The following is a 71,248-nucleotide window of genomic DNA, read 5'->3' on the forward strand; positions in this document are numbered from 1 at the left end:
ATTCTCTGATCTGTGCATTTTGTGGGTCTCTTCTACTGGTTTGTCTCTCAGAATTGAGAAGTCAGCTCTGCAGGTAGGCACTTGCAGCCCAGCACACAGCAGCCATAGGCTAACTTGGTGCCCATATTGGTTGCATGGAGAGCTCTGTCTCCAAAAGGCAGCAGGTCCCCTTGCCCTGCAGCTGACAGGCAGAGAAGCCTTACCACAGCCCAATCCTTGTTACCACAAGCCTCTGGCCCACGTTGCCAGATTGACTTGCCTCCGTACAGAAGCAAGTCACTTCCCTAGCGGAGAAAGGACATGCCTCCCTCTCCAGATCCGAGTCTGTGTTTTTCGCTGCCATTCCTGCTGGGTGCTTGTCTACTTCAGGCTCAGCTTGTCCAAGGTCTTCTCCACACCACCTCACGAACACAGAAAGTCAGAGGGGAGGACCGACTCCACAAACCTGTTCTCCCGCCTCTACTCCCATGCTGTGACGTCCGTGCCTTAAACCACAGCAATACATTTCTTTCTTTCGTATCGCTCCCCAACAATGACAATAAATCTCTTTCCTATTCCCCACCTCTTGACAGGTCTATTATTTTATCGGTCAATTCTTCATTGACCAATACCAGGAGGCGTTGGGCCGGGGTGATTCCAGGATGAATGTCCCTGGCTTCCCCGGCAATTCTTTCTCTGACTGTGGCAGACTGTTTCGTACCCTTGGTCCTTCTGGTCTATCGTAACTTAAAGACACTTTACATGGCTTTCCGTTGCTCTGGAAGTGGTGAGCAGTGCTTTCCAGTGCCAGTTTCCAGTCTGGTTCTTCCAAGTACATCTCTGACCTCAAGAAGAGAACAGGAGAAGGCTCTAGACGTTCTTAAGACAGAGCTGTGACCTTAGCAAGCCTTCATTTCTCTTGTTCCAGGCCCCAGAACTCCAGTCTATCACAACCGCAGGGCTTTCTCTGCTGTCTTGATTTCCACAGTTACTCCAGCCTTCCTGGAGTATAAGCTCAGCCCTAGTGGCACTATTAGGTGTGGCCTTGTTGGAGTAGGCATGACCTTGTTGGGGTAGGTGTGGTCATGTTGGAGTAGGTGTGTCACTGTGGGCATGGGCTTAAGACCCTCATCCTAGCTGCCTGCAAGACAGTCTTTTCCTAGAAGCCTTCTGATAAAAATGTAGAACTCTCAACTCTTCCTATGCTGTGCCTACCTGGATGCCGCCATGCTCCCGCCTTGATGATAATGGACTGAACCTCTGAACCTGTGAGCCAGCCCCAATTAAATGTTGTCCTTCATAAGACTTGCCTTGGTCATGGTGTCTGTTCACATCAGTAAAACCCTACCTAAGACCCTGGCCCCAGAGTTAGTGCAGGTGAACCGTAGTGTGTTTTTTTCTGTTGCAGGTTTCCTCAGTAGACCACTCTGAAGACAACCCACCTTCCACTGGAATGGCTTATGATATCTTTACTCTCCCATATCCAAGGCTCGTACAGAGACTAAGTGCTTACGGGTGTCTCCGGAACTTGGCCTAGAGGGGAAAGCTTTGCCAGCCTGTGTCTAGGCAACCTAAGGAGTTACTCTTTGCCAGTCCTGCCTTTTAGGGGATGGCTTGTCAGCCCTAAAGAAGCTTTCTGGTCTCAAGTTCACGGGGCTAGAAACGAGCCAGCTCTCTGTACATGTCACTTGACCAAGGGTGGGCAGGACAGCTCTGGTCTAACAGGGAAAGAGACCAATGCAACCAAGTTATTGGAAAAGGACCTCTCCATGAGAAGGGAAGGCTAGAGCGCTCGCTGGTTGTCATAAGAACAAAACGAAAGTCAATACTTACTGAGAGAAAGTCACACATAGAGAGGCCCCAGTGACTTCTGATCAATCCTAACCTCTTTGCTTGTTAAGATTTCTCCCAGGCGAGAGCTCCCTCCCCAGGACTCAACTTCTCAGCTCTGTTTGGCTGTGTACAATGCAGTCTCCATTGTTGACGGGAGGGAGGGCAGTCTGCTATTTATTCAGTGCGTTCCTGGTGTCCCCGCACTGCAAGAAGAACAATTTTCACCATAAAAAGAAAATGAAAAGAGAGGGGAGAAAAGAGGGCCATTACGCCACAGGGTGAAGTTGGTTGTGCTCAGAATACACAATGGGAAATGTTCCTTGTGTAGAGAAAAATCGAATCCTTGCCTGGGCACAGGAGATCTTTGATCAAATCTCCTGGGATGGGGCCAATAGCCTAAGGAGTAAGGCTCTGTAGGGTCTCTCCACAGTCCTTCTCTGTGTCTTCTACCCAAACCATAGATCAAGCGATGGGCCAGCCAAGAACAGGGCTGGGCATATGGAGTCTGGAGGGGCAGTGCTCTTATGCATGATTGAAAAGCAAATGTTCATCTTTAATCTTTAAAACTTGATATTATAATGGACAGAGGCACTTGATCTGTGGTTGGAGACCATACTGTTCCCCTGGATTTCTGCCTCTGAAGAGGCGAGCTTTTCTCTTGGGTCATGCGTAAATAGCTAGCCACCTCTAGCACACACTTAAGAACACACCTGTCCTAAGGTTACCTATGTTTTCCTAGGGCTTTCTTTTTTTTTCTTTTTTTTAAGGTTTATTTATTGTATATGAGTACACTGTAGCTGTCTTCAGACACACCAGAAGAGGGCATCAAATCTCATTACAGATGGTTGTGAGCCACCATGTGGTTGCTGGGATTTGAACTCAGGACCTCAGGAAGAACAGTCGGTGCTCTTAACCACTGAGCCATCTCTCCAGCCCTCCTAGGGCTTTCTATATGAGGGAAGGTACCACAGATTTGGTTAAACCTGCTTGGCTCCCCTTTAAAACGGTCCCCCTTCTAGTACCGACTATGGGTGCTTTCTGGAGCATCATCAGCTGATGGGAAAGTTGGGATGGTAAGTACTGGGGTCATGCTGGGCAGCCAGGTAAGAAAGACCTTAGTGGGGGTTGGGGATTTAGCTCAGTGGTAGAGCGCTTGCCTAGCAAGTGCAAAGCCCTGGGTTTGGTCCCCAGCTCCGAAAAAAAGAAAAAAGAAAAAAAAAAAGAAAGACCTTAGTGTTAGGGGACAGTACCCACCAATGACTCCTCAGACCTGCTGTCAAAATCCAGTCCAGCATAGCCCTTTGTACCCACAGAGTCCAAGTGGACTCCTAGCCTCCCAGGTAAACTATCAGAGGACAATGGAGACTGAGTGACACCTGTGACCTTTACTGTGCCTGGGGTACATTTTTTGAGGCACACTGGATCAGGTCAAGTGGATTGGGGTTCCTGGGTGATTCTAGATTGATTCAAGCTGACAATCTATATTAACGGTGTCTAGCTAGCTCTGTTTCCTGAGCGCCTCTTTTCGCCTTTACTGGTGGGCTTGTGCGAGCAGGTGTTTTTGGTTATTTCTCCCGCTGGCAAAGCTTTCTGAGGGAAGTCAAGTGTTTGCTGCATCAACCCTCATTGTTAGCAGGGGCAGGGACCTGCTGGCCACAGAGAAACCGTTAGACCTCGTGACAGGCTGCAGGCACATTGGTACACAGCCCTGCAGGATAAAGACTGTCTTGCTGTGTGGGGTGGGCTGTTGTAGGGAGTGTAGACCTGCTGGCTAAGAAAGCAAGTGGGGGCGGGGGCTGAAGGGAAGAAAACAAAGGTGCCCCATTCTCTCTTCTACCAACAATGTGAGTCCCGTGGGTGGCTGGAGTTCCGAGCCCCGTCCTCTGGTGTCTGCTTGTCATCTTTCTGGAAGGGGCAGCCTATTGCTGGAGTTGTTACACGGCTGGGCTTCAGTCCTATGGAGCATGCAGTCCCTCCTGCTGTCTGCAATGCACTCTTCTGCCTGGATGACCAGTATTTATTTCTGGAGGGCTGCTTTCTTTTACTGTGTTGTTGCCAGAAAGAGTTGAGGAGAGCTTGGTTGCAAAGGCTGGATTCCCAGTCCTCCTGGGTCCTGGGTCTGATCCCACAAGCCTGTCACCTCCCAGAACAGACATGGGCAAAGCTCGCTGAACTCGAGTTCAAGGTCACAGTGGTATCTCTGAGGAGCTGCACTGTGTTCCGGACCCACAGAGTTCACGGACAGCATCGTCTCAGGAAGACCAGGTACTGGGGGGGGGGGGGTAATCCTTCCCTGATTAGGCAAACACAAGCAAGTCAGAGCCTTATATCCAGTGCCCCGGCCAGAAATGCCTAGGTCGCTTCAGACTATTGTAGCTGGGTCTCCTACAGTCTGCCAGGACACATGGTCTTATATTGGTACCAATCAGAGGCTCAGAATGAGGCCTCCAGGGACCACGAGTCAGCTCCTGAAACCTGCCTATTCAGTGCCCCGACTTTGTGGCACTGAGACTGACATTGTCATGGGCACCTTGGCTTCCACCTATGGAAGATGAGACGGGAGTACCCTCCATTCTACTCGAGGGTTGTGGCGAGGACCAAAGTCACAGTGCACAGAGCACTTCCGTCATCGAAGTGATCGAAACATGGAACAAGATGCTTGGACAGGATGGGGCCCTCGAGCACGCAGTTTTGAGACCAGCCTTGCTAGACACCAAGGAGGTTAGGTGGGCGCCCTGGTTTCCGGTTCCCTGTAATCTCCTAAACGGGTGCCTCTGCCTAGAGGCCTCAGGACTACATGTCTGAAACTTAGAGGCAGCATCTGAACACAGGGGTGGCCATGTGGACACAGGGGTGGACTTCAGGACTGACCGGCTCACCCCCTACCTAACTCTGATTGTGCATTAATTCTTTTAAAAAGACGCAAGGCTTAAGTCTGCATAGTACCTGTTTCCTAGGATCTCCTACTGCTATTTAGGAGCTCCCATCCCTGTCCCTACTAACTTCTACCTACAAATCTATAATAAACTTCTCTTTAAGCCCACCCTCTGTGCTCTGTGAATTTCATTCATCGAGAGACACGTGGCTTGGAATAGCTTTGGTGGCCGTTAAGTTTCCCAGACCCTAGCCTCTCATGCTAAACACAACCAGAGCTGAGAAAGGTTCTGTCATCCTCAAAGATACCCTGCTATTCCTGTGTTAGCAGTCAAGGGTACAGGGGGTCCCCAGGTAAGGGACACTGTTACCACCACAGTTGGGGCATCACCTTCTATGTAAGGCGATGCGTTTGCAGAGCAGGGCTGTGTGATAGGCTGATGGCCCTTAGGCTCTGGTGAGCTGCCTTGGGCCAGCCCTGACAGGCAGGTGTGGAGAGGGTGAGATGGACTTGGCAAGGTTCTCCAGGATGCAGGATGGGGAAGCGAGCTCTCTTCATGTCTACATCCATCTGCCATGCCTCAGGATGTGGGAACCCATGTAAAAAAGCTGTGGACTTACTGTGAATTATAAATGGGACAGGGTACAAAGTGCTCTTTAGAAAAAAAACTATATAAACTATGGCAAGTAAATATACTTTAAAATGAAAACATTTGGGCTGGAGAGATGGCTCAGCAGTTAAGAGCACTGACTGCTCTTCCAGAGGTCCTGAGTTCAATTTGGAGGTGTGGCCCTGTTGGAGTGGGCGTGGCCTCATTGGAGTAGGCGTGTCACTGTGGGCATGGGCTTTAAGATCCTCTTCCTAGCCACCTGGAAGCCAGTCTTCTCCTAGCAGCCTTCAGGTGAAGATGTAGAACTCTCAGCTCCTCCTGCACCATGCCTGCCTAGATGCTGCCATGCTCCCACCTTGATGATAATGGACTGGACCTCTGGAACCTGTAAGCCAGCCCCAATTAAATGTTTGCCTTGGTCATGGGGTCTGTGCACAGCAGTAAGACCCTAACTAAGAGAGCCTGGGAGAGATATGATTGACTCTTTCACAAGGCCAAAGACATAACACCAGGAGTACTCCTTCGCTGTACTTGTGTTTGCCTAAACTAACTGTAAACTTCATGTTTTGTAATAATAAAAATAAAAGGGCTTTGTTTATACTACTTGAGGTCAGGGGCCTAGAATGGCCTGGTCCCCCACTCAGGTTTGTGGAATACCCTTCAATCCTCAGAAACTTGGCATTGCTGGCCATCATGTGAGTGGACATCAGGATACCTGGGTGGGAGAGACAGGGCAGAAAGGTATCCCAAGATCCTGGCCAAGGACAGGGATGAAGCTGGGCCTTGGTGGAGAATAGGCCATCCTCTGTCAGAGCCAATCAGCTATCAGCGTGGGCCAGCGTGGAGGTTATATGCATTTGCAGGTGCATTGTCTGTCCTCTTTGTTTCGCCAGACATCCTCACCCAACGCATGGCCACCCACTGAGGGACCTCGGGTGGAGGGTGACTTCATTCTTCACGTGTGAGTGACGCAGAGGGGTCAGCTCGCTATGCTACTGAGGGAAATTGTGGCTCACCGCTTTGAGGGATGGGGGCGGGGCAGTCACCGTTCTGAGGGGCGGGGCCACAGAGAGAGCAGCAGGATCAGAAAGGAGACAGGCTGAGGCAGAGACAAAGCCTTTAGAAAGCCTTCAGAAAGCTGAGCAGAGTAGCAGGTGAGGGGAGTCACTCAGGGCTTGAGCTGGGGAATCTTTAGGGATTGATTTGAGGCAGGAGGATTGGCCCTGGGTTAGAGTTAGTTAAAGGAGTGGGAGGGAGAGAAAACAGGGTTGGTTGTGCATGAAAGCTGCTCCCAGGCAGTCAGATGTTAGGAGTCAGGGTGGGAATGGGGGGTTGCGATATTTTTCTGATCATCAAGCTTTTTAAGGGTTCGAAACATCATAAGACTTTTAAAAAGTCATGACTAAGACAAGACTCCGCATAGCATCGGGGGAAGACCTCCCCAGGTCCTGGCCGCTCCTAGACTGACTCTTGTCTGCTGGCCTTCCCTCTGAGTGGCTCATATCTGCAAGTGAAGCCTGCACCTAGGTACTGAGGGAGAACATGAATGTGTCTTTTTAGGGGTGGGATGGGTAGGGTTTGGTGGTGCGGAGGGCGGTGCCCACCATTTACCAGGTAAGAGCAGTCCTCCCTGTGGGACCTTCAGATGCAACTCTTGGATGGCTTTTGTGTCCTTGCGCACTCGGCTGTGGTCTTTCTTGACCGCCTCGCCATTGCTCACCTGATGACCACGTGATGACCAAGGAGAGCAAAACCTAAGAATCACAACCTAAGGTTGTTCTGCAGTTTCTTCCCAGCTTTCTACCCGAGCAGAGAGGGGCGCAGACCATCCCCATGGAAAAGAGTACCTCTCGCGCTTGCACCAGCAAGCCTTGCTCCCATTCTGTCGCCCCCGATACAGGTTCGTTCAGGGTTAGGAATGGCTCGGGGTCCCAGAAGTGAATGAAGGAAACAGGACGGTCCACTTTCCTCCGTTTGCCACTTCACTTCCGGCTTCTGACCCGAAGGTCCTCCAGAGCCACGTGGAGGCCACTCCAGGATGTGTGTGATCCCTGGGAAGCCCCTGCTGGATCTTGGCCTCTTGGCCCAGCGCTGCTCTCAGGATGTCTCAGCTCCACTCAGGGTCATTGCGGGGGTCATTGCAGGGGAGGCTCTTTCTAAGCCTTTCTTATTTAATATTTGCTCCAAGCTGCTCCATTTAGAATCCATTAGCAGTTCGTGGGTCTCCAACGCCACTGCCTACAGCAAACCTGAGCCCCAGCAAACCAGGAGGAAAAGCATTTGCCCCCTCCTTACAGAGGCTGTTCCTGCCCCCACCATGAGCAACCCCTCTGGAAACCCATTTCAGAGGCTCCTGGAGGGAGGGAAGGCTGTGGGCAAAGTGGGACTGCACTGCACTTCTCAGAGGGTGGTACCTTTCCGGGGTCCTACCAGAGAGACATTAACAGACTGCAGTTTCCCAAATCAACTCTTCGGTTTGTAAGTCAGAGAAAAAAAAAATCACGAGTTTCTGAGTGTGCCTGCCCGGTGGGGGCTCTGCCACAGGCTTTTCAGAGACTCCATTGCTCATTTCTTTTCACTGGCTGCCTGTCAGGTGCCACAGGCAGGTGGTGGCCTGTCATCATGTGCCATTAGGAGACACAGTAGCAAGGGTTTGAGGATGAGGCTCCCGGGGTCAAGCAGGGCCAGATGCTCCTGCTCAACCCTGCAGCCTCTACTCAGGGAGCCTGGGTCTGGGGTTGGGAAAGGGATGGGTGGAGCCATCTAGGACTGCCACAGCCCAGAAGCATTTTCCAGGGTTCCTTTGAGTGGAGATTTTGCCATCTCCGTGACGTAGTCACTTGTATCACTAAATAATGGATCAGTTAAAGGGAAAGAGACTAATTACTGGCTGGCGACTAATTAGGCTTTCATGAACAGCCTAGCTCAGTATGGTTCACAGTGCTCTGAGGGTCCCAGGGCCAGCCATATACAAGGTGAATTAAACCTTCCCTGGGGAAGTGGCTCTGTTTGGTTCTCCCAGCCTCTCAGGCAAAAGGGCCTTCCCGCCAGAGATGGATGCCACAGCCATTTGGCATCAATGAAAGTGACAGAAAGCCCAAGAACCAGTCACGTGCCTGAGTGTGACCTTAAGCAGAAGCAGCAGAGGCTATACCAGCAGAATTGGGAGCGGGGCTTGGCAGGGTGGCCTTCTCTATGGTGGGGGAAGGAACAGGTTAAGGAGATCCGGCCTCCACACCTCACCCAGGGTGTGTTACAAGAGGGCTGACTTCAGTGAGGTAAAGATGAGGGGGTGTGGGAGAAGAATATTTTTTTTAATATTTATTTATTTATGTATGCGAGCACAGTGTCTCTTGTCTTCAGACACACCAGAAGAGGGCATTGGATCTCTTTACAGATGGTTGTGAGCCACCATGTGGTTGCTGGGATTTGAACTCAGGACCTCTGGAAGAGCAGTCAGTTCTCTTAACCACTGAGCCATCTCTCCAGCCCGAGAAGAATATGAAGCAACTGTTTGGGGTCTCAAGATGAAAACAAAACATGAAAGACAGCAGAGCAACAAGGAGGAAGGAGCCTGGGTCTCAGGATGTTTGAGAAAAGGAGGAAATCTCTGTTGTGCTTAGGGGCTCCGTTCCTTGGGGGCTCCCGTCACTGCAGCAAATCCCGTGTCTTCATTAACCTTGTCTGGGTTCTTTACGAAACCCCATCCTAAGGTGGGGTTTTTTTTTATTGTTTCTGATTTTTTCCCTCTATCTTTATTAAATTGGATATTTCTTATTTACATTTCAATTTTTATTCCCTTTCCCGGTTTCCAGGCCAACATCCCCCTAACCCCTCCCCCTCCTCTTCTTTATGGGTGTTCCCCTCCCCATCCTCCCCCCAACAATCACGTTCACTGGGGGCTCAGTCTTGGCAGGACCAAGGGCTTCCCCTTCCACTAGTGCTCTTACTAGGCTATTCATTGCTACCTATGAGGTCAGAGTCCAGGGTCAGTCCATGTATAGTCTTTAGGTAGTGGTTTAGTCCCTGGCAGCTCTGGTTGCTTGGCATTGTTGTTCATATGAGGTCTCAAGCCCCTTCAAGCTCTTCCAGTCCTTTCTCTGATTCCTTCAATGGGGGTCCTATTCTCAGTTCAGTGGTTTGCTGCTGGCATTCGCCTGTGTATTTGCTGTATTCTGGCTGTGTCTCTCAGGAGCGATCTACATCCGGCTCCTGTCGGCCTGCACTTCTTTGCTTCATCCATCTTGTCTAATTGGGTGGCTGTATATGTATGGGCCACACGTGGGGCAGGCTCTGAATGGGTGTTCCTTCTGTCTCTGTTTTAATCTTTGCCTCTCTATTCCCTGCCAAGGGTATTCTTGTTCCCCTTTTAAAGAAGGAATGAAGCACTAAGGTGGGTTTTTTTTTTTAAATCTTCAGAAATACATTCTCATGATTTTATTTCAAGTTTCTTTCTTCTTTCTTTTTTTTTGTTTTTTGTTTTTTGTTTTTTGTTTTTTGTTCAGACTTTTTGGTGAGAACTAAGTCTGTTTCCCACCCACCAACAAAGTCTTCCGCTACCTGTCCTCTTTCCCTTCTCTATGTTTTTAGATCTCTATCTAGTGGTTTTGGTGCCATTAGGAAGACTCATTTTCTGACTTTATGAGGGATGGAGGAGACCAGTACTTTCTCTTCCTCCATGTGGAAGGAGTGAGCATATGGGACCAGTAATAAGGTATCCTGATAATGGCCTCAGAATCAAGCTGTCTAGAGAGCAGGGACTGGAAAGGTGTCACAGTAGTGTGACTGACCAGGTTCCTGATGTGACCCAGCATTTGTTAGGACAATCAGCATTGGCCTCAGGGAACGCTCCTGCTGTGACCTTACCTTCCAGTGGCAATCTATCTCCCTAGTCTGCTGCAAGTATGGCTTCCTTCTTTGTGGGTGCAGGGCCTTGTCTGAAAAGCAACCGAGGAGTCAAAGAAGGAGCAGAAGGATTCTGGGTATACTGGCTGGTTTTAGGTGTCAACTGGACACAAGCTGGAGTTACCACAGAGAAAGGAGCCTCAACTGAAGAAAACGCCTTCATGAGACCAAGCTGTAAGGCATTTTCTCAATTAGTGGTCAAGCCCATTATGGGCGGTGCTGTCCCTGGGCTGGTGGTCTTGGGTTCTATAAGAGAGCAAGCTGAGCAAGCCAGGGGAAGCAAGCCAGCAAGCAACATCCCTCCATGGCCTCTGCCTCAGCTCCTGCTTCCTGATCTGCTTGAGTTCCAGTCCTGACTTCCTTTGGTGATGAACAGCCGTGTGGAAGTGTAAGCTGAATAAACCCTTTCCTCCCCAACTTGCTCCTTGGTTATGCTGTTTGTGCAGGAATAGAAACCCCAACTAAGACACTGGGTCTGACACTGAGTCCAGCCAGCCTGGCCTCTTCTCCTGGACTCACTGGGCTCTGATTCATAGGGTGCCAAGGCCAAACACATTTGAGTGACAGCACCTTCCTTTAGCCTTGCCCTTGCCAGTTCTGTGTTCCCTTGTCCCAGAACAGCAACTTAGTAAATGCCCGCTGTCCCCAGTCACCAATCAGCCATGTACATACATGCTTGCTTTTCTTCCCATGGTGGAAGCAGGCCAGCTTGGTGGCAGTCTCTGCTGTGCCCTTCTCCCAACCCCCACCTAGGCCATTGTTTCTGTTAGCTCTTTCTGCTGTTGAGAGGAGAGGAATGTGGGTAAGGGTGTAAAGCCTGGGGTCTGGACAGCGGATTCCATCCAAGATCTGAGAACGCTGCAGGTCTATGAGAAGGATGTGACCAGGAGGTGTTGAAAGGTCAGCAGTCCTTCCAAGCACGTTGGTATTGTCCTCTGGGGTCTTGCCAAGGCTGGGGGCGTGTGTACGTAAGAAGGAAAGATAAACTTGAATAGCTCTTTTGTGGAGGTTCGTCCCTGCAAAAGAGGTGAGAGGACATAGGAAGAATGGACTTGGGGCTGGAGAGATGGCTCAGTGGTTAGAGCGCTGACTGCTCTTCCAGAGGTCCTGAGTTCAAATCCCAGCAACCACATGGCGGCTCACCACCATCCGTAAAGGAGATCTGATGCCCTCTTTTGCATCATGACAGACATGGTGTACTTATATATGATAAATAAATAAATAAAATAAAAAAAAAGAGTGGAGTCCCACACCCCGTATGTGACAGTTAGAAAGGCTGACTGGAAGTGCCAGCAGACCCCAGAGCCTCATCCTCAGAGACTGCACAACAGCACAGCTATGCCTGGCGAGACTTCCTAGCAGGAGATGAACAAATGGACGAATCTTGGAGTTGCTTTGCCAGCTACTCTGGAGTCTGCAGTCCCGTCTGGAGCCCCAGTAGAGGTGCTCCCAAGAGACTCCCTGCCCAGGGGTGTGCTGAGTCAGCAGAAAGCACTCCAATCGGCTCTCCAAGAGACCATGGGCTAAGTGTGTTCTCCCAGCCTGGGCTAATGGTGGGAGTTCCTGGCCACACCGGGTTTCCCCTGAGGAAGGACCTGGCTCCCACCACTTCCACAGACACCTCCGAGGGGACTGAGGGCACTGTGGCTCAAGAGCCAGCCCTGGAACATTTTTAGGCAGCCAGCCGAGCTGCAGGGAGGCTCCTTGAAAATCAAGGCAGGCTGTAAAGGCTGCTTCTGGGCTCGGGGTGTCAGAAGGATCCTCAAGCCCTCAGGCGGGAAGGGAACAAAGGAGGCCTCTGCTTCAGCCTCAGGCTTCTGACTCCACAGTTCTGTAGTTGTGTGAAGAGTTAGGCTCGTTTTGCCCTGAATTCACCATATGTCCGTGTATGGCTCTCACTCTGCCTCTCGCTCCTGGCCTACTGGTATCTCCCGTGCATAGGATACCTGGTCAAGGTGGGCTTCGAACCCATGCCTGCCACTCTGCTCATGGGTACCGTTTGTCTGGAAGAAACATGAACAAGCAGAGGGCTAGGTAGGTCTCTGTGAGCTGCAAGAAAATCCCTGGTACCAGAGTAGACATCAATATCTGGGTGCGGAGGCTAAGCTTAGAGTCACCATAAGAACATCACCGAGGGCCAGTGCCAGGGTTCAGGTACCTGAGGACAAAGAGGTGAGGCCCAGAGAAAGAGCTGCCAAGAGTCCCCAAGGTTGTGTGTGTGTGTGTGTGTGTGTGTGTGTGTGTGTGTGTGTGTGTACCAGAGGTCATGCAAAAAGTCCCTTCTTCTAGATCGGGCTGGCCAGGGAGACTATCCCCTAGGGGGCAGTGTTGCCATTTTGCTATTCGCCAGAGGGTGCAGCAAGCCGGTCTAGGCCTGCCATGCCTGTGTGACTAGGACTTTGGCTCTGGTCCCACACTGAGCCTGCTGGTTCCTGGGATTACTTCATCTTGCAATAGGGTGGGAGCTGGGGAAACAGAGGCTGCATGGCGGGAGGAGGCTGGGGCGGGCATCTGGGTTAAGGCTAAGTGAGCAGGGTGGGGTTGTCCTGGGGGAAGGGATACCCAGCTGGTCTCTGGGCAGGTAACATGGGTTGGGCCAAGCGACACTGGCTGAGTCACGTACGTCCACACGTTGACAGGTCACTGGTGCGAGGAATGAGTCAGCTGCAGCTGAGCTCCAGGAATAGAGTCTGGGAGGGCAGCTCTCTGATCCTGATGCTCCTGTAGGATCTGTCTGGGTCCGTGGAGTGACAGGGAACTTGTGTTGGAGAGGCAGCTGTTCTGTCCCTTAAAATGAAAGGGCTGTTACTGCTACTGTCTGCTGGAGTCTATCTGGGCTGCCGTACCAAAAGTCGCCGTGAATAGGCCACAGAGGAAAACTTGGTCCCTCACTCACTGTTCTGAGACCGATGCCCAATATCAGGATGCTTGAAAAGTTCTGTGTCGGGTGAGGGCGACTTTCTTCTTGGTACACACAGTATTTCCTTGCTGGGTGCTGACCGGGTGAAGGGAAAGGGGAGATCTCTGGGGTCCCTTTCTATTAGGGCCCTATGCTTATTATTTTTCTCACGGCTGTGAACAAAATAGCAGACCGAGGAAGCAACTACAGTAGGTAAGGGTTTATTTTGGCTCCCAGTTGGAGGGCACACAGTCTGTCCCGGTAGGAGAAGTGATAGCAGCGGGAACGTGAGGTAGCTGGCCAGTCAGGGAACAGAGGTAGATGCTGGTCTTCAGTTCTCTTTCTCCTTTGCGCTCGGTTGGGAACCCCAGCCTAGGGGATGCCACCTCACTTTAGAATGGTTCTCTCTAATTCAGCTAATCAAGTCCGAAAACACAGATACAACCAGATGCTCATCTCCGTGGCAACGCCAAATCCCATTAAGTCAACAGTCAGGATTAACGTTCATAGACCCTACCTCCTTTCTTGGGGGGTGGCGCCCATTCCTAGGACTAGGTTAGGTATCAACGAATATACTTAGGGGAGGGGGAGGCACACTTTTGGATCCTGTCACTGCAGTACGACATACTGACTTCTCACTTGGTTTCCCTGTCCCAAGGCCACCAGGGCAGGAAGGTGAGCACGGTGGCTACCGTTGACCAACTCTGAGGACGTAAACACTGTCCAAGATGGAGAGACCATGGTCTGGACCCTCCCTCCACTACTCCAGTCTCTTGGAGTCACACAGTCCAAACAGAGCACTCTGTGTTCAAGGTGCTGAAACTAAGAGAAGCTTACAAGAGCGGACCTGGGGAGATGCAGGGACTAACGGGATTCAGTTTGTGGGCCCCCCAGGGGCTAACAGGATTCAGTTTGTGGGCCCCCCAAAGCCTACAAACTGTTCTGTGGGCTTCCGTATCATGGCCTGGCTGAGAATACCACTACAGGCTTGCAGCTGGATGTCAGGGAGAAGGGGACTCCTTGTCTTGGGCTCACGGAGGCTCATTCTCCACTATAGAGGCTGAGTACCAGAGTCAAGGTAAGGCACAGAAGTTGGCCTCTAGGCTCAGCACTACAAGCCATGGTTTAAGGGGCAAACCTGAGGGGTGTGGTTGAAAAAAAGCTACCTCTGTCCTTCAGGAAGCTCTTGTGTGTTCCCGGCACACCACCGCTCGAACCTACAGGCCGGAAAAGGGCAGTTTCTCACTTTTTCCCTGTAAGGACTTTCTTGGTTGTTGTGTCTCCCTGGAAACTGCTCTTGTCTGCCTGGCCACTTGGCTTCCCCTGGACGGCCCAGTCTTGGTCGGACACTGAGAGTTCAGGTTCCCAGAATCGCCTTCTAAGGCCTCATCTTTGGCCTTCCCACAGAGCCGGCCACCCCAGCTCCCCTTAAGGGCCCCTGCTGGAATGAGCCCCACACAGTTGGACGCCCTGGTCTGGAATCTGCCACAGCCTGAAGCACCTCCTTCCCAACTGTGGAATGGGGATGTCGGTGTCAGCAGAATCTCAGGGTGTTGGTGGCCCACTTAACAGTGAGCTCCGGTTGACAGCTGTGTGACTTTGATGCCCACCCTCGGGATTACTGGATGTGTTATAATTAACTCTGCTGGGAGGGTGTGGACTCTGGGGTCAGCCAGGATGCCCGAGGTCGTCTGATTAAGAACAAGAGCTACCTCAAGCCGTGAGGCCAACTGTGACCATAAAAGGCTTTCTTTGGTCACTTTATTTAAAGACCGACACCACCAAGCACAGACAGTCCTCTGATGGCCTCTGGAGCCCCCCACATCCTCCCAGGGTAAACCTGACATTTTTGTTCTTCACTCCTGTTTTGTATCTGTCAAAATTCTTCTGGGCTGCTGGAGAGATGGCTCAGTGGTTAGAGCACTGATTGCTCTTCCAGAGGTCCTGAGTTCAATTCCCAGCAACGACATGGTGGCTCATTAACCATCTGTAATGGAATCTGGTGTTCTCTTCTGGTGTGCAGACACACATGCAGGCGGAGCACTGTACACATTTTAAATAAATCTGTTTTGTAAAAAAAAAAAAGTGAAGTGATGTTAGGCCTTGTACATGTGAGTACACTGTTGCTGTCTTCAGACACACCAGAAGGGGGCATCGGATCCCATTACGGATGGTTGTGAGCCACCACCTGGTTGCTGGGAATTGAACTCAGGACCTCTGGAAGAGCAGCCAGTGCTCTAACCACTGAGCTATCTCTCCATCCTCAAATAAATCTTCAAGAAAAATCTTCTGGGGAAATTCACTTTGTGGACGTCCCTCAGACCCTCCTGGAGGCTACAGAGCCAGGCTGCTACTGGCCACATGAATCGTCCATACACGGGGTTGGGGATTTAGCTCCGTGGTAGAGCGCTTGCCTAGCAAGCGCAAGGCCCTGGGTTCGGTCCCCAGCTCTGAAAAAAAGAATAATTAAAAAAAAATCGTCCATACACATCTCTCTGACCACCTCCCCGTCTCTCTGAGGTCTTCTTGGCATGAATCTCTAGGATTGCTGAGAGTCTGACTGTCCTATGTCTCCCTTCACACTGGGTCAGAGAAATACAGCTGCTCACAGAACGACAGGGAGATTCTGTCCCTCCTTTGGCCTGGTTGGGGCTATGGTGGATCAATTTTCATACTTCCGTTAAGTTCAAGGCAGCAACAGGCTTTCCCCAACACTCTCACTCTCTCGCAAGGAAGCTGGCTAGCCTGGGCTGGACCCTGGTTTGAAACAAGGAGATCCCGTACTGTGAGGAGGACGCCAGGAGCATATTGCCCAATTTCCAGCAGGCCTCTGTGATGTGGGTGGTCACCGGGGCTAATAAGCAATAGAACTTGGCTGACCCCAAAGCCCCCACCCTGCCCATCTGAAGCACGGGGGTCACAGCGGCGAAGCTATGCCGTAGGAGAAACAACTTAGGCCCACTGGCTCATGAACAGGGCTGGAGGTGGGCACCAGCGGGGGACACATCACAGGAAAGCAAAGGTAGTGACCTCCCTCTCCCTGACAGCCCCTTCTGGAACAGGGAGAGGGTGAGGTGAAGAGGACCGTCTAGGTCCTTGCTGCGTGTGCAACTTCCGGGATCTTCCCCACCACCGCTTTTCTACCAAGGCCAAGAGCAGGGAGACCAGTGAGGGCTGCAAAGCGGTGGGTTCCACGCCATCAGAATGCCGATCTCGCACCGTTCTCGTCATGGCCGTTAGCGAATTTGCCACTTGCTAAAGGATTTCCGTAACTTGGAATCAGTGCTCACGCAGCTTTGTGGAGCCGGGGTGACGAGCTTGAGCCCCATGGTGACGCTTGACACTCATTCCCTGCTGAGGCCAAACATTCCTGCTTAGCTCATGGTGTAAATATTTCCCCAGTCTATTTAGAGCCACGTGATTAGCATTTCTGGGCTCTATGGTGGTGATTTAGCACTTGGGGGGCCCCAGGCTGTAGCTGTCCTGTGTCCCCCCCCTCCCCCGAGCATGCATGATCATGTGACTCAGAGAACCCTGTTAGAGGCACCAGTTTCAGGTGGGGTTCTGGAGGTGTCGCTGTGAGCTGGCTCTGTGCTAATGACCCGGCAACATGGACCAACAGGTGTCTTCAGACCGGAGCACGTATCAAACCAAGTTGTGTGTTCGTGGGTTGGTGGAAACGTGAGCTCGCATGTCCTCCGGCAGCAACAATTTCAGTACCCTGTAAATGAGTGCTAGCCTCCATGGCTATTGAGAATCCACTCAGGCGAAATGGGAGCCATTGCACGCAGCAAGGACCACGTCATAGGCAGCCCATGAAGCTCGGATTCGTTTTGGGCAGGTGACGGTGCCCACTGATGCTGCCCGTTTGGGGAGACCTAGCTGAGCCCTGAAGCCATTTTTACACACTTTCACCTTTTCCTAGAGCCACACCCACTGTCGGAGTTACACTCCTGGGCTGGCCCTCCCTGCTTTTTCCCAGCCAGTTCTGGTCTACAAGACTTTACTGACGTCAGTGTGGGTGTTGCAAAGGGAGGCTTTGGGTCTTGGGTATGAAAGCTCAGACTGACCCTTCTCCTCTGCTTTGTCTTCCTATTGCGAAACTGGGAGGCAGGGCTCCAACAGTCCGTACCCTTTCCCACCTTGCAAAGGGGCTCCGTCACTGTGCTCCCCACAAAGCAATGAATGAGGCTGGTCATCACCCCGTTTTACAGAGGAGGCTCTGAAACACACACTGGTTCCTGTGCTCACTCTCTCCAGCCTGAGGCTCTTCCTGGACAGTTCCAGTGGAAGATAGATAGCTCCCTTCAGGGACCCAAGAATGTTGGCGGCGGGTTGCAAACATTTCCAGCCGTTGCACGTACCTCTCGGAAAGCTACATAAGATACCCAAGGGCTGGGGCTGGTTTAGCTCAGCGGTAGAGCGCTTACCTAGGAAGCGCAAGGCCCTGGGTTCGGTCCCCAGCTCCGAAAAAAAAGAACCAAAAAAAAAAGATACCCAAGGGCTGTGATCTTTTTGGGGTACAGTCAAGAGGTTCGTGGTAAATGGATCTTAGTTCTGCCTTGTGTAGGCTGTGGTAGAATACAAAGTATGGCTGTAGACATGTGTCTGTGTTTTGATCTATGCAGCAGCCCTAGCCCTTAAACTAGTGTTGGACACATAACAGGTGCTGCCTTAGTTAGGGCTTTTTGCTGTGAGGAGACAACAAGACCACGGCAACTCTTACAAAGGACAACATTTTATGGGGGCTGGCATACAGTTCAGAAGTTTAGTCCATTATCATCATGGCGGGAAGCATGGCGGCACGCAGGCAGACGTGGTGCAGGAGAGGTAACTGAGAGTTCTACATCTGGATCCACAGGCAGCAGGAAAGATTGCAACTCACTGGGCCTGGCTTGAGCATCTGAGAGCTCAAAGCCCGCCCCCAGTGACTCACTTCCTCCAACAAGGCCACGCCTATTCCAACGAGGCCACGCCTCCTAATAGAGTCACTCTCTATGGGCCAAGCATTTAAACACTTGAGTCTATGGGGTCCATTTTTATTCAAATAGGTATCAGTAGATATCTGTCACTGTAAGCATGAAGTGGCAAGGCCATGAGACACTTAGCATGCTGCCTGACCTCTGGCTGACAACTAATGTCCACTTGGAGGCAGATAGTTCTGGATCTATGGATGAATGGGCTCCAGGAGAGGCTAATGAGGGATTCTGTTATTTTTCCATTGCTATAATGGCTACATTGTGGAGGGGAGGGGCCAGTCTGTGATTGATAGTTCCTGTTTTGGGCTCAAGGCAGAGTCAAGGAAGCTGCTCACTTCAGGTGTGAGAGAGACAGACAGAGACCACGGTCTCACAGTCCTCTCCAAAGACAGGTACCCAAGGACCTAACTTTCTCTCTCTCTAGGCCCCGCTTCTTCCAGGACCTATTACCTCCAGATAGCTCTGCGTGGCTGGGAGCAAGCCTTCAGCACGCAGGCTCACACCGAAGTAAAGAGTTCATTGTGAAGTAGTCTCGCTTCTGGTTCTGGGGGTGGGGGTGGGGGTGGGGGGACAGGTGTAGGGAGGGTGAGGGATGGAGGGGCAGGGATGACGCACCAGATGCTTACAACCTGGAAGAAAACGCAACTCGCAACTCGCAACGCAACTCGCAAAGCCACCCTTTACCTCATCTCCTAAATGAGTTCAGGTCACTGCAGGTGGATTTCCTGTTTCTTTGAGGAGAGAAGGTGCTGCCTGCTGGGCTGTTGTGTGAGAGGCAACTGGCAGGGCCTTGCTGGCAGTTCCCATCCCAGACTCCTCTCCCCATCCCCACCCCACCCCCACTGTGCTCCCACCTACCCTCGCCTTTTGAAACCGGAAAGGAAAGAATCCAAGAGCTAGGCTAGCGGAGACTTTCCACAGCGTACTCTCATCTCCCCGGGGCGTCTTCCTTTCATGAATTCGGAGCAGGCTGACTGTATCACAGGCCTCAGACTACACAGGTAAAAGCCACTCAGACAGCTTGTGGCCAGCGTAGACGAAATGATTGCCCTCGGGAGCCTGTCTGGTGTCTGAGGCTCAGATTCTCTGGTCTCTGGGGTCACCTGGTGAGGGGTTTGGGAGAGGCAAGCGCCAATGGAAGGATTGCTCTGGGGGGTGGGGGCTGCTTTGAAGGTTCACGAAGAGCTTTAGATGTCTGCCTGCGATGGTTGTTCTTGGATCCTCACTCTCCGCATTGGCCAGGGAATCTCTAGAGTTACAGAACTTATTGACTGTCTCTATATATTAAGGGAATTTATCGTAATGGCGTATGGTCTGAGGTCCAACTAACCCAACAGTGGGCAGCTGTGAATGGGAAGTCCAAGAATCTGGTGGTTGTTCAGCCCCACTAGGCTAGTTGTTTGAGCTGGTCTTCTGTGGAAGAAGGTTCTAACACATGTGCTGGCAAGGAAGTGCAAGCAGGGGAAGAAGAGTGAGTCTTCCTTCTTCCTATGTCTCCAGCAGAAGGAGTGGCCCAGATTAAGGGTGTGTGCCACCGTGCCTGGATCTGGGACTTGCTTTGTCCCAGGCTAACTTTGAACTCAGAGATCTCCTCACCTCAGTCTTTTGGGCTTAAAGGCACGTACTGCCTTGCCTGGACCTAAGCTTTTCTCTCTCTCTCTCTCTTTCTTTCTTCCTTCCTTTCTTTCTTTCTTTCTTTCTTTCTTTCTTTAAGATTTTATTTATTTTATGTACACTGTAGCTGTCTTTAGACACACCAGGAGAGGGCATCGGATCACATTATAGATGGTTGTGAACCACCATGTGGTTGCTGAGATTTGAACTCAGGACCTCTGGAAGAGCAGTCAGTGCTCTTAACCACTGAGCCATCTCTCCAGCCCCGGACCTAAGCTTTTCATAGCCACTATGCCTCAAGATCTCCATGCCAAGATCCAGGTCAGAAACTTGTGTCTTCCAGCCTCAAGATCTGGATCCCAGGTGTGCCCTCTATTTCTGGATTGTAGCTCATTCCAGACGTAGTCAAGGTGACAACCAGGAATAGTCATGACACCCTCCATGACTCCAGGCTGATAGATTCATCCAGTACAGGAGCCAGAGCCATGTGAGGGACAGTCTTCTGTTTGCCTTTGGAATAAGATGTAGAACTCTCGGCTCCTCCTGCACCATGCCTGCCTGGATGCCGTCATGCTTCCTACCATGATGATAATGGACTGAAACTCAGAACCAGTAAGCCAGCCCCAGTTAAATGTTGTCACTATAAGAGTTGCCTTGGTCACGTGTCTGTTCACAGCAGTAAAACCCTAACTAAGAGAGGCGGGCCATGGAGATGGGGGCAGGGACACTGGCAGCTCTTTCCTTGATAAAGAAGAGAAAGTCCACTGTGATGATTCTCCTAGGGAGTGGTTAGACCTCAAGGTTAGGCATAAGGACCTGTCTCATGCTTCCCTCTCTCATGCTCCTCCTGACAGCATGGGAACAGCCACCCACTTGGGCCATGAGAGGAGTCTTCAGGCCACAGTAAGGAGCTATTTGTCCCTGAGTAGCAACACCAGGTTGGTCCTCTGGCCCCTGATTAACAGCGATGAAGAAGGAGAGGAACTCTGGGATCAGTTGTTTGGATCTCGCAGAGGGACCCCAGCCAGTTGAGCTACCAAGTTTCACACATACACACGCCAACACGCTCAGTAACTGCTGTCCTGTCTTGCCAGAGTCAAGAGGGAATCAGTGGCAGAGGTGTCTGGTCAGTAACCACTGCAGGTATCCCCACCCCCCATCCCCTCAACACCCCTATCCTGGAAGCCCTCTTTAGTTGCTAAGAGGTTCTATCTCAGTCTGGTAGGAGCCAGTAACAGCTCTACTTCCTGTTCAGCTTTGACAGCCCATCATGGTGTTCTGACAGGGGTGGGGTAGGAGCTGGGGAGGGGAGGGGCCAGTCTGCCCCACGGGCTTGACTGATACGGTCACCAGACAAAATGAGGTCCTATTTGCAGAACCACTTCCAAAAGGGCAAGGCCTAACGTCACTTCGCAAAGAAGCAACTTGGAGGCCGGAGGAGATGAGGTTCTGGGCTGGTACCATGGTTGGGTAATGCAGTAGAGGCAGCCGTGGCTGTGGGAGCCTTGACAGTTTAGCCTGCTGAACCCACACCAGGGCCACCGACCCTTTGTGGCATTGACCCATCCATCTGTGAATGGGTAGAGCGTGGCTTTCCCTGTCTTTTCTGATAAATGTCCGGTTCTGGAGCCCTTCAATCCTGGCACAACATACTTCTTGTGATGGAAGATACTTGGGGCTCAGGAGGTAGAAAGGCCTCTCGCTGTTGGGATGCATGGCGGTGGTGTGCAAGGGCCTCCTCTCCTTGTCATGCTCCTCGGGTGTCTGAGGTCCTTTAGTGCCCGCAGTGAGCTCTGTGTAAAGTGGGTGGAAGGGAAGACCCTTGGAAGGGTCACGTCCCTTTTTGAGTCTCAAAAACAAAACAAAACAAAAAACAAAACAAAAAACCCCCAAAACCACAAAAAACCCAAAACAACCAACACAGGGTTTCAGGAATTAGGACACACAATGCTAATGGTTAACAAACCGACTTTTGGATCGTAAAACTACAGCTGTCCCAAAGTGTGCTGTTCAAAAGAGCGTGATTGAATTTATTGACTACGTCACTTCGTGATGGCTGTGGCTATTGGAATCAGACCTAAGGCATCATAGCGTTGTCCCCTTCAGTCCCAGTGATGAGCTCAAAGCTGCACAGGACCTCAGTCCCTATCCCTGTCGAGCGTGAGTCCCTGTTCACCTCTCTGGCTTTTTACTCACCTGCTGCTTCCCAAGTCACCCACTTAACATTCCAAGCTAAGATCAAGGCTTCTCCAGGAGCTGACCAAGGTTTCTCTCCTGTGCAGCCAGACTCTGCCTCAGCCTGCTGGCCTGTTTGTTCACCCTCCGAGACTATTAGGTATTCCAGTGGAGGTGTGGAGGCTACAGAGGAGAAAGGGAGGAGGGATGGGAGGAGGGACTCTGTGAGGGAGCGACCAGGACCGGGCAGCATTTGGGATGCAAACAAACAAACAAACAAACAAACAAACAAACAAATAATAAGATTCACCCATGATTCAACATAGGAACCTGTGGATATTTATAGGGCAGAGCAGCGAATTGGCGTTTAACTATTACAAGAAAGGGGCTCCATAGCCGGTCGCTCACCATCTTGACTCTCGAGAGGCAGGGATCTAGGGGAGGAAAAAGAGGTCTAGATGCCATCCAGACCAGGATGAGGAGCTGGGACAAGTGTCTGCAAGTTTCTAGCCGCAGGGTGAGGTGGCGGTTGAGGAATGTCACCTGACCCCTCAGAGCCTCCGCTAGCCACAGGTTAAGAGGTGGGATCTATAGAGAGTTTTGGGGTAGAGGCTAGGCCTGTGGCTTGTGGGCCAGCTGGAGTTAAAGCTCATGGAGTTTCTATGTAAACAAGGCTGGAGCACCACGGCTGTCTGTGATGGGATTTAAGTCGAGGTTTTCAACATAAATAGTCTTTGTTGGGTTAGCCTGCAGCTGTTCACCTACCCATTTCCTTCTCTCCCCTCCAGCCTCACCCTCTTGGCTTTTGAATTAAATTTAGGACATTTCAGGATGTTTTCTTTCGTTGTGCTGACAGACGTGGTTAAAGGGAAGGCTCTTTAGGAGAGGCCCTCATCCTGAATTAGCCAAATGGGCCTAAGGGTCGTCATTTGTCTTTTTAAGAGAGGGGCAGAGAGAGATGACAGAAAAGGCAGTAAGCCATCCCTTGAAGGAGGAACAGGGGAAGAAGGAAGAAGAGAATGAGAAGGGAGAGGAGGAAGAGGAAGAGGAAGAAAAGGAGGAGGAGGAGGAGTGGGATCAATATGGCCATAGTTTAGGGATACCCCAGGCTGCTGGAATCTAGAAGAGACACAGAAGACTTTCTCCCAGGGTCTTCAGAAGAGCACGGCCAACCAACACTTTGATTTTGGACTCGTGGCTCCCAGAACCTGAGGAATTCGCCATGTTGTGTGAAGGACTGGTCTATAGCCTGACAGGAGTTCTAGTCCCGAGAAACTTTGATTCTGTTCTTTCCCATTTAGAATTCATGTTGCCCATCTGCCTCTCTGGCTACACTTCGCCTGTTCACCTTTCTCTTTCTGGGAAACCCCCACCTTGGCTCTCACCAGATACCATCAACTGGATCCCACTCAGTCAGACGGACTGTCTGCATCAGGGTCTCGTGACTCCTTGGGGATTCTACTTCGGGGTGCCTTGGTCCCAGGCTGGTCCCATTTCACCTGCGGAGGGAGTGGCGACTACTACACGGTAGAAGGTTTCCCAGCTCAGAACAGCAGCTGCAACCGTCTCGGTTACGTTTTTCAAAGCCCCGTGACTCAATCGGAGTCACGGACATCATCCACTAGATTTAATCCTTCTAAACTTTATGCTGAACTAGCTTGTCAACCCCGGACACATTAAAGATGGCTTCCCTCCCTGCCTCTGAACCTCAGAGGTGGAACCTATCCCCAAAGCTCGGGAAACTGGGTTCCTAGTGTTCACTACAATTTTGCTTGTCCAAGGTGTGTTAATAATGGCTGGGGTCCAGGCAAGGCGGGTACCAGCACCGGAGCCAAGAACAAAGGCCAACAAAAGCCACAGTGGAGTCTAGCAGCCTCGGGGCCCTGGCTTCAACCCGATGGTGTATGCAAAACATTCTTTCCTCTCCTCCTTCCAGCAATCTGTCTCTCCCGGGTAAAAATAGGCAAGTGCATTTACCATTCGACTGGCATCTCCTGCGCGCCAGGGCTCTGCATCCGAGTGTCTGCTAACTGGCAGCTGTCCAAGAGGCACCGGCTACCAGAACGTTCCTAATTCCCCACATGGGAGCAGGTGTAAGTTTCCATTCACGGGGCTCGAGTAAGAGGCTTTCCACGTCACAGCTTATGGGAAAGGCATAGTCATCACGGCTGTGTGGCCTTATTAGAGAGGCAGAGGCCCGGCCTGTGCCCAGCTGATTTGCTGACAAAAGGACAAAAACATTACGCAGTGGAGGAGAGTTACGTGTTGCCGGGGCAAAGTTGAGGCTGAAAAATGACCCTTGGCTTGAGCCTCAAAGCTGCTACTGAAACAAACTGACCCTGGGTCACAGGTTAACCGTAACCCCCAAACTACAAAACACGTAGGGAAATAGAAACTCCTTAGGCCCCGACGTCAGGGGAAAAGGTTTCAGGAGTAACACCAGAAGCATGAGCCGCAAAAGTAAAAGGCAGGCGCACTAGTCGGTGGACACATCTTGCCCAAGGGCTAAAAGGACGTGCTCCAGACTGGGAGAACATGTTTGCAAACCACGCATCCGGCAAAGGACTGGCGCTTACGGTCCACAGAGAGCTCTCACAACTCAGTGGTCAAAACCAAACAATGCAATGGGAACTTAGGCAAAAGACACAAGCGGGCTTTTTGCCAGACGGATCTCGAGAGACAAGTGAGGAACAGCATTAGCCACTTATACTGCAGGGGGGTCTCACACTGTGCGTGGGCCCTCAGTGTGGGGAACGACACCAGAAGCCAGGCCATTCTAGCTGCTGTGGAATGGGGCAGTCACCCTGCATGGGTTTGGGGTTTTCCTAGGAAACCAAATGTACCCCTTCCTATGGACAACTGAGTTCATTTCTGGGCATTTATCCCAGGGAACTGTGAAGACCTGTGTTCATACAGAGCCTGCTCAGAGTGGCTTTGTCCACGACCACCCCAAAGCTGAAAGCAATCCTGATATTTTTCTGCAGATGAAGGGCTGGTTCTGTCCTACCCACGCTACCCACTACCCTCCCCGACCAACTGCAAAGAGGATCAGGTTGGGAAAGGTGCAGTGATACGGCCACAGTGCTCTCTGTCTCTCTCTGTGTCTGTCTGTGTCATGTCTCTGTCTCTCTGTCATGTCTCTGTCTCTCTGTGTCTCTGTCTCTCCTCTCTTCTCTGTCTCTTTCTGTCTTCTGTCTCTCTGTGTCTCTGTCTCTCTCTGTGTCTCTGTCTCTCTCTGTCATGTCTCTGTCTCTCCTCTGACTCTTTCTGTTTTCTGTCTCTCTGTGTCTCTGTCTCTCTGTGTCTCTGTCTCTCTCTGTCATGTCTCTGTCTCTCCTCTCTTCTCTGTCTCTTTCTGTCTTCTGTCTCTCTGTGTCTCTCTCTGTCTGTCTCTGTTTCTCTCTCTCTCTTTCTCTCTCTCTCTCTCTCTCTCTCTCTCTCTCTCTCTCTCTCTCCAGTGTCTCACTCTGTGATCCAGGCTGGCCTAGAACTTGCTATCTCCCGCCTCAGGCTCCTGAGGGTTCCAGGAGAACCATTCTATGTTGGCCCACAGGTAGACACTTCTTCCTCGTGAACTGTGGAGAAGGTGCATCGGTTGGTCCACAGATTCCCGGCAGATGGACATACCTCACTTCTGCCTGCCTGTGCTCTACCATGGTGTGCAACATTAGCAAGGCAGCCACTATGGCTTTGCACAGGCAAGGCGCTAGGTCATGTTGGGCAGCTGGGCTCTGACCCTTTCTTCTTCAGTCCTTAATTTTTTTTTCTTTTCTTTTTTTCGGAGCTGGGGACTGAACCCAGGGCCTTGTGCTTGCTAGGCAAGCGCTCTACCACTGAGCTAGATCCCCAACCCCGCAGTCCTTCATTTTTTAAAGATAAATGTTGCTGTGATAAAAATCCTCTGGCAAAAGCAACTTAAAGGAGAAAGGGCTTACTCCAACTACAGGTCCAACGCACCATAGCTGGGAGCCCAAGGCGGTGGGCACTTCTTCCTTTCCTAACCACAGTCAGGTAACAGAGCAACACTTACTGCCAACCAACTCCCTCCTTCATTTACATAATGAATCCAGCAAGAAAATGGCACCGCCCACAATGGACGGGCCTTCCTACATCAACTAAGGCATCCCCCACAGGCGTGTCCAGAGGCCCATCTCCCAGGGGATTCAGTCAAGTTACCAATTAACCCTAACCATCCTAAACCCTTGGGGTTTTGGGCTCCCAGACACCCCTCTGCCTCAGCCTTGATCGTGATTTCTGCAAACAGATTACTCCAAGAGGGCTAGAACAGGTGGTTGGCACTTAGGGTGGCTTGAAGCCCACACCCTCAGGGGCTGGGCTCTGGGTTTAGAGCACGGCTCTTGTTTCAGGCTTCTCTAGGGATAGGCTACTCTTGGGAGCACAGTGCTAAACTCTGGCTGAAGGGCTCCGTGGAAGACGGAAGTCAGCTCTGCTTCCAGGCCAACAGCCCCGAGTATGGATTCCTGGCCTCCATCTCTGCCCCAGGAGGACCCCCCCTCCTGCCAAGGCCAGATGTGGTAGAGGCAGCTTAGCCAGGGGCTACACAGGGTTCTCTCTTGCCCTCCTGGGCACCATCGCTCTTACTTTGAAGGGACACTGGTTCCGGGTTGTGAGCTGTGCTGTGTGGGAGTCAGAGGGTGGCACTGACCCTGTCATTCCTAAGGAGCTTTCTTGCCTGGTTTGATGACTGAGGGGGACTACAGATTCTCTCTTTGGAAGGCATTGGAGATTGAAATTCCCCATGGAAAAGGACAAAGAAATGCCTGAGGTAGGGACAGTAAGGCAGGCTTTTGATCCATTACAGTTCTAGCTAATTGTCATTGGGCACCAGGTTGCTGTGTCAGAGGGCCATGGAAGCCTTCAGGTTAAATGAGAAGTTCACAGGTACACAAGCACACGTACTGTGATGTTTGCATGTACCCAAACACACATACACACACACATGCACACACACACACAGTGATATGTGCATCCACCCTTAACACATGCACATACATACCTACTGTGATGCATATATCGATCTGAACATCCACCCATGTGCACACACATGCACACACACACACATGCACACGCACATACACACATTGTGATGCTTAGCATACATGTGCATGCACACACCCAGAGGCATGCAAACATGCACTCTGATGCATGTATCTATCCCAGTACACACTCACTTGCATACATGTGGGTATCCCCAAGCTCCCATAAGAACTCGAACCCAGGGGTTGGGGATTTAGCTCAGTGGTAAAGCGCTTGCCTAGGAAGCGCAAGGCCCTGGGTTTGGTCCCCAGCTCCAAAAAAAAGAACCAAAAAAAAAAAAAAAAAAAGAGAACTCGAGTGGTAAAGCGCTTGCCTAGGAAGCGCAAGGCCCTGGGTTTGGTCCCCAGTTCCAAAAAAAAGAACCAAAAAAAAAAAAAAAAAAGAGAACTCGAACCCAGTACAACCTCTACTGGGCCAGACTTGGCAGTGGCAGGGCCAGTTAAATGGACTTGTAAGATGGCAGCTCTTGGACAGTGGCTTTCCCCACTTCTTCTCCAAGAGAAGACTTGGTGGCAGGCGGCAGCATTCCCGGTTGGGTGAGGAGGCAGGTCCTGTCTGGCAGTCACTTGCTTTCATCAAGCCAGAGACTCCACGTTGAGCGTGGGTTTGGGTGTAACATTCACTCTGTCCCTTCTCTAAGGTTTCTAACCAGCTGAAACTGGTTGACAAAACTCAGGCTGCCTGAGGCCTGAAGCCACCATCTCTGCTCAGGCCTTAAGGCATTGCTCTGTGTGTGTGTGTGTGTGTGTGTGTGTGTGTGTGTGTGTTTGCATAGTGTGTGTGTAAGAGTGTGTTTGAATATGTATACATGTGTATGTGTGTGTTCATGTTTGTATATGTGAGTATAAGTATGTATAGTGTGTGTATGAGCATTTATGTGATATATATATATACATGTAAGAGTATGTTTGTATATATGTATGTGTGTGTATATGTGTGTATGTGTGTATGTATGTGTATATGTGTGTATGTATGTGTATATATGTGTATGTGTATTTGTGTGTATATGTGTATGTATGCGCATGTATGTATGCATATGTGTGCATGTGTATATGTGTATGTATGTATATGTGTGCATGTGTATGTATGCATGTGTATTTGTGTGTGTATGTGTGCGCATGTATGTATGCATGTGTGTGCATGTGTACATGTGTATGTATGCATATGTGTGCATGTGTATGTGTGTATATGTATTTGTGTATATATGTGTATGTGTGTACCTTTGTGTATATGTGTGTGTTTATTTGTGTGTATATGTGTATGTTATGTATGTGTGTGCATGTGTATGTATGTGCATGTGTATGTGCATTTGTGTGTATGTGTATGTGTGTGTTTATTTGTGTGTATATGTGTATGTTATGTATGTGTGTGCATGTGTATGTATGTGCATGTGTATGTGCATTTGTGTGTATGTGTATGTATGTGTATGTGTGTATGTGTTTGTATGTATGTGTGTGCATGTGTATGTGTGTATGTGTATGTATGTGTGTGCATGTGTATGTATGTATGTGTGTTTTTGTGTGTATGTGTATGTATGTGTGCATGTGTGTGTTTGTGTGTATGTGTGTTGGGATGAACACATGCATGCATTGCTATAATGATAGCAGATTTGGAGGTGCAAGAAAAACTGAGCAAACTCATGAACTGAATCTCACCCCCTTTAAAAAACAAAGCAAAACAAAACAAAACAAAACAAAACAAAACAAAACAAAACAAAACAGTCCTGTGGAGTCCATGGGCCACGCCAGTATCCCAGTAGGTAGAACCTCTGGCCAGGGCAACCCCAGAAGTCTGAGAATGCAGCTGCCCAGGCTGATGGCTTCCTCAGAGATGGCCACGTCCACTCCTCAAGATGGGCCTCCAGGACTCCATGGGCAGTATGTTTACTCCTGTTTTTACAGTGTTGTCTTCCATCAAGCGCACCTCTCTGGAGGGATGCTAGAGAAGCCCGAGAAGCACTTTCCATCCCCTGCAGAGAGGTTGAACTGAAAGGGGCCACACTCCTGAAGATAAGTGACTCTCCCTTCCTCAGCGGCCTTTGGTGGGGGCCAATATCTCCTCAGCTACAGGTGGGAGCTACCCCCTTTCTTCTCCATGCTGAGCTACTGACTGACTAGGTCTTGTGCAGGAAAGATGGGAAGGGTAATATTTCCTCCATGACGGCGACTTATCTCCTCCAGGTGCAGGGTAGCCGCACGTGCCTCAGCCAGTACAGATGTGACAGTGGGGCTCCCTTGGCCAAGAGGGTCAGATAAAGTTCACCCTGGCAGGGCATTTGGGATGCTATGGGGAGCAGAAGGGGCTGCGCTATTCTCCTGGATGGAGAAGGGCCTTCATAAGTGTAAGCATGGCGGCTGTTGTGGGCAGGGAGTGACTGAGGCATGTGAATGCTTTGCTTTGTGTGCAATGATCCTTAAAGAGGTTTGGGCCCCAGCAGCCACTCAGGTTAGCCCAGTTTCAGTTGCATCTTTCCAATGGGGTGCTCCTTGGATGAAGCTCATATTTCTCATGTTCCCAGGGGTGGGGGCGGGCTCTTACAGTGTCTCCTCTTCTTTGCTTTCCACATCCTGTTGACCAGTTGGTCCTTGACCCGTGGATGTTGTATTGAAGCTACTGGATTCGATCCAGCTCTTTAAAGCTCCCAGGCCACCTTAGGCGTGAGTGATGTGTCCAACATGTCCCCCCACCCCACCCCCTACCCCATCCTCCTTCCTGCTAGGGTAGGAAACAGATTTGCATAAATACTCTGGGGACACTGAGAGCCCACCTGTTGGTACCCTAGTGGGCGCTGTCCCTTCTGTCCTCCTGATGCCTTTCCGAAATAGTGGAACCAGACCAGGCTGGCTGCAGTGTCCCCAGGATATTGTAAGCAATAAGGACAAGAATAGAAGAGCTGGTCTTCAGGAGGACATGGGAGACTGTGTGTGTGAACCCTTCGGAGGGGGCTTTACCCACAGGAGTGTGTAGCCCTGCAAATGACCCCAAGACAACCTCCGGGCCCCGTCCCCTGATCCTTTGCACGTATCCAGCCAGCATCGCTTGTACCCTCCCCCACACTGTTTCTACATAGAAACCAACCTCGTTCTCCACATTCCAGCTCAGAGGCCTGTCTGCCCCTGAAAGGGAGGCGGCAGCACGAATCCCACAGGAAGCACAGCTCCTCAGAGGGAGCATTCCTCGGGGCCCCTTGGGATCTGGTGCTGGACTTCCCAGGCCCAGCTCCCTCACAGGCAGGCCCACCAGTGGCTTCTTACGTGACTGCCTGAGGGTACACATGCCCCTCTGAACATGGGTGTGTGCCTTGGGCCCGAGGGAAGAGCAAAGCTTGTGTGGACTTGTCGTCTGGAACGAGCCAGCCGGCAGAGACGTCAAAGCCATGCCGTTGAACAATGTTGCTTCTTTTAGCCTGGCAGCCACCTCCTGGCAGACACTGGGAGAGGCAAGCGAGGTGCTCAGCCCTGTCAGTCGTGTGGACCCCCACTTGGGGGTCCCAGGACCCAGCGTAGGGGTTTGGGGGACAGAGGAGAGCCACTTCCACAATGCCCATCAAACCCCTTGGTTTTCCAGCCCTGAAGTCACCTCAGAGTTGGAGTGTCAATGACGTTTGCAGACTCGGTGGAGAGGTACTGGCTCACAGAGTGGCTTGGCTCCCTGGAGATGTGACCAGGGTGATACTCTGGAGTGGGGTGGGGGTGGGGACCCTGGGACTTATGGAAATGTCCCAGGTCATTTCTTTTTATAATGCAGATGGCTGTTTACCTGAGATAGCCCCTATCAGGAGTAAACAAGCTGACTTCCAGTCCACATCGGGAGGATGGGTCCATGGTGTGTGTGTGGGGGGATGGGGTGGGAGGTGGAGGTGTCCATTCTATGAGTAACACACAGTAAAGCCAATTGAGGCTCAGCTAGCACTTACATCACAACGTCATGTGACAAACACCAGCTTGTAACTCTCCTTCCTAGGTTGCTAGGCCCCTGGGGCTGGGGCTCAGAGGGGCTCCTAAGCCCTTTGTTCCCTGCACCCAGGATGTGGCCAGGCATACTCAGCCGCAGCAAACAGGTCCACTAGGACCTGCTGTTGAGTGAGCACCCTCAAGCCCTGCTCTTCCATGGCCTCTGAGCTCCCAGGGAGCCAGTGACAGAACCAGGTGCTTGCGGGCAGCCCTCAGCCCTTTCAAGACTCAGGGAGCAGGGCTCTGGTTTTCTCTGAAGCTGAGGTGTGGCACAAAGAGCTCCGGGTCAAGGGGTCATGTGCTGATGAGAGCCTCAGCTGTCTGAGTTAGGAAGGGGCACCTGTGACATTGGCCAACGCAAAGGCTTAGTATCCGTGTTTCTGTTGCCCCGTGCTTCAGTTTCTCCTCTGATGAACACAGACGAACCATAACCCCTCCATCTGGTTGTTCCCAAGGGCTTCCCTGGGCTAGCCGAGGCTAGCCTGGGAAAGGACACTGGGCTCTGATTTGAGCTCCCTGGAGTGTCCTCGGATGGTTGGGCTGGCCTCAATAGAGTAAGTCCTGCATTCCTCGCTCTCATAAGGGGCTGGCTACACCGATCGATCCCAGCATTCTACCGACTTGCTTATGCATAGCATCTACTGCCCAGGGCTTTGGCTGTGACTGCTGAGTTCTGCACGGGGTTCCGGAGGGCCAGGAAGGTGCTGAACCAGCAGTCCCAGACAGGCCCATCAGGAAGAATGCTGTGTGGCTGCATAGTTGTTCCTCTGGCTCAGTGGCCATGAATAGTCCTGGACATCACACTTTTAGGCTAGCTGTGAGGGCCCACTCCCTTGCCCCCAGAAGCCCCACCTGTGGCAGGGACTGGCCAAGCCACTCTCCTGTCTTGTGCTTATAGCAGCCTGCAGCTGCCAGCCGTTGGCCCTGAGAATCAACCCACTGACTACTCCAGGCAGTGACCTGCTCTACCCAGCATGTGCACACGCATGCTTGAGTGTGTGTGTACATGCTTGAGTGTGTGTGTACATGAGGGGCATATGCAGTATATATGAGTGTGTGTGTGTGTGGTGTGTGTGTGTGTGTGTGTGTGAGAGAGAGAGAGAGAGTATGCATGTATTGGTGTGTATAAGAGGTGCTATAACGCAGGTGTGAGTAAATGTGTGTGGGTGTGTGTAACTTGGTGTGACTACATGAACACATGTGTATGTGTGGGTGTGTAACATATATGCAGCACCCCAGGCAGCTCCAGGGTGGAGAGTTTGGATAGAAACTCTGTAGATGAGGCTCCCTCCATCTTGTTTGGGGGTGCATAGGTCAGTGGCGAGAGTTGTCATGCTGCTTGCTATTGTCGGCCCTAGCGTTTCCAGACTGACGAGCCCAGGGACACTTGGAGCAGCTCTGAAAACGAGACTTCATGGTCCATAGCCCCTGATAGCTCGACCATTTCAAGACATGATTGGAGCTGGGTCAAACGTACATGGTGCGTGCTTTGAAACAACAAAGCCTCAGTATCAGCTCTCAGTCATGCGGTCAACCTGGAGCGGGTACAAAACCCAGTAGAGGAATTACCTGGTGCCGAGGCTTAGTCTGTGAGGAAGTGGAAGCCAGGAGTCTGAGCTGTTCCCAGTATGTAACTGGGCACCTGAGGCAGAAGCAGGAGGGAGCAGAAACCTTGAAAAGGAGGGAGGCTAACCAGAAGTGGCTTGACTCTCCAACATCCTGGTGGGGCTGATCTTGGGAGGGGAAGCATGGCCAGACTCTATGATTCTACCTAGGTGAGGCTCCATGGGTGTGGGCAGAGCTGGGTAGAGCCCTAGCATCACCCAGTCAGGGAGATGGCTGTCAGCCGGCCAGTCATGGTCCAGACCCAAGAGCCCTGCCACAGAGAAGAGAGAAAGGACAAGGGAGAGAATGACTGAGGCCTCTCTGGAAGACTCCTTCAGAATTCTGTCTGGACAGGGAGGAGGGGACACTGGCTTTCTAGCTTAAATGGCAGATAAATTCAGAGAAAGTGAGTAAGAACTGCTTTGATAAGATCGCATTGTTTCTCAGGACTCTTCAGGAAGAATGAGGAAAGACAAGACTTGTAAAAGGAGAGGACTCTGCATTGAGAAGATGCCGTGCACTATCCAGCTGCTGGGTCCGTTAGGGGGCTGTGAACATCGCGGGACTGGGCATCTAAGTGCAGATCAACATGGAGGAAAGCTAGAACTAACAGAAGCCCCAACCCTGTCACAAATTTACAAACCAAGCTATCCCAGGGCCCCTAAGGCCCTGATGCCTTCTGCCAGAGTGGCAGAGGTAGCAGGGGCCACCACATGGCCTTGCCCACTAGAGGCTTCTAGCTAATCATGAAGCACCTGCCTCCCAAGTGCTGAGGAAATCAGGTTGTCCTTTCTTTCTGGCTGCCCATGTCCCTAGGTTGCCCACGTGGATGCAAAATGGAGGCTGTAACAGGTGTATAACTGTAGGCTCCACTGTGTTCTCTTGGGGGACGTCTAGGGTGTCGTGTTAGCATGACAGAATAGCATGTCTTGTATAAGGCTGGGCCTGAAGCTGCTTCTTCTGTTGTCCTTACGGCCATGTGTAGGACTGGTCACCAGTTGCTATGGCCATTAGTAACTACCGCTTTGTGGTCGCCGTGTGGGTCCAGCTGGCTGGCTCTAGTCCACTCCCTCAGTGGGCACGGTCCTCAGAGCTAGACTGTGGGTGGTCTTGGGAATCCCTCACCCAGAGCACAGCTAAATAGCTCTCCACATTTTTGGGTTTAAGTGGTAAGTGGGTTCCAAGGAAGATCAGTGGTTTGCTTGCTTCTGAAAGGTCTACTGTACTCCTGAAGGCAGGATCACTAGGACACTGATGGGCTCCTAGAACCAGTACCTCTACAACTGCTGTGAGACTGATGGGGTTCTTCTAATGGCCTTTGTATATGCTGAGGCTGATGTACTCATTCGTTTGTTCATTCATTCATTCATTTATCTGCCCATCCAAATGTGATGGTTAACTGTCAGTATGATGCAATCTAGAGTAATTTGGGAAGAGAGTTTCAATGGAGGGCTGCTAGATCCGGTTGACCTGGGGGCATGTCTATAGGGGACTGTCTTGATTACATTAACTGGGCCAAAAAGTGAGTAGTGCTATTCCCCGGGTTTGGATCCTGGACTACATAAAACAGGAGAAAGTGAGTTGGATGCAAGTAAGCCTCCTCTGCTCTTGATAGTGGATGAGGCTGGCTGCTTCTGGTCCTGCTGTCTTGAATTCCCTGCTGTGATTGACCAGATTCTGGAACTGTGACCCTTCTACCTGAAGTTGCTTTTGTCAGGATGGCTTTTTTCTTCTCTCTCTTCTTTCTTTCTTTCTTTCTTTCTTTCTTTCTTTCTTTCTTTCTTTCTTTCTTTCTTCCTTCCTCCCTTCCTTCCTTCCTTTCTTCCTTCCTTCCTTCCTTCCTTCCTTCCTTCCCTTTCTCCTTCCCTTCCCTTCCCCCCCCTCAATTACAGCAACAGAAAAGAAACTAGAACACCATCTACCCGACCCAATTGGTAGCAGGAGACTTCTGTGTACCTGACCCCAGGCTCCTGCAGGGACAGCCGGCATAGAGTTCATTCAGGTGAGCTGAAGCACACAGTCCAGGAGAGGGTGACAGTGAGTGACTGGTAGGGCTGGAAGCACTATAGCTATGGTCAGGAGGGTCCCTGGAGGTGACAAGCGGATGGAGGGACCCCTGGGGTGGAGCAGGTGTGTATGGCAGGTGAGGGAGAATAGTTAGGGAGTGATAGGACATGAAGGGCCAGGAAGTGGATGGGGGCAAAGTAAGTCTCATGTGGCCCCAGGATACAAGCGGGTCTTGACTCTGCCTGCCTTGAGGGACTCATACTGCTTCAGAGCTTCTGACCTGTAGGATCTATCCATCTGAGGGTGGTCTGGGGCTCATGCTCTTCTCCATGGTAACTGTTACCTACCACCTTCTTCCTGCCCAAAGATGCCCTGTGTCTCCACCTTCTGGCTCAGTGACCAAGGGCACCCTAGCAACCAGGAGACTCCCCCATCTCTCTCTTCTTTCTCCCCCTTCCATGAGTTTTGAGTGAGCTTGTCCCATGTTACTCCTCTCTGTCCTTCCCCCTTTGCCTCCCTTCTTCTCTCCCTCCCTTGCCCCCCCTTCCTTCCTACTCTGCTTACAGCAGCATTACCCCCATCAAGTTTCTGGACCTGCCCATCTCCCCAACTTCCTTTTCCTGGGGGATCTTTAGGCCAATTCTGCTCCTTGGTGGGCATAGGAGACATTTACACATCTACTCTCTCACAAGAGAGGGAAGGAAAGCCCGTGTTGTAACTCTAGGACTCCTGACTCCTAGCTCCTCTCAGCCTCCCGTTACCTCCTTCCATGAGCAGGATCAGCTCCTTGCAGATCCCTGAGACCCAAGAGCCACTGAGAGTCATGGTGTCACCACAGGTAATGGAGCTGACGCCATCTGTCCTTAGCTGGGATTGAGAGCTGAGCCTGCAGGAGAGGGGGCCATCTCCTCACAGACACCAGGGTTGGGTAGGGTGGTCATATCTCCATAACTTCTTTAAAAATCTAGAAGATCATGTGCCTCCAGCCATATCCTGGAGTTGGCTGTCTCCACTGAGACCTACCTGGACTGTAGCTGGTGTGTGAAAATCGCTATCCAAAACAACCACTCCTGCCCGATGGAAGTCTGAGTCTCCAGTAAGGAAGGAGAATCAGGCCTCCTGGATGCATTCTCATTGACCTTGAGAGTCAGGGGTAGCCTGAGGGATGAATGGATATAAAAAGAAAAGCAAGCGGACCCCTGGGGCACCCTACAGTAGACTAAAGACCAGAGACACCCCTTTCCTCCTTCCAGCAGCCCTGCTAAGAAGTCAAGAGGTTGAGTCAGAGTACCCAGGGTGATTAGTCTGGTTTTCCAGAAGGCTCTCAGACCCAAACCTTGTCTTGGACCCCATGACACCACATGCTCTCTCTTCTCTGGCAGTGACCTGCTCTGTGTATCCCCTAAGAACGTCTCCATGATGATGCACTTTTGGAAATCAAAGCCATTAAAGGTATTCCTAGGTGCGTGCACTACTACAGTGTCTGCTTCCCAGAGAGCTTGGGCTTGACAGAGGGGCAGGAAGTTGCAGTATGTGCCCCACTAAGCGCTTGCCAACACACAGTGGGAAGACAGGGTCCTGTGGGACCCAGATCACCTTGAATGGAACCTTACCCATCCTTTGCTTCCCCTCTAAAGACAATAGGGCCTCAGCGGGGCTGGCCCTCACACCTGCCCAGGGCTAGCTAACTGACACTAATGCTCTCTCAGCTGGGATTTTCCCCAGGGCTCTTACAGCTGCCCGGGAGAGACCAGTACCCCACCCACTGGAACTGGTTTTCCCTCCTGAAGGGTAGAGGGTGGTGCAGCTGAGAGCCCTGTTGAGAGCAGAAACTGAACAGGCTGTACTCAGGAATGCAAATGTCCTCATCCACAGAAAAGGGAAGGGCACCATCCTCCATTGAAACTGGCAGCTGGCTGTGAGCACAGCAGAGCAAAAGTCACCCCCCCATTCTCCCTCCCCCCCCTCCCCCCCACACCATGTCACAATAGGCAGGGAGGCGTCTCTTGTTAATGGTGCCCCACTGCTGCTCTGCCTTTTCCATGAATAGCTCTTGTTCATCTTCTTGGGTCAATCATGACGTCCTGCCACAGGGACCCAGTTTATCGCCCCCAATTCTACCAGAGTGCTGCTGTACCGTCATGGTCAACGCACTGCGTCCAGCCAGCTGGTCTACCAACCTTCCCTCAGGATATGCCAGACACTCAGGCCCTGTCCAAGACAGGGCTGAGGAGGAGAGGTTGGGGCAGCGGAGGGCAGGGAGGAGCCCAGCCTCACGGAGGAGCATTGAACGCAGACAGCTTCATGCTTACCTGGTACTTTTTACCCCCACCCTCACCCGCAACACATACATAACAGGTGCTTGGACCTGAGTGAGCACAGGACCTGGGAGCTCTCAGCACATGTGGCTCAGGGTGGGAATGAGCTGAAGCTCTCCCTGAAGGTGGGAGCTGGCCGATGAGAGAAGCTGGTCACATAGCCTCTCCAGGGACTGTCAGAGGAGGGGGTAATGATATTCTATCTGAAAGGCCACTCCCTTGGAAAGCCAGGTTCCCCCATCACAACACACACACACACACACACACACACACACACACACACACACACCAGCCTGACACTTGCAGGAAGATTCACAGGGCTTCCCACTATAAAGTAACCCTAGACCTTGGAGTTAAGCTCATGAATTTACCAACAAAGCCTCAGTAGGAAGCTTTTGATGGGACCGTGTGGGACCGTGTCAAGGAAAGGTCCAGAAGGAAGGTTCAGCTTGGCAGGTAACAGCCAGGCCATTGTGGACCACTTAGAGCCCAGTAGGTCAGGCTGAGACACCTTTTAGTTTTTTTCTGGCTGGATTTCGTCAGAGGACGTGCAGGCAGCAGAAGAGAAGCCCCCCCCACCCCAAGCACAACACATTGTTCTGTGACCAGAAGGCCTAAGCTTTGAACTCAGTTAACTCTTTCCTCTACAGATTACCATTTTAAGGGCGGAGAGATGGCCTGCTCATTAAAGCACTTGCCACACAAGCTCACAGGACAGCCGGCCTAGCCGAATCAGCAAGCTCTAGGTTCAATAAGAGATTCTATCTCTAAAGAGTAAGGCAGAGGGGTTGGGGATTTAGCTCAGTGGTTAGAGCTCTTGCCTAGCAAATGCAAGGCCCTGGGTTCGATCCCCAGCTCTGAAAAAAAGAAAAAAAAAAAAAAAGAGTAAGGCAGAGAGTGGTCAAGGAAGCCTCCAGTGTTGACTCAAGTTCTCCGCATGCATGCGCATGGGTCACAAACACACACAATCTATCATTTCTTTTCATTTTAAATTTCATTTTATGGGCAGTTGGTGTCTTGTCTGCATGTATGTCTGTGTGAGGGTGTCAGATCCTCTGGACAGTTGTGTGCTGCAGTGCAGGTGCTGGGAATTGAACCTGGGTCTTCTGGAAGACCATCCAGCACGTTTAGCCCCTGAGCCATCTCTCCAGGCCCATCTTAATCATTTCTTAGGTGTGGCACTGAACACGCTCAATAGTGGCCTGTGGTGCCTGCCATCAACTTCCCATTGGTCCACACTAAAGCTTCATGCAATCAAACCACAATCACGCAGGGCCCCTCTCCAGCCCTTCTAGCCGCTGTTCTGCGTTCTGTCTTCATATCTGACTCTAGAGACTTTGGGACAAGGCCTCATGTACTCTAGGCTGTCCAACACTATGAAGGTGAGGATGACCTTGAACTCCCGACCCTCCTGTAACCTCACTGGTGCTGGGATGACGGGCTTACAGAACCATGCTGGCTTCTATATATAAACAGACCTCTCAGGCATTGTGGCATCAGGTTTTTCAATTTCTCAACTTTTTTTAGGACAGGTAGCATTGGGTTGGGTGTCTCTCCTCACCCGGTGATGGGCACTCTCAAGTGCTTCCGGTTTCGTTTAACTCCCGTGAATAACAGGACCGTAAACATTGTGTGCACACAAACATTGTGTGTCCGTCGTTAGGTTCCTGCTTTCAGTTCTTTTGAGAACAGAAGTGAAATTGCTAAGTCAAATGGGACTATATTTAACGAGTGAGGAACTGCCACTCTTAAATTTTGTTTATGGTTTGTGGTTTCTCTGGATGTTTCCCTAATATTTTGGGGAATATATTTCCCCAATTTTGAAAAAAAAACCAGCTTGTTTTGTATCTTTTTTTTCCCCTTGGGGTATGTTGTTGTGACTCAAGTCTCCTGACTTGCTGGGCAAGGTGGTGGGGTGCATAGTGTTCCTGATTGGTTAGAGCTGACAACTCTATAAAAAAAAATAGTCAGTTTTGTAATCCTCTACAGATGATGCACCCTCTTGTGCTTGCCAGTGAGTGGAATCAGTGTGCACTGCCCACCCGCCATGCACTGGGCTTGGCTGACGTGTTGATGGCTCTGAGTTTAGTATAGCCACAAAGTTACAAATGGCTCCAGGCCCCGGTATCTTTACTAGTGATTCTTACCACATCTAAAGGTGGCTGTGAATCGTTGACAGGAAGGAGGATTTCCAGACCCCCTTTTGGAAGTGCTCAGAGCTCTGATGCTCAAACCAGTGTTTGAAGCACAAGATGAGAAGTAGGGCACCTCTCTGTGGGTAGAGTTCTCACCCAGCGTGCATGAAATCATGGCTTGATCCTTGGCATGTAATAAACCAGGCATGGCGGCACATACCTGTAATTCTAGTTCTCGGGGAATGGAAGCAAGAGGATCAGAAGCTCGAGGTAATTCTTGACTACGTAGTACATTTCAGGCCACCCTGGACTACAAGAGGAAAAATAAAGGAAATTGGGAAGAGGGCCTGCCTCCCTTGCTTGCCTAGTACACAGGAAGTCCTGCGTTCGATCCTCAGCACATACATACGAGGTTTGATGTGGCATGCCGGTATATCCAAGTACTCAGGAGACAGAGGCGGGAGGACCAGAAGTTCACCGAGAAGTTGACTGAGCAAAGGGACGAGAGATGGGTCCGAAAAGGTATTTGACTGTTAGAACTAAGGGAGGCGACATTGGCTATTCACACAATCTATTCAAGCTTTGTGTGTCACGTGCTTATCACAGCCACAGCAGACTTGACTGTGAACGCCAAAGCTGTAAACATACTAGATGGCTGGGGTTATTTCTTAGCTACGTTGTGGGTTCAAAGCCAGCCTAGACTCCATAAGCCGCTGTCTTGAAAAACCAAACCAAACCATATCAAACCACCACTACCACCACCACCACCACCACCAACAACAACAACAAGAAAACCAAACAACCAAGCAAAAAAGTAGTCAAACGCATTACTGTAGGGATAAAGAGAAAGGCATTTCTCCAAGTTACTGGGGCAGGGTCTTTGTAGCAGGTCTGAGAATTCAGATCAGATTTAGCCAGGGGCTCTGTCTCTGGTTCCCTTGAAGATATCCACACATGTGCACAGCAGCGAGCCTTCTCGGACACAGCACAAAGCTGGCAGTGACTTCAATGAGTTCTGGTGAGAGCTCAGTCAGACCTGTGCCGACCCCTGAAGACCGGAATTAGTAGTGTTGGGCAGGTTCCAGATGGCTCTGGACCTCCCCGCACAAACACAGACATGGCCGCAGAATAAAAGGAATGAAAACGTGATTGGAAAAAAATAAAAGAGTGATTCAGCCAGATGGCAATACGGTTTTAGTCCCAGCACTACGGCGGCAGAGGCAGGTGGATCTCTGTGAGTCAGCGCTGGCCTACAGAACCAGTTCCAGGACAGCCAGGTCTACGCAGAGAAGCCCTGTCTTAAAAAGTCAAAATAATAAATAAATAAATAAATAAATAAATAAATAAATAAATAAATAAATAAATAAATAAATGACAAGTTAGTTTGATGCGTGATTTTTGTTTTTTGAGTTTTTACCGATATAATTTATGTTAAAGACTATTTACAAAAGAAAAATTAAATATGAGGTTGCTTCATGTATAAAACTCAGACGTTACTGCCAAACGCTAGGAGTAAGTACAGAATAAGGGGGTACAAAGTAACACTTGGGATGCTGGTACCCCCTGAGAGGGTTGGAGTCAGTATTCTGGGGCTGCGTACTGACTGGGTTTGTGTGTCAACTCGACACAAGCTGGAGTTATCACAGAGAAAGGAGCCTCCCTTGAGGAAATGCCTCCATGAGACCCAGCTGTAAGGCATTTTCTCAACCAGTGATCAAGGGAGGGGAGGGCCCAGCCCATTGTGGGTGGTACCATCCCTGGGCTGGTGGTCCTGGGTTCTCTAAGAAAGCAAGCTGAGCAAGCCAGGGGAGCAAGCCAGTAAGTAACATCCCTCCATGGCCTCTGCATCAGCTCCTGCTTCCTGACCTGCTTGAGTTCCAGTCCTGACTTCCTCTGGTGATGAACAGCCATGTGGAAGTGTGAGCTGAGTAAACCCTTTCCTTCCCAGCTTGCTTCTTGGTCATGATGCTTGCACAGGAATGGAAACGCTGACTAAAACAGGCTGTCGGGGCACAGTAAGATCATAATGCGTTGTAAACATCAGAATTATGCTTTCTCAGAATCTGGAGGCCACATGCCTTTGATCCCACCAGAGGAAGGCGCATTTCTGAGTTTAAAGCTAGCCTGCTTTACAGAGAGCGTTTCAGGATAGCTAGGGAGACACTTGTCTCGAAAAGCCGAAAGATTAAATAACCAAAAATAAAAAACAAAAAGAATGAAGCTGGGGGCCGGAAGTCCGAAGTCACAGTTCCAGTACCACCCCTGTCTCCTCTGAAGGCACAAGGGGGGCTCTGTCCTCTTCCCTTCGGCATCTGTTGTCCCCTCTGCTCACCTCTTCCCAGGCCCCCTCCTCCATGCTGTCTTCTCCCCTCAGGCCACAGCACTGCATTTAGAGCCTGTTCCAGTCCAGGATACTCAGCACTAGGCCCTCGTCTGTGACACATCCGTACACCGCTTTACCCAAGTGGATTTCCACACATAGGTCCCAGATGGACAGGTATCTCGATGGAGTGCCATTCAGCCTGTTGCCGTGGGAAGTCGAGGTCAGAGTGCATCAGGTCATGACCTGTGGGATTCGGGAACCTGTGTCAAGACTGTGTATAAGGTACCTTTCTTTTTTTAAAGATTTATTTATTTATCATATACAAGTACACTGTAGCTGTCTTCAGATACACCAGAAGAGGGCATCGGATCCCATTACAGATGGTTGTGAGCCACCATGTGGTTGCTGGGAATTGAACTCATGACCTCTGGAAGAGCAGTTGGTGCTCTTAACCGCTGAGCCATCTCTCCAGCCTCCATAAGGTACCTTTCAATGGAGGCATCCCCCCCTCCCATGCCAAGGTGCCCTAGAGGAGCCACTTGACGCTGATAACACCCAGACTTCTCACCCCTGATCATGTGTCAGATTGGGGGCGACCCCTCTGAGCAGGTAGACTTGGGTCCCAAGGAGTGTTACAGGAACAGTATCTCTCTATCCGGCCCCTAGCTTTCCTTACCCAAGGGCCCCCCAGATGTAACTGTCCCAAAACTTCAGTCATTCGGATGCAAGGAGTCCTACGGAAACATAAGTGTCCATCGGACCTTTCTGCAGAGTGAGGGATTTTCTTGGCAGCCTCTCTTTCTGCCCTGTCCTTCGACCAGCTCCTCTTTGCCCCACAGACACACATTGCTGGGTCCCCCAGCCTTGCCCTCTCTCAAGCTGCTTCTTCCTGAGTCATTTGAGGCCCTACCTGTGTCCCCAGACCCACAAGCTCCAGGTTAGGTCTGGGTCTGGGACAGCCTGGGATGGGCCCAGTGCCCCCTGCACAGCGAGTCTGTGTAGCGATTGGTTATCAATAAGAACAATCCAGACCCCAGGACACTGCCATAGCTTTAGTTGTTACAACTTGAGGCGCTGATAGTCTTGGGTAGGTGGATGTCACGAGGCTGCCCAGCACCTCAAAGATTCAGGCAGTGTCTAAGTGGGTGGTGTTAAGAAAAGCCAATCTACACCAAGCAGCTAAGCTTTAGCCATGAGTAAAGATGGCCTATGGGGAAGTGGGGACCTGAAATGATCCAGTCAGCTCCCGAGGCTGCTCTGGTGACCCTCCCAGAACACAGGCGTATGCCCATTGTCTTTGATGGCATCTCTCTGAGCTGGTGACAGTAGTTCTGAGCCAGGTCACGTGTTCCTCTGTGCTTGGGTCGTGGTCTGGGTCCTACTTACTGCCTACTGGAAGTGGCCACCTTCTGGTGCCTGGGGACCTACTTCTCCTAAGCCTCACACTCATAGTGACTTCCCTGTTTCTCTCTCAGTGATCTAGCTTCTTAGCGCATCTATGAACTTCTTGGTGTTCACCCAGCCTGATTGAGGTTTGTCTAGCACTGGGTTTGGGGAGATGCTCACTGGCTAGAGCCTCAGAACTGCTCATACAGGACAGGATGAATTTGGACTATGGCTGTATGATGGCGAATGCCACAGTCCTGTCCTTCCCAGGTGTCTAGGAGATGCCAAATGGTGGAGGACTTGGGTACCTTCATGCCCCACCCAGACTTCTGAAACATTAGGACTTTGAAGACTGTGCATAGAGGAACCCAGGCTTGTGCCTGTACACAGACTCCTAAGACCCACAACTTTCTTCCTCTTCCTCTTCCTCTTCCTCTTCCTCTTCCTCTTCTTCTTCTTCTTCTTCTTCTTCTTCTTCTTCTTCTTCTTCTTCTTCTTCTTCTTCTTCTCCTTCTCTTCTCCTTCTCCTTCTCCTCCTTCTCCTCCTCCTTCTTCTTCTCTTTTCTCCTCCTCCTCCTCTTCTTCTTCCTCCTCCTCCTTTCCCTCCTCTTCCTCCTCCTTTCCCTCCTCTTCCTCTTCCTCCTTTTCTCCCTCCCCTTCTCCCTCCTCCTTTTCCTCTTCTCCCTCCTCTTCCTCCTCCTCTCCCTCCTCTTCCTCCTCCTCTCCCTCCTCTTCCTCCTCTTCTGCCTATTCCTCCTCCTCCACTCCTTCCTCCCCCACCCCTTCCTCCTCCACCTCTTCCTCCTCCTCCTTTTTGCAGATAGTTTTTTTTCCCTCTGGGTGTCTCTGGCTGTCCTGAAACTCACTCTGCAGCCCAGGCTGGCCTCAAACTCACAGAGATCTTCCTGTCTCTGCCTCCTGAGTACTGGGATTAAAGATGTTCACCACCGCTGCCCGGTGTTTCTCTCTTAAAGTTATTTCTCAAGCATTTTCCATGCCATCAGATGTCCGCTCTACCATTAGAAGTGTCGTAGATTTTTTTGATCCTTTTCCGTCATCCTGAGTCCACCATTGACATATGTCAGTCTGCATCCTACAGAGAGTGGATCGCCATAGCTCATTGCTGGGATCAGAAGGCCCTGGAGGCTGAGGTCCAAAGTCAGTCGCTGTGTGGTCATACTGAGATGGACCTCTCTGCCTGGGTATAGTCACCTTGTCACCAGAGAGCTTCACAGGCAAAGAGTGACACTGACCCCATCATGAGAACCCATCACTGCAGACATCTTTCAATCTCTCCTACCCCAACGCCCTTATATTAGGGGTGGGATCAGTGTGAATGCAGAGTTGGGGACGTGAATCAGTCTGAAGCAGGCAACAGAGTCCTACCCCTTCGTATGACTTCTGGAAGGAGGACACAGCATTTCTACCTAAAATTTCTCTGTCAGAATTGTGATACATGGTCACACCTAGTCTGTAAGGGCTAGGGAATGTCCCCAGCTAAAATTAGGGGACGCCACGGCAATATACAAAATCAGGATGCAGCCTGCATCATTACAGTGCTGAACGCTTGGAATTCTTGCATTCAGGCGTGCCCAACCTTTGACACTGAGAACTGATGTCATCGTCTATAAAATCCACACCCAAGAACCACACAATTGAGTTACAAAACACACATCTCATGGTGTTTGACGTAAGTTTATAATATTGTATTGGGACCCTGTCATAGCTATACTCAGAGACATGTGGCCCATTTATCATTTATAGATCATGCCTTGTGGCCCAAAATGACTGCTCGAGCAGCTGCCATTGCGCCTGCATTCCAGCCCAGAGAATCTTTTTCAGTGGAGCCATGATAAAGGGGAAAAATTGAGTCTCTTGTCTGGATGCAATGCATTTGTCTAGGGCTGGGGTTCTTATTCTTAGCAGGGAAGGATGCCGGGGGTTTTCCTACTTTTGGTGACCTCAAGGATATCACACACAGATGCCAAATAGGGCACCCTTTTATTTTGGCATTCACTGTCTAGATCCCATCTCTGCTACTGGACATCACAAGCCTCTAAAAGTCATGGCTGTCCCAGTTCCTTCCGGCCTGTGAACTGTCTCTTCCTCTATACCAGGAGTCGTCAACACTCGATGTTCATTTGCTGAACTGGTGTGAGTTGGGTGGAGCGGTTGGCTTGGGCACCAGGGCCAGTGCCTGCCACCTGAGCTCAGGGTATCTCCCTCCTAGGGTGATGCCAGCAACTCCTTGTATCTCTCCGAGTTCTAAGCTACCTGGGTCTGAGCCCCTTCCTGGGCACCCTTATTTGTAGGGTTGCAGGACTCTTTCTGACAAATTCTAAGTGGACGAAATGTTCTACAAAACAACTAGGTGTACTTAGAGACATTCTAGAGCCAGTTAATAGTCAAGGTGAGCCCAGAGCTTGGAAATGCTCCTGTCTCTTTGGAACTGACATACAACCGTGGTGATGTTAAGGGCTAGGACCAAGGTTCCATCCTCAGCTGCATCTCTATGGCTAGAGATGGCTTTGCTTGTGCCTCACTTCCCCTTACAAACCTCCCAGATTACCTCTGCAGATGCGGCAGGCATGGGGATGGGGGTACCTTTTCTCCACCCCAGGCCTGGGTAGTGACTGGCTAGAGACAAGACAAGGAGGCAGTTCCAGACCTAAGACAGCTCTGCCCATCCTCTTACTAGTGGGCATATACATTTCAGATGCATGGGCCAGCGGGGGGCGGCCAGTAGCTTCTGTTTCAAAGGAGCTAATTTATGTATTGGAACCTTGTAATTCCAGGGAACACTGCCCTTAAGATGCTCTTCTCCCATAGCCAGAAGAAGGCAGGTGGATGCTCCCAAGACTTTGCCAGTGCATGTAGGAGCTGTGTGGGCCATGTGCAGAAGCACATGAGGTTATGCAGAGAAGGGAAGATGACTGACCACAGCCGGGTGCCCACTGCAGTCGGCGGGAAGATGAGAAAGATGTACGTGTCCTTTCAGCTTTAATGCAGAGCAGTGAGCAGCAGCGGGGGCTGGATGCTACTCTTGGGGCTCACAGCTCACAGATTGGAGCCTAGGTGCAGCTTTATGCTTGCATGCAGTTGCAAGGAGAAGTAGGGTGAGGGGTGACCTGTGGCCTCCTCCAGAGGATGCTGAAGCCCTGACCCCAGTCACTGAATGGTCTCAGTTAGACTTGGGGCTTTGTGGAAATGGGGTTTCCTATGAGCTCAGCAGGGCCCCCTAGAGGACCAGCATCCTTACCAGAATAAAAGATTTGTACCTATGAGGGAAGGCAGCATGAGGGCACAGGAGAGGTTGGCCATATATGGGGGACAGAGGCTGTCAGACACTGGGAAGCCTGAGCCAGCGTTTTATGTTGGCCGTGCCAATCCCTCCCTCTTTGATTTTGGTTTTCTGAGCTATGGGACAAGGGGTTCCTGTGGCTTGGGGGCCTGTGTTGCTTTGTTACACAGCCTAAACTGACTGATACACACAGCTTACAGAGTATGGTAACATCCATCCTAGGTGGTGGCCCTCGACGTTTGCCCCATGGTACCAACTTCAGCGCCTGCTCATGCCCATGGTCCTCAGAGGACCACTGCTAGGGGGGAACCTCTCTTTCCACCCAACCCTGTGTCACATCCCTATGACCTCCTTGGGAGTCACTCTGCCTCTTACTGTCTGGCGAACTCCCACTGCTCCAGTGGTGGGTTTTTTTCACTAGTGACTCAGGCTCCAAGCCTTTCCAACCTTGGAGATGCATAAGAGCTCTGGGGTTCCCAGAGCTGCTACGGCCATGTTCAGCCAGGGCCATTAACTGTCTCCTCCCTTCCTTCTGGTGGTCAGATACTGTGGTGTTTTGAATAGTTTGGCCCCCACAGAGTAATGTGTTTGAATTCTTGACCCACAGAGAGTGGCACTATTAGGAGGTGTGGCCTTGTTGGAGTGGGTGTGGCCTTGTTGGAGTGGGTGTGGCCTTGTTGGAGTGGGTGTGGTCGTGTTGGAGTGGGTGTGGTCTTGTTGGAGTGGGTGTAGTCTTGTTGGAGTGGGTGTAGTCTTGTTGGAGTGGGTGTGGTCTTGTTAGAGTGGGTGTGGTGTTGTTGGAGTGGGTGTGGTCTTGTTGGAGTGGGTGTAGTCTTGTTGGAGTGGGTGTAGTCTTGTTGGAGTGGGTGTGGTCTTGTTAGAGTGGGTGTGGTGTTGTTGGAGTGGGTGTGGCCTTGTCAGAGTAGGTGGAGTCTTGTTGGAGTGGGTGTGGTCTTGTTGGAGTGGGTGTGGTCTTGTTAGAGTGGGTGTGGTGTTGTTGGAGTGGGTGTGGCCTTGTCAGAGTAGGTGGAGTCTTGTTGGAGTGGGTGTGGTCTTGTTGGAGTGGGTGTGGTCTTGTTAGAGTGGGTGTGGTGTTGTTGGAGTGGGTGTGGCCTTGTCAGGGTAGGTGGAGTCTTGTTGGAGTGGGTGTGGTCTTGTTGGAGTGGGTGTGGTCTTGTTGGAGTGGGTATGGTCTTGTTGGAGTGGGTGTGGTCTTGTTGGAGTGGGTGTGGTCTTTTTAGAGTGGGTGTGGTGTTGTTGGAGTGGGTGTGGTCTTGTTGGAGTGGGTGTGTCACTGTGGGGGGGGGGCAGCCTCTGAGGTCTCCTATGCTCAAGCTACACCCAGTGTGACACACAGTCTCCTGCTGCCTGTGGATCAAGAAGTAGGACCTCTCAGCTTCTTCTTCAGGACCGTGCCTGCCTTCAATTCCTGACATAATGATAACGGACTAAACCTCAGAAACTACAATCCAGCCCCAAGTAAGCGTTTTTCTTTGTAAGAGTTGCTCTGGTCATGGTGTCTCTTCACAACCATGAAACCCTAAGTAAAACAGAAGTATGCACTGAAGGCCAAGACTAGAGGTCCAGGTACTCACTAGCAAAGCCTATTCCTGTCCCAGGGGTCTGCTCCTGACTGCTCCATCTTCTGATGCTGCTCTTCAAGATGGCGGCCCCAGATAGAAGACTGAAAAAGTCATCTTCTTGGTCCTCACCCTTACCTGGCCATGCCTCGTCTCTGCCTCATACCTCAACTTGTCCTTCTTTGTAGGCATGTTCTATCCGTAGGAAGTGGGGTGGTATGTTGGTCACACTTGTACCTCTGTCCCACCATGCTCTGACTGGGGCCACTGATGACTGCCGAGTCCTAGTGATCTCATGGCTTCACTGTTCTGCCACAAGTATCTTGGAAACGAGATTGTGTTGACGGTGATCCTGTGGCTGCCCCTGGATGGGGAACACTCAGGACACACTTCCCCACAGGATGCAAACACATGTCAGAACCAACCCCACCTCTAGCAGCTCAGGGGAACCCCAGTGCAGTGTATCGGAGGTGATGACAGACTGGCAGAGTGAGCATTCAAGCTGTGCCCACAGACAGCTGCTTCCTTCCTGGCCTCGGCAGCTGTCTTAGGGTTTTATTGCTGTGAACAGACACCAGGACCAAAGCAACTCTTATAAAGTCAACATTTAATTGGGGCTGGCTTACAGGTTCAGAGGTTCAGTCCATTATCATCAAGGTGGGAGCATGGCAGCATTCAGGCAGACACGATGCAGGAGGAGCTGAGAGTTCTACATCTTCATCTGAAAGCTACTAGGGGAAGACTGGCTTCCAGGCAGCTAGGATGAGAGTCTCAAAGCCCACACCCTCAGTGACACACCTACTCTGACAAGGCCAAGCCTACCCTCAACAAACCACGCCCATCCAACAGGCCACGCCTCGACAAAGACCACACCTGCCCTATCAGGCCACGCCCACTACAAGGCCACACCTCCAAATAGTGCCAATACCAGGACCAAGCATATACAAACCATCACAGTAGCCCAACATAAACCTTCTAGAGATGACACTGGGCAATGGAGTGAGAACTGTGTATGTGGGTGGGGCAGGCCAGCCTCGGCTCTGCATGCAACTCAAGCTGCAGACAGAGTAGGTTCCGGCAAAAACAGAGTAAGCAACCTGCGCCATGCAGACTGAGGGTTCTTGTGAAATACCAGCCCAATTTCCTGCCTTTTTTCCCCCTTATCAATCAAGCGAAAGATTCAATAGATATGTCTAAGACATGAAGGCCTGAGCAGGAGAGCCCTCTCCAGTGACCTTTTAACCTCCTGACCATTCTCCTGGAGAACCCAGATGGATTATGCAAAGAAGAATTGCATTTAAGGACTTACCTGTATAAGACAGAGAGAGCTAACCCAGACACAGCCATGAGGGAGAAGCTTGAGTCTGACCCTGAGGAAGGGACATTGCCATATATCAGGAATGGCCAGTGGCTCTCAGGGGACCTGGAGCTGGGTCTGGCTGGCTCCACAGTCCTAGGTATTCTAGGAAGTATCCTGCGTTGCTGTCCATTCAGCAAAATATCTCAGCAGCAGAGGCCTGAGGCTCCCAGCTGGCCTCAGGGACTACCACACAGTTGTGTGCCAGACGGACCCACATGGGACCACGTGCTCTCTATATATATTGTGACCTGAGACCAGGAGCTGGGTAGGGGTCACAGGTCTGCTTTGTTTGACACACGTTCTGCACTTAAAACTTGAGGGATTAAGTGCCACTATTGATACTTCGAGAATTAATGTAAAAAAAAACCCTAATTTTTGTCTTTCTGGAAAAATGGGAAGACCACTGGCTCACGAGCTTCCCAGTGCTTGATACTTACTTGCAAATGTTTGGAGAAGGGGTTATTGCTGGTTCTCCAGAGTTCTCCTTAGAGTCTCAGATAGCACCAGGTGACATAACAAATGTCGGTCAAAAGCTTCATGAGGGAGTGAGTAAATGGATGAGTGAATTAGTGAATGAGTGAGTACATGAATGAATGAGTTAAGAAGTGAATGAATGAGTGAAGAAATGGATGAGTGAATAAATGAATGAATACATGAATGAGTGAATGAGTGAGTGAAGAAATGGATGAATGAATGAGTGAAGAAATGAATGAATACACGAGTGAGTGAAAAAATTGAGTGAGTGAGCGAAGAAATGAATGAATGAGTGGAGAAATGAATGAATGAATTAGGAAGTGGATGAATGAGTGAAGAAATAAATGAGTGAAGAAATGAATGAATACATGAATGAGTGAATGAGTGAGTGAAGAAATGAATGGATGAATGAGTGAGTGAAGAAATGAATGAATGAGTGGAGAAATGAATGAATGAATTAAGAAGTGGATGAATGAGTGAAGAAATGGATGAATACATGAATGAGTGAATAAGTGAGTGAGTGAAGAAATGAATGAATGAGTGAGTGAATATACGAATGAGCAATTGAATGTGGCAATGGAGAGACAGAGAAGAACCCCTGCGGTGGGGGAGGCCTAGGGATACATCACAAGGTCTGTTTCCTCTTCAGGCTGACTTTGTAGCCTGCAGTGTGACTGGCCAGTCTCTGGCCGCTGAGGTCCCAGACATCTAGTCCTGGGTGACAGACTGCCTTGATGTTCCTTGCGAGGCCTGGGAAGCCATCTCTTCTCCATCTGCTCGTGCTCCGCAGCCTGCAGTGGGAGCTTCTGCGCTGTCTTTTAATGGCCTGCTTTGTTCTTGGCTCTGTGCACACAGCCAGCCTGCTTGGCTGCTGAGCGGCCACATGCCAGTCATTAAGATAGCAGGCTGCCTGTGAGGCTGGACAGCCTCCATCATGGCGGCTCGCCCAGGGAAGACCCCTTTCTTTCTGGGAAGGGGCCTGGTTCCACAGGAGTGTGCCCACCACCTTCTCCGTCACCAACTGTCCATTCGGACTTCAAGAGGAGTCCGTGTGTGGCCTGTGAGGACAGGGAAGATGCGTCCACAGCCTGTCCTTGTAAGGTGCGTGGCTCCTAACTATGGTGACTCTCTCCATCCTTTTCCTCAGCAAACTGTGTTTGCCCCTCCCCTCCTGGATCAAGGCCAACAGTTCTGTGTCACTGGCAGGTGTCCTGGGGAAGCAGATGCACAGGAAGCGTTTGCTGCATTCCCTTTAACCCTTGTCTTCTGTTCTGCAAATGGGACAGGGAGCATCACTCTGGACCAGTGACCCCAAAATGCTTGTCCTTGTGGGGAACACGGGTCCATCTCAACACACGAAGCAGGTGAGGAGCTGCTAAAAACATAGCTTCTGGGCTCGGCCCCAAGTGCTGGGTCTTTCTTCTCTGGAGTTCACATTAGTATGCAAACGACACCGGCTCTGATGAGGACCCCTCACCCCAAAATCCAGTCCACCCTAAGCCTCCCTGTAAGACTCAAACTGCCTAATCTCACTAGCAGAAAGCAGAGTCCAGATGAGGTGAATAACCCCCAGATAAGGAGACGGAACGGACCCCAGATGGTGCCTTGCACATCACTGCATTACTCTGACTGCGTGGACCCGAGCGGGAGGCAGAAACAATGCCTTCTGTCACTTCTGATGAACTTGTCAGAGGAAGGGACACTTGAAGGGAGCATAAAGGGAAAAACCCACAGCCAAGAGACTGAGGATGGCCTGCAAGCTATCGCTGAGCCCCAACTTTGTATGAGCAAGGAGAATTTAGAGACAGAGCTCCCAGGTAGACCAGGGCTGTGCCTCAAACTGCACTCCGAGGGACAGTGGAGTGGTCCCAGGAGGCTGGGATGAAGTCAACCCCCCATGCACACTGAGATACATGTTAGGGAACCACGGTTGGGAACTCCTTCCTAAGGACAGGTTTCTTGTGTTCCTTGTAGCCTGGCACTGACCCTGGGTCGATTGCAATCAACTCCCAAGACTGCAGGTCCAGGAGCTCAGTTCCTATAGGAAGAGCCTTTGAACTCTTCCAGGGGTCTCTTTGCATGCCGAGGGGACACCAGATGCCTGCAACGCTACAGGAAACAGGACAAAACCTGAGTGTCTCTTCTCATTGTGGGAGCAGACAAGGGTGAGCATCACTCTGTGTGTGGCCCATCAAGTGACCAAGCTTCCAGTTCCTGTCCCCCACAAGCTTCCTGTGGCTTCCCCAGTAAAGTACCAGCAACCAGAGAGATACAAAAGACGTGGCAGACACACATTCTTCTTTTTGATGTTTTTTATTTTTTTTTATTTTTATTTTTATTTTTTATTTTTTTTCGGAGCTGGGGACCGAACCCAGGGCCTTGCGCTTGCTAGGCAAGTGCACTACCACTGAGCTAAATCCCCAACCCCTTTTGATGCTTTTTAAAGGGTGTGTGTGTGCCTCTTTGGGTATGTGCATGTTTGTGTGTGCACGTGCGTCTGTGTGCATGTGTTTGTATGTATGTATATCTGTATGTGTGTGTTTGTATGTATATATGTGCATATCTATGTGTGCTCTGTGTACATACATATATGTGTGTGTCTCTGTGTACATGTGTATATGTGTGTGTCTGTGTGTGCATGTGTATGTGTATATGTTTCTCTCTGTGTATGCATATGTGTATCTGTGTGTATCTGCATACATGTATATATATACATGTGTATATGTGTGTGAGCATGTGTCTTTGTGCATGTGTTGTTTATGTAATATGTATGTATGCATGTGTGTCTGTGTGTCTGTATATATGTATATGTGTATATGTGTGTGCATGTGTCTTTGTGCATGTGTGTTGTTCATGTAATATGTATACATATATGTATGTGTACATATGTGTCTGTGTACATGTGTATACATGTGTGTCTATGTGCATGTGTGTATATGTATATATGTGTTTCTTTGTGTGTGCATTTATGTGTATCTCTATGTGTATCTGTATATATGTGTGTGTGTGTGTGTGTGTGTGCAGGGTGTAGCTGCTCTGGAATGGAGAGGAAGGGGAGGCCTTGAGAGGACACTATATGAAGTTGTAAGGTGAGGCCCAGGCTGCTGTTGGAAACCCCAGGACATTGAAGATGTGGCGAATCATGGGGGCATTTGTGAAGAACTGTGGGCATGGAGTGGGCCATTCTAGAACTTATGTGCCTGCCTGACAGGCAGCAGAGCGGGAGCCGTGGGGCTGCTCAAGCCTTCTGGAACCCGGCTGATGTCATTACAAGTCCAGATACTGAACACAGAGCTGCAGGGTTTGTGTTCTCTGGACTGGGTTTTGATCTTGCTTCGGGTTGACCAGTTCTTGCTGTACCTCCAGGCCTCCATTCTGGAATAGGGATATTTACTCTGTATCATATGTCAGAAGTGTGGTGGTTTGAAGGAAATGACCCCATAAGTCTCAGGCATTTGGATACTCTTCCCTAGTTGGTGGCAGTTTGGGGAGGATTAGGGGACGTGGCCTTGCTGGAGAAAGTGCATCATTGTAGGGAGGGCTTTGAGGTTTCAATAGAGCTACACCATTCTCAGTTAGCTCTCCTCTGCCTCCTGCTTCTGGCTCAGGATATAAGCTCTCAGTTGCTGCTCTAAAGCCATGCCTGCCTGCCTGCCTGCCGCCAGGCTTCCTACCACAGTGGTCAGGGACACTTATAGCTCTGGAAATGTAAACACCACATAAACACTTTCTTTTATAAGCTGCCATTTATCAAGGCAGCAGAAAAAGCAGCTAATACAGGGGTAGCTTGTTTCTGATTTATAGCAGTACAGTTAAGAGACTTTGGACATTTAGTTGAAACTATTCATGACTATAGGGACCTCTAAGGTTGGACCGGATGCGTTTTGCATTATTAAGGTGGTCATAGTTTAAGAGGACCTGGAGTGGGAAGTTATGACTTAAAGCTGACCCCCATGTTGAGGTTATGATGGTTAGTGTTAATTATCAGCTTGATATGAGCTAGAATCACACAGGACACTAACTGTTAGCATGCCTGTAAGGAGTGTTAGGATGACTTCTGGGAAAACTTGTGGGAGATTCTCTTGCTTAGGTTAAGTGGGAAAACATATCTTACTTGTAGGAGGGGTCATTCCCTGGGCCGGGATCTAAGACTATATAAAACAGGAGAAATTGAGCTAACCATGAGCATTCGCCCTTCTCTGCGAATCCACTGACTGTGGATGCCATGTGAGTAGCCCCCTCAAGCTTCAGCTAGCTGCCTTGGCTCCTCCACCATGATGCTGTACAGCCTTCGACTGTGAGCCAAGAGGAACCCTTTCTCCTTTAATTGGCTTTTGTCAGAGAATATCATCACAGAACCAGAAAAGGAAAGGAGGACACCATGGAGCGGTGAATTAGTTAAACTACTTGATGTTCCCGGTGGGGCGCGCACATGCACGGGCATGCGCATGTGCATGCGCATGCACGCTGCACCTACCCAAGAGCTCTGGCTTCGCGACTGAAAGACACATACACGCCAGCTAATTTTAATATGCCTTGACTAGCTCAATGGCTGAGCATTTCTAAACCTCCACACAGCTAGCACGCATCCCCTCCGGTATTCCTGACTTAACACCTTCTAAATCTATAGTTTATCTTTGCTACCCTGTACTTTCTGGGCATCCCCCCACCCCCACCACGCCATAGGGCCACATTCCCTTTCCACCTACATTGTTGGATTTTTTTTCTCTCCTGCAACTCTTAAATCTGATCCCTCTGCCTCCGAGTCATGGCGATTCTCCTCTCTCTTCCTCTGTCCCTTGCCTATGCCATCTAAAAAGCCCCGCCTCCATCTCCCTGCCTAGCCATTGGCTGCACGGCAATTCTTTATTACCGATAGAAGCCAGCTAAGGGCAAGGACCCTCAGCATCTGGAAGCGCAGCTTTTGGGAGCCCTTAGAACCAATTCCCAACAATGCCAACCATCCAACACCAGCCCGTGCTTAATTTTTTCCACGGTCCCTGTATCGGTCATTTTCCTGTTGCTGCAGTAAACTACCACGATCAAGGCAACTTAGAGAAGAAACTGGCGGTCTGGTTCCAGAGCATTACAGTCTATAATGGTGGGGAGCACAGCAGCAGGTGGCAGGCAACAAGAACTGAAAGCTGGAATTTTGAACTTCAAAGATAAAGCAGAGAGAGAGACATTGAAGTAAGTGGCGTTTCTGCTCTCCAAGCTTCCTCCCAGCAATGTAAGGCTGTACCACCTAAACCTCCCCCAAACAGCGCCACCATCAGGACACCAAGCATACAGACAAGCCTGAGACTATGGGGGACATTCTCATTTATACTTGTAGTGGCTATTCCTGGTTGTCAACTTGACTAATGTCTGGAATGAACTACAATCCAGAATCGGAAGGCTCACCTGTGATCCTGATCTTGAGGCTGGAAAACACAAGTTTCTGACCTGGATCTTGGCCTGGAGCTCTTGAGGCATAGTGGCTACGAATCCCAGGAGACTGAGGCAAGGAGATCTCTGAGTTCAAGGTCATCTGGGACAAAGCAAGCCCCAGACCCATGCCTGGTGGTACACACCTTTAATCTGGGCCACACCTTCTGCTGGAGACCTACGTAAGGACATTGGAAGAAGGAAGATTCTCTTTCTTTTTCTCCTGTTTGCCTCGAGGGACTGAGCAACTGCTAGATCCTTGGACTTCCATTCACAGCTGCTGCTGACCATTGATGGGGAGTTGGGCTACAGACTGTAAGTCATCAACCAATTCTTTTACTATATAGACTGTCCATAAGTTCTGTGACTCTAGAGAACCCTGACTAAGACAACAGTCTCAAACATCTCGGCACTTTCCCTCAGGTGGTTGGTTTGACTGATGTTACAGGGTCCTAATTCTGCAATTAGTCTTCACGTCTCTTAATTTGCTTCTTAGTCGAGACCAGTCCTCCTTCATTTTTCTTCCATGCCACGGCCTATCCGAGAACCCAAGCAGGACTTCCTGTTTGGGATGCCTCTGTTTGCAGGTCATACCGTTAACTGGCTACCCTGTCCTACTTCCCTGTCTTGCAAAGGAAAGCTTCACTGGCATCGTGTGGCTCCCAAGACGTGCTCACTTCCACAAATGCTCACACCGGTCAGTTAAGACACACAGTGGCTTCTTGGTGCTGCACTCTGCCAGAGGGGATGGTGGCCCCAGGACATCCAACTTCACTTCCCAGGGACATTTTCTTTAGTGGCCTGAGGCTCATTGGTGATCAGTGGTGGCTCTCAGAGTAATGGCTTCCAGAGGGCCAGTTCCCACTTTCTCCACCTACCCTGAATTTGATAGCCAACTTCCAACAAAGAAGTCCATAGCATCCTCTCCAAACTTACAAGACCCAGAAGGATTTGCTGAGTGTGCAGTTCTCTCCCCCAACCCCATTCATTAGGGAGGAGTTAGCTGGCACAGAAATGATTCCCAGTGGTCATAAGTGAGATTCAACCCTTTTTCATGATTTTTCAGTTATCACGGGAATGAACGGGTGTGCACACATGCATGTGTGTTCATGTTCGTGTGTGTGTGTGTGTGTGTGTGTGTGTGTGTGTGTGTGTGTACTAAGGTTAAAACTCAGGGCTCGGGGCTGGGGATTTAGCTCAGTGGTAGAGCGCTTACCTAGGAAGCGCAAGGCCCTGGGTTCGGTCCCCAGCTCAGAAAAAAAGAACCAAAAAAAAAAAAAAAACCAAAAAAAACAAAACAAAACAAAAACTCAGGGCTCACTGTTTGTTAGGCAAGCACTATGATTAAGTCACACCTGGTCTTGGAATTAATTCTCTAAATTACACAGATTTGAACCCGTTGCAGGAAGCATGCCGGGACTGCCAGAGAAGTTCTCCTCAGCTCAGTGGCCTAGGTCATGACCTCTACCTAAGTCTCTGCTTCCTTCCTTAACTTTTTGCAAAACCCAAATCCTGGGCGCACACACCCCCTTTCTCCCTTTGATCTGTAATCAGTCAGTCCCAAGCAGGTGGATTAGAGCCCTGTTCAGCTGCCTCATGGCTGCCAAGTGGCCAGGACTCTCAGCCTTCTCAGGAACACGGAAACGAACGTTCTGTTTTTAACCATGATGTCCCGGGTCCTGTTCCACCTACCATTCCTGTTTGCTACTTAACCAATTAGATCCTTGCAAGGGCATGTTTTTCTCGGGCAATAATAACTGGGCTACCTCCTCAAAACTGTTGATTTTACACAAGGGGGGAACCCCTGTGGCAGAAACAACGCTGATACTGGGGACCAATTCAGTGATACCCATAGTCTCTGCCGTTTTCTCTCTGAAGATATAGCCCAGTCTGAACACCGCTCTCACAGCATTTGAAATAAACACCCCCCCCCTTGGTTATTGTATAAATCCTGTGTAAGCTTTATTTCTTTAGCTTTTTTTTTTTTTTTTTTTTTTTTTTTTTCGGAGCTGGGGACCGAACCCAGGGCCTTGCGCTTCCTAGGCAAGCGCTCTACCACTGAGCTAAATCCCCAACCCCCTTTAGCTTCTTTTTAAAGGATACTTAGTTTTAAAGCTGAAGTGTTTTATTGTTTGTTTTTTTTTAAACGTGGAGAACAGCCACGGGGTTCTCAACCGCTACAGCCAAGTACATTCGGGAAAGTTAAAGTCTACCTCCCCGAAGCTCCTAAGTCGCTATTTTTGCTATTTTTTTTTATTAGTTTCTTATTTATCTTTCTAGGTCATCTTTGCAACTATAAATAGCCCCGTGTGTATTCACGTTTTGCCCTTTTCCACACAAATGATGGCACGCCACGCACCACGCCCTGCCTCTTAACAACAGATCTGGAACACGCTCCCATCCCTGGAGTGGTAGGGGGTACCATAGAGGCAGCCCAGCGGGGATGCTGGCAGCGTGGCAATACCTGGACTTCAAGGCGTAGCTGCTACTGAGAGGGTGAGGGACTGCTCCAGGCTCTCACCACCTGTGAGACTCTGAACTTGGCTCACACTCCTTATCCCGCTGAGCTTTCTTTGTTTTTTGTTTTTTGTGTGTGTGGTTTTTTTTAATTTTTATCTTATGCATTCGGTTGTCTTTCCTGCACATGTATGTTTGTGCACCGTGTATGTTTAGTACCCTCAGACACCAGATCCTCCTGGGACTAGAGTTCCAGACGGCTGTGAAGAGCTACGTGGTTGCTGGGACTCGAATCCAGGTTCTCTGGAAGAGCAGACAGTGCTCTTAACCACGGAGTCATCTCCCTAAGCCCCACCCTCTGAAGTTTTGTAGCGTGGTCTACCGGCCCCCAAATTCATGTCCACCACAGTGCCGGCCCTTCTTCCTCTGACATAGTAGGAGTTACTGACTGAGGATGTGGGAAGTAGAGGCAGGTGAGTGGACAGACATATAGATAGGCAGACAGATCGGGGGGGGGTGGGCAGAGTCACGAAGGCAGATTAGGGGAGTCACAGAGAAGAGCAGAAAGGAGGTGAGAGAGGATGTAGACAAAGAGTGAGGGGGAGGGGAAGAGGAGAGGGAGAGGGAGAGGGAGGTAGGCAGTCCTTTTATTCACGGCCCACACCGAACCTGGTGCACTTGGCAGCAACAGGTGATAGTGGGATGGCGTCATGGTGTCATGGCGACACGGCGTCATGGCGTCATGGCGTCATGGCCTCACGGCGTGATGACGTTAAGTCGTACGTATAAGCCATTGCTAGGTCCCTGGGAGGAGCCTAGGAGAATCGCCATGACTGCAGGTGATAAAGTTGGACATAACCAAAGGACTGTTCTGGAGTAACAGGCCAATCTGAGAGTCTAGAGCTATCAAAGCCACCGTCTTGGTTATTTTTCTTTGCGGTGACAAAACACCGAGAACAAGGCAACTTATCAAAGAAAGGGATTCGTTTGGCTATGGTTTCAGACGGCCAGAGTCCGTGATGGTTGAGCGAAGGGACAGCTGAGAGCTCGCATCTTGATCCCCAACCACAGGTCAGGGAGAGAACGACACACTGGGAATTGCTCGCTTAACCTCAAACCCATCTCCCAGTGACACACCTCCAACAATACCACACCTCCCAAAGCTTTCCAAAGCTTCACCAGCTGGGGACCAAGTATTTAAATATACGAGCCTAAAGGGGGCTGTGCTCATTCAAAATCACCAAAGCTGTACAGCTGAAGGGTTAAGTAGACCTGAAACACTTACTCTCCCTTGCTGTGTGGAAACATTATATCTGTTCTCCAAACCCTGGAGTGTGGTGTTGCTGGCTGGCTGCACCAGGGTTAGGGCGTGGCAGGACTCCCTGATTTCACACTGAGGGAGGTGGCGAAGGAGGTGGCTGGAGAGCTGGCTGAGTTTCCCCGTTCCTCAAATCGTTTTAAGCTCCACCCTGTCCCTCCAGGTGCCTGAGCTCCACAGTGAACCCATGGCTGTGTCCCCCAAACTTGCTGTTTCCTGGGATGGCTTCATTTTCAGCAGAAATGACCCAGGAACCCTAGGCATAAGGCCCTCCGTGAACTTGGGGGACCCTGGTGATTCTACTGACCATCCCAGAAAACCCTGGGCAACACGAGGTGTTTGGACTTGGGGCACATGCCCAACTCCATGCAAATTGCTTTGGCCAGTGAAACAGCCTGGGTGCCAGTTGGGCTTGGTGCCCTGGGACCTCCCCATGTCACATGAACGTCCTGAGGGTAACAATCTAACCCATTATGCCCTCATAAGAAGAGGAAGCCAGTTTACCCAAAAGAAAATGGGATGGCATGTATCGGGAAGGTAACAGTTATTAGGGTCTGGCAGTGCTAAAATCGATCCCTGACTTTACTTACCCAGGCTTCCCCAGGGTCTCTGAACTCCCTAAGGCTCCCCAAGGAATTTCTCTCCTTGTGTTAGATTCCATGCTACAGCCAAGACTGGAAGTATACGTGGGACAGGACTCAAATAGATCTTTGAAGCCTGGGGACCATTGATCCCTCTAGTCCTGCAAATGGAGTAGCTTATTTGAGCGTGAGCATCTGAACCCCTTCTTTGAAGTGGCTAGGTGATAAGGGTAGCGGGAGGAGGTGGAGGGGACACAAGTACAGAGTCTACACCCTAAGGACCTTTCACCTCAAGCTGCAGGATGCTGCGTCCTTGGTCACCAACGTGACCCTAGGCATGTGAATTTTCTAAAACCGTCCTCTTCCCTCGTGTTCCCACCGGTTTTAGGACCAACATCCACGTACGTTTGACGCTAATGGAAACTCTGCCTTGTGACTCGTAGGGTGGCTTGTGGGGGGTGGGAAGTGGAGGGGAGAGCACGTGATGATCGACAGGGTTGGGTCAGATTGCCTCACTGCAGGCAGAGGTGGGAGGGGCCTCCTAAGTACAGTACTCAAGCTGGCTGACCTGCGCTCTGGGCTTTTGAGTGAAGCTGAGGCATAGTGGCAGGAGGATTCTGTTGGCAGGCAGCTCGAGGGGGGGGGGTCAGCCTTCAGCTGGCCCTGCTTGCTGGGTGGGAAGGATTCTAGAATTCCAGGCATTTGACTTAGAGCAGCTGCAGGCACACACACACACACACACACACACACACACACACACACACACACACACACACGCACGCACGCACACGCATACACACACACACACACACACACACACACACACACACAGAGCCTCTGCTAATGTCTGTCTGGCAACTCAGCTGCTCATGAACCTGGGAAAGGCTCAGGGTCCTCGGAAAGATCTGAGGAGAAAGAGGATAGGCTTGCCAGACTCAAGGGCTGCCTTCTCTTTTGCAGTTTCTTCTGTCCTGGGTTTCTGTGTTTTCTGGGCCTCACGGGGGCTGCAGAACTGCTTTCTGTGCATTCATTCCCTTAGCAAATATTTACCAAGTCCTCTTCTTCCTCCACTTCCTCTTCCTCCTCTTCTTTCAGTCTTCCTCTAACTCTGTTGTTAGCCCTTTTGTAGCCCGACCAGTGAAAGCCTTTTCCTTTCCGGGGGTGTAGGTCCCCAAAAAGAAAAGGAAGAGAAAGAGAAAGGACTGTAGAAGAGATTGTATCACCATGGATGTGAAAGGATTCTGGTGCAGGTCCCTGGCAGCCATGGTCAAGGCTCTACTGCACTGGCTGAGCGAGAGGTGACTGAATGGCAAAGAGCGAGCCCAGGGCAGGGGCTGTCTGTTCCCTGCTGTGGAGTCTGAAGCAGAAACCTGCAGGAATCCAGTGCTGACTGGGGAGGGATGCAGGCTCTGATGCATTTTGACACTGAAACTAAAGGCATTTCCGGACAACCAGGAGAAATATAGCTTGAAGTTGAGCAACAGGTCCCAGTCGGAGCGTGTATGGCAGGGGGTGTCAGATGTATCTTCTTGGGGACGCTATTGGATGCCAAGCAGAGCAAGAACAACAGAGGAACTGAAGCTGGGGATAGCTCAGGTGCTAGAGGGCTTGGCCAGGATACTTGAGGCCCCAGTAAGACAGACAAACGAACAAACTGGGCAGGCAATTCTTAAGGACACCAATGGTCACAGAGTCCTCTGTGATGACCAAAGTGTCTTTGTCCCCTGAGGGATATGGAAGAGCCTTGTACATATTCTTTGACACTTGTTCTTCCCTTAAACAGCCTTTCTCACAGCAGAATTTGGAGTCTGGGCCTGTTTGGAGCCCTCCTGAGGGCTGGGCAGCCTAGGTTGAATACATGGTGGTCACCACAGAACCTGTGCTGTCAACAGCCTTTTTTTTTTGTCCCAGGGGCTTATCACACCCCCCATTAACCACCGGGGGCATGGTCTAAAAGCGGGGTGTTTCTGTGGTCAAGTTCCTAGAGGCAGTGAGAAAAACGGAGAGCAGCCTCCTTTTGGCCAACGCCAATGTGGGAACCCCCACCTAAAATCACAGAAGATGAAAAGGTGCTGGTATGTGTGTGTGTGTGTGTGGTGTATGCTCTATGGTATGCACGTGCGTGTGTGCTCTTGTAGGCTCGTGACTTCTTTGTATATGTGTAAAAGTCAATGGGCTGTTTGTGTACATGGTGTGTGTGTGTGTGTGTGTATGTGTGTATGTTTTTAAGAGCATGTTTGAGCATGCTGCATGTAGGTACGTACATGGCATTATGTGCACACGGGGGTATTGTGTGTGGTATTAATAAGTTCATATGTGTTAGGCGCATGAGGATGAGTGTGTGGCATAAGTATGGTTCTGTGAATGTTCTATGTCCGTGCATGCTTGTGTGAGTGTGTTCTGTGACTCTGCAGTATGTTTGCAGTGTACTGACACATGTATGCTTATAGTCAAGTGTCATTTGAAGAATGACAGAGGAGCCGGAGGAGCCAGGACTGGGAAATCTAGCTCAATGTGCCTGGCTCGCTCCTGGACCAATCCCCAGGAAAAAGGAAAATAAATAAGAGCAATGGAGTGAACTCATGCATAAACCACGCAGGGTCAGACTGCTCTATTTTGTAAACTTGGGCTGAATTCACCCACCTGTTCTTTGCCAAGGTGCAGACAGCTGGTGCTTAGAGGCCAAGCAGGTATGGGTGTGTGGCTAGCAGCCACCAGCTTTCCTTCTGGGGTGTTAGTGTGTCTCTCTCCCAGTTCCAGTGAAGTCTCTCACTGACGGGGAGGAAGGGTGGCTTCTTGGAGGTCTGGGAAGGAGCAAGAAACCTTCACCTGGATGAGTAGGTTCCTGAGAAGAAGAGGGGAGAGAAACCATGGGTAGCACTATCTTCCAGAAGCAAACTTTCCCTGGGTGGCCTGCAAGGGCCTTGGGAAATGAGTGACCCTGGGCAAGGAAGGGTCAGTGGCAGGCACTGGAGCCTGTCACGGGATGCATGACCTATGGCCAGCCATCCAAAGGGGACTAAGATGTATGTCAGTGCGGGTAAACAGTCACCGAGTGGTGACTTAATGGCTAACGGGACTCATCCTGGCTGGTGGTGATTTCCTGAGCACGGCGACATGACTTAGCAGCCCAGTGTGGACCGAAGGGACTCAGGGTTTACCTAGTGTTTGCAGGATGAATAAGTGGTCTGAAGCAGACTAAAATGTTATGAGACGGTCCGGGCTCTTCAGACGATGACAGTTTTATTACCTGCCCTGGGGATGTTGTCACTGTGACCACCAAAAGTAAGAACGTGGCTGCCATCTGCCATTGCTGTTATTTCTCTCTTGGCACCACCATGACCATGACCAACATCAGCAATGTCACCATCAGCACCAAAACCAATGTAATGACCACCATCACTACCATCATGACCATGACCAACATCAGCAATGTCAGCATCAACACCACAACCAATGTAATGACCACTATCACTACCACCATGACCATGGCCAACATCTCCATCAGCACCAAAACCAATGTAATGACCGCCATCACTACCACCATGACCATGGCCAACATCTCCATCAGCACCAAAACAAATATGACTGCCATTCACTACCATCACCACTATGACCATGACGGACATCAGCAACGTCTCCATTAGCACCAAAACCAATGTGATGGCCACCATCCCTATCACACCACCGTTACCACCATCACCACATCAACATCACCATTTTACTTCCCTCCACCATCATACCACTGCCAACATCAACAGCATCAGCATCACTAAACCTAAGAACATGACTGACACCCTCACCATCACCAGGGACCAGAACGTGAGCGTCATTATGACCACTAGACCTATGAGCATGACTGCCATGACCACTACCACCACTGTCGCCACCGCAAATACCACGGTCAGCAAAACCATGGCCAGGACCATCATCAGCGTCACCACCATGGCTACTGTCCACAGTCATGACAACAACAGGGGAGACAACTGGATCGTTGCCCCTAGTCTTCCTCTGTCCCCCTTCGTGCTATCTATGCCATGCACTAGAAAATTCCCTGCCAGGTAGGTGAGTATCATGCCAGATCCCTCCCCTTTGGGCTTTGGTTGGGATTTCGGCCATTTGGATGCAGGGAAGAGCATCAGAGGCAGGAATGGCAGATGATAAAAGTCTGTCCTCCTGAAACTGTCCCTGTCTTGCTGTCCTTCCAGGAGAACACCCCGATCGAGGTCCTCCTCCACCTCATTCCATGGCCCAGGTCGTTTTGACCATACCTTTCCCTCCTTTGCCCTTTGATCTTAGGCATGGCCCCGACTCTCACGGATCCCCTTGATGTCCTTGGAGAGCTAGTTTCTCCACAGCTTGCACCCAATCCACGCAGCCCGCCTCACGAGTTGCTCTCTCCAAGCCATTCTGTGTGGGTTACCCATTCACATCCTCTCTTGGAATGGCACCAGGTCTGCAGAGCTCTACAGCAGTCACAGCCCCAGCAGCAAGACTGGCACCGTCTCAGCCCTCCTGGTGGCACATATGCTCAGTGTCCGGCCTGTGAAATATCTCACAGGTTTGTCAGGAAATATGGCTTCAGGCAGATGAGGTGAAAACGAGGGCCCGCCCTCCACTGGAGGTATAGCCTACTAAGGCATTTCCTGGCCTGGCCCCATGAAGGGCTGCAGGAGTCTGGTGTCTGAGGCCTTGTGGGAGGAGTAGAGGAGCCTCTCTCTGCCCTCTACCTCAGAACAGAAACAGGACCTCTGTCCTTGGGCCTTCAAGAGTTTTCCAGCAGCGCCGCCCTCCCCGCCCTCCTTCCTGCTTTCCTTCCCTGCCCTTCCTGTACCCCCACCCTGTTCTCTTTTCACAAAAGTAGCTGCCTTGTTTCCTCCCTCCCTCTTACCCTGACCCTGGCCCTGGGGACAGTGCTGGAGCCACCGTTGCTTGGACGCCAGAAGCCTTTGCTCCTGAAGTCAGTGGCCATGACCTTCCAAAGAAATAGAACAAAAGAAAAGGAGGCAGCAAGACTCTGGGCTGGCCTCTTCTGTCCTAGAATCCAGGATAGGAGGCCGAGGGAGGTACCATCCCCAGGACAGTCTGTAGGGGGCCAGTACCCTAACGTGCACGAGGGGGACTTTGTCACCGTTGTCCAGTTTCTTCTCAAGGGTCTCCATTCTCAAGCCTTTGGGGTGCCTTGACTAAGAGCATCATCCGGCCCCTGGTCCTCGGGGTGTTTTCTAAGCCAGAGTGCAGGTTGACACCCTGGGGCTGGCTGGAGATGAAATGCTGACTTTTGGATGACTCAGTGCAGCTCTTCTGTCTCTGAGGCCCTAACTGCTCCCAGGTCCTTAGGGACCCTACTGCCTTTTAGACTTCAGCCCCTGGCGTGACATCAGCCTCTATCGCTCATTGTTATCTCTTGGTCAGGTCACCTCCTTCCCTCCTCTCCTTGATCTTTTCCACAGTGACAACACCCGAGGCAGGTTACCCAGGCCCACCACAGTATCCTCTCAAGCACCATCTCCCTATAACGTCACCAGTGGCGTAACCATGAAGGGACTGGCCCTCAGCCAGTGCCTCTGTTGGTCTCCTGCGGATCTGAGCCCTCTGGCATGTGATGTTGGTGACACTAACCACCCAGAATGAAGGGCCACATGGTCACCCGGCCCGCAGACAGGGAAGCTGGTAGCCCGGCCTTGGCTCATGTGGAGCAGGGTAGGGACCTGCTGCCTTCACAAAGGCCTTTTTTAAAAACCAGTGGGAGGATGCTGTTGCCGGCCTGCCAGGCCCTGTGGGACCCACCCACAGAAACACAATGGACGGCTTGTGCCTCTGGCCACCTGATCCTCCTGGGCCCCAGGCCTGGCACCATGGACAAGGTGAAAGTGGAAGAAAGGGTCAGTCAAGGGACTTAGTGTCACCGTCAAGGCACACACAGGTGACAAGTACGGCGTCCCCAGAGGGGCCGAGTGTGGTTGGCAGAGTGGCCCCCCAAAGATGACTGTTGCATTTCATAAAGCTGTGTGTGTGTGTATGTGCGTGTGCATGTGTGTGCATGCGTGTGTGTGCCGTGTGCGTGCGTGTGTGTGAGTGCGTGTGTGTGAGTGCGTGTGTGTGTGCGTGCGTGCATGCGTGCGTGTGTGTGTTAGCGTGCGTGTGCCATGTGTGTGTGCGTGTGCGCGTGTGTGTATATGTGTGCGCATGTGCGCGTGTGCGTGCGCGTGTGTGTGCGTGTGTGTGTGCGAGTGTGTGCGTGCGTGCGTGCGTGTGTGCATGCGTGTGTGTGTGTTTGCGTGCGTGTGCCATGTGTGTGTGCGTGTGCGCGTGTGTGTATATGTGTGCGCGCGCGCGTGTGTGTGCGTGCTCGTGTGTGCGTGTGTGTGAGTGCGTGTGTGTGCGTGTGTGCGAGTGTGTGTGTGCGTGTGTGTGTGTGTGTGCATGCACGTGTGTGTGTGTGTGACTGTCCCTATACAGGGAAGGAAGGTTGAGTGTGGGTGAGGTAGGAGGGTTAACTGGTTTGTCTGTGGAGGTTTGGGGTGCACACAAGCTCTGGTCAGTGGGAAGAGGGAGAGGAGGGTTCCGTGTTAGAGAGACGGGCTGCCCACATCTGGCTTTGCCCCCAGAAGATGAGTGGACGGGTGTGTGACCTCCTAAAGCTTGGGGGCATGGAGACAGTCTCCCCGAAGTCTCAGAGAGGAGAGAAGCCTTGCAACACCACCTTGATTTTAAGCGGTGGAATCTGGATGAGACCCTAACCCTTCAGAAGATACATCTGGGCTTTGGGCCTTCAGGTCTGTGAGCCTTTGCCACAGCAAGGACAGGAAATTCAGGCACATGGAATGACCTCTCTGCTCTAGAGGCCTTTCTCGGGTGTGGGACCAGCCACCCGAGCCTGGAATTGTCCAGTTGGTGATCGAGAATGTGAAACCCCCTCCTGAAAAGACTTGGACCAGTGAGTAGGGCTATGTGAACAGGGCTTAGCAGAATACAACTCCAGTGAAGGCCAGGACCTTCATTTCAGACAGAAAGCCAGATCTTTCAGGACACTGGCTCCGTCCACTTGTGTGGGCGCGGTGAGGGTGCCATAGGCTTCAAGGGAGGCTGTAGGATGAACTGGTGTGGGGTAGGGAGGCGAAGGATTCTTAGAGATGGAGGGTAGCCCTTGGTGTAAGCCTGTGGCTGTAACTAGGGCTTCCTGGCTCTGCCCTTGCTTCAGGGGGTTTTCTGGTGGGCGGAGACATTGATTCCACCCGCCCTAGGCTTTGGAGAGCTGGGATGGATAGCACACCCCGCCCCCGACACACACACACTCTCTCTCTGAGGGTTTAATATATGCTTGACCCTGGGAGTGGCACTTGGCACCTGGGAGGTGCGGCCTTGTGGGAGAAGGTGTGGTCTTGCTGGAGTGGGCGTGGCCTTGTTGGAGTGGGTGTGTCACTGTGGTTGTGGGCTTTAAGACCCTCATCCTAGCTGCCTGGAAGCCAGTCTTCTCCTAGCAGCCTTCAGATGAAGATGTAGAACTCTCAGCTCCTCCTGCACCATGCCCGGATGTTTCCATGTTCCCACCTTGATGATAATGGACTGAACCTCTGAATCTGTATGCCAGCCCCAATTAAATGTGGTCCTTATAAGAGTTGCCTTGGTCATGGTGTCTGTTCATAGCAGTAACACCCTAACTAAGACACCCCCACACCCACCACAATGAAAATGCATTTCAGTGTGAATTGGGGGCCTAGCCCTGAACTCCAGCCTGGAGGCTCCCAGTAGGAAGGTGGTTGCTTTCTTTAGGGTGTCAGGATGTGGAAGAGGTATGAGAGATGTATAGGAAAGGCGGGTGTAAATGAATTATTCTTAATATAAATATAAACAGTGAATTTATCTGGTGGCTGTATTTCTTTAAGTTAGCCCCCAATAATCACTCAGACAAATAAATCTTTATTTAAAACTGCACTTCAGGCAATTCAATGATCCACCTTGACTTTCTATGCTAATTTTGCTAACTCCTAGCCCCATCCGGTGAGACTTGCATATTATTATTGATCTGGTCCTTCAGACCCCTTCTCCATGACTCCAATCCTTCCATCCTGCTGCTGATCTGAATCTCCCTCTCTCCCTCTTCCTCTCTCCTTCTCTGGCTGGCAGACATCTTGCCCTATTCCCTGTCTCCCCAGCCATTGGGTGATCAGCATTTATTGACAAGGCAAAGAGTAAATAGTAAGAACCGTTTATGCAAGCTTGAAATGGGAGAATCTTGGTTATAAGCATTTGCACAACGCACAAAAGCAGGTGTGGAGCAGGGCCATTGCGCTTAAGGTCTACACTAAACAAGTGAGCGGGTGAGAGATGTCTGAGAGAGATCAAGGAAGCAGAGGATCGAGGCCTCTCATCCGCCATGTCCACGTAAGACCAAGGAGGGGTTGGTTCTGTGCAGAAGTCAACCGGCTGCTTTCTCAGATCCTGTCTGCTTTGCTTTTTACCTGCCGCAGTTTCCCAAAAGAGTTTAGATATCTGAAGACACCTTGCTCACAGCCCTGGGTCTAGGCTTCCAAAGTCAGGATGCTGCAGGGTTGAGTCCCTTCTGCAGTCCTGAGTGGTCATCTGCTCTGGGCCTAGATGGTCGCCAACACTGTGGTGATTTGAATAGGCGCATATATTTGAATGCTTAATCATTAGGGAGTGGCACTACTTGAGAGGGATCAGGAGGTGTGGCCTTGTTGGAGGAAGTGTGTCGCCGGGGGTGGGCTTTGGTGTTTGAATGATCCAGCCAAGTCCCATGTCTCCCTTCTTCCTGCTACCTGTGACTCCTGATGGAGAACTCTTGCCACCCTGTCTGCTTGCTTGTCACCGTGAGGACAATGAACCAAACCTCTGAAACTGTAAGCCAGCCCCCAATGACATGTTTTCCTTTATAAGAGTTGCCTTGGTCACGGTGTCTGTTCATAGCAATGGCACACTGACTGAGACAGATCCCACTGAAGGTCTCATCCAGATCAATTATCCTCAGAAAAGGCAATGGCTCCAGGGCTTGGGAGACCATGAACTGAAGTGTGACCTCCAGGGGAGGGGTCAGGGAAGTTCGGATAGCTTCACTCCTTCCAGCAGCCTTCCAAATGACCACTCCACATAGTCCTCTGTGGGCTGGGCATCTCACTCTGCCAACAGCCTGATGTATCAGCATCCTCTCTTTTGATGCCTGGGCAGGGCAGAATAGGGCAGAAAGTTCTCAACCTGCTATCCATATGCTGTGTGAGGCCACCTGTCTGGGGGAATGGCAGCTAGCTGTAGAGGATTGTGACCCCAAACACTGTGCCAGGTCATTGGGACACCCCCCTCCCCCCAGCCACACATAGACTCTATTTTGAATCCTGCTGCAGACAGATGTTTAAATAGGGGATTATGGTTCTGGAGGGCGTGTGGTGAGGTCTCCTCACCTAGACCCACTATGTTGCAGTGAAGGTAGTCCCTTTGGGGTCTACCTCTTAAGAGTCGCGGGTTCTTTCTATAAGAAGAATGAGTCTAAACGCCTATGGGACAGCTAGATAGCTCCCATTCTTCCTGAGCCGCCATCTTGGGGAAAGAGTGACTATATTCAGGGCCACAGCTTGAGGCACTCACTGATGTGGGTTTCCATGGAATCAGTGAGGTCCAAGGCTACCCAAGCACTTCATTCAAGAGGATCTGCCATCCCTGTTTACATGTTGGTGGGATGGAAAGAAAAATGCATCTCAATGGGAGCTGGGGGTCAGGCCGTGGACTCCAGCCTTGGAGGCTTTCTGGGGAGAACGGTCTTGGAACTCAGTAAGCTGCAGACAGAGTCACAGCGTGAGACACCAGGAGGGACACGTACACGCTGAATGTCCCTAGACCTGCAGGCAGGTCTCACCGTGATCCTGTGTCCAGGGCAGAGATGGGTACACGTGCTGGGTACACAGAGCAGCAAAACCTCATCCAGAGGTTCTCACTGTCTCGTTCTTCATCATCTGCCCAAATGTACAAGACAGGTTTGGAACCTTGGGACACTAGAAAAGATGGCCCTGCCTCTGTGTGAGACTCCCTTCCTCCCTGGATCTGGACATCCCAGAATAGCAGAAGTACATCTGTCCCACGCACGGCCATGTCCTTCCTTTCAAGGGGTCCCACAGTTCATGTTATGGGTGTCTTAGGGTTTCCAGTGCTAAGAACCACTTCCCAGGTGTCCAGGAGCATGGGGGTTACAGTCAGTCAGTCAGTCAGTCTGTCTGTCTGTCTGTCTGTCTGTCACTTTATCACCAGCCAGAGGCACTCCTTCACTTCAGCCAAGGGGCCTTTGAGAGCCATGCCCCTGTCTCAGGAAAAGAAGCCAGGCAGGCAGGGACCCCCCCAGGCATTCTTTTCCCTGAGTGGAAGGTAGCCTATCTGATGGTCTCCTAAAGGTTGTGGGCTCCCCTCTCTGAAGCCAGCACCCCAGAGGCTGGAGTCAAGCCTGGCCTGTTGGAAGCTCTAAGACACGGAGAACTGGCACCGAGCTCCAGGGTCTCCCATCTTGGTAGACAGTTGGCGTGTGTGTTACTATTTGTGGGCAGGGACTTCCTATTTCCTCCTCGTGGGTCACCCATCTGCTCTCCGAAGGTCTGTGCCCCAAGTCACCCGTAGCAGCCCGACCTATTGAGACCTCAGAGCCTTCATTTTTGTAGTCAGGACCCTGACCCCAGCAGAAATAGATGGGAAAGAGAGAGGGAGTCTGTCGCGCGTTTGGACGAGAAGACCGGAGGTCTTGTTGGACTCTGCGTAACTTGGCCTGTGCACTGAGCGACTGACCACACACATTGGCCCTGGCGGCCTCAGAGCCTTGGCATGTCACAAGGCCTCCTTGGCATCTGACGCATAACTCTATCCCTGGTGGCTAGAGGTCAGGTTCATGCTGGGCTGGGTGGCCACAGGCAGCTACAGGCCAGGAGGAATCAGACAGCCAGTGGCTGGTGGCCAGCCACATGTCTGTGAGGTGAACCCATTGCAGAGGTCACAGAGCTGGTAGGGGTGTGTGTGGGGGGTCAAGCTGAGACTCAGATCAGAAAAGGAGGGTCCCCTTAAGCTGGAACTGCTCAGTGGTGCCTAGGAGACGTCCTCTCCCCAAGATCTCCATTCCACCCCAACATAGACACAAGAGTATCAAGGGCCCATGGCCTAGGCTGTAGCCCTGGCTCTGTCTCATTCAATGGAGTCTGTTTCCTCGTCTATTCACCCATTTGGGTCAGTTAGAGAAAGTTGGTTGGCATAGGAGAACACTCTCCTGCAAATCCCTAAGGGATTGAATGGTAGTCTATCTGTCTGTCCGTGAGAGACCTGTGAGTGGGACTATGTATGGAAGAAATTGTGCATAGAGCAAGCCTATAGTGATGAGCTGGCCTTGGATTAGGTTAGGTCTTAAAGGCAGCCACTGTGACTAGGAGATGTCAACACAGACGGACAGGGAGGCAGGACCTAAGGAGTTCTACGGCACCAGGAGTCTGGAGAAGCCGGTCACCAGCTGCCCTCAGACCTTTGGACATCTGCCTGACCACAGCTCAACCTTGGACTTCTGACCTCCAGATTTCGGAGACAGTGGATGTCTGTGGTTTAAGCCACCCAGTCTCTTGTGCTTTGCTTTGTCGGCCTCAGGAAACAAATACACTAAGACGTTCCAAGTTAGGGACCCACGGGTGACTCAGCTTTCAGCCTGTCAGCCACACAGAATGAGGCTAGGAAGCACGGTGGGGTGGGTGAGGGACGGTCCCAGACACTTGGGATCCACACAGTTGCTTGGTGGGGGAGGGAACACAGTGCAGCCTGCCGTTCTCCAAACCACAGTTCCATTCAAATCAGACACTGTCTGTCTGTCACACATTGTCTGTCACCACCCAAGGCTCTAGTGCCAGCTTCCTGTCTCCTAGGCGGATGGATCTTGGGCACAAGATCTGAACTCTCAAGGTGAGGCCCTTTAACTGCTTTCCTGTGGGCCTAAACGACCCCCAACCCCAACCGGTTGGTTTGAGGTCTCCGGAAACCTCCTTTTCCTGGATTGTTGGATCCAGGGAAAGAAGACAGTAAAGAGCTCCCATGAGGAGTGAGAAAAACCAACCTTGGGTCACA

At 50.9% G+C, this 71,248-nt stretch overlaps 1 long non-coding RNA gene across 1 annotated transcript; it reads right to left on the bottom strand.

The window, feature by feature from the left end:
- Positions 1 to 22,185: 22,185 nt before the first annotated feature.
- On the bottom strand, positions 22,186 to 26,965 carry LOC103694395 (uncharacterized). The gene is made up of 3 exons (XR_005497497.2): positions 23,847 to 26,965; positions 23,255 to 23,368; positions 22,186 to 22,303 (listed from the first exon to the last, which is right to left on the bottom strand). It is a non-coding gene; the product is annotated as an uncharacterized LOC103694395 (long non-coding RNA).
- Positions 26,966 to 71,248: the final 44,283 nt, after the last annotated feature.

Source organism: Rattus norvegicus, chromosome 20 (genome assembly GCF_036323735.1).
Source record: "Rattus norvegicus strain BN/NHsdMcwi chromosome 20, GRCr8, whole genome shotgun sequence".
NCBI lineage: Eukaryota > Metazoa > Chordata > Mammalia > Rodentia > Muridae > Rattus > Rattus norvegicus.